This window comes from Nelumbo nucifera, chromosome 1 (assembly GCF_055504915.1).
Source record: "Nelumbo nucifera cultivar China Antique chromosome 1, China Antique-T2T, whole genome shotgun sequence".
Taxonomy (NCBI): Eukaryota; Viridiplantae; Streptophyta; class Magnoliopsida; order Proteales; family Nelumbonaceae; genus Nelumbo; species Nelumbo nucifera.
In genome coordinates this window covers 60,009,981-60,082,069 of record NC_142649.1, presented here as the reverse complement: position 1 = coordinate 60,082,069, position 72,089 = coordinate 60,009,981, and the positions used below count along the sequence as shown (strand labels likewise).

The 72,089-nt window shown below is 38.0% G+C and overlaps 4 protein-coding genes and 1 long non-coding RNA gene across 14 annotated transcripts in view; 2 read left to right on the top strand and 3 right to left on the bottom strand.

The window, feature by feature from the left end:
• Window positions 1-18,417: 18,417 nt before the first annotated feature.
• On the top strand, window positions 18,418-20,621 carry PFK2 (phosphofructokinase 2). Its single transcript, XM_010248259.3, has 2 exons — window positions 18,418-19,153; window positions 19,426-20,621. Exons 1-2 carry the CDS (start codon window positions 18,554-18,556, stop codon window positions 20,242-20,244), a joined length of 1,419 nt encoding a protein of 472 aa, XP_010246561.2. The 5' UTR covers window positions 18,418-18,553; the 3' UTR covers window positions 20,245-20,621.
• A 22,900-nt stretch (window positions 20,622-43,521) lies between these two features.
• LOC104589816 (glucan endo-1,3-beta-glucosidase 5-like) lies at window positions 43,522-49,267 on the top strand. Its single transcript, XM_010248258.3, has 2 exons — window positions 43,522-44,059; window positions 47,762-49,267. The coding sequence occupies exons 1-2, from the start codon at window positions 43,662-43,664 to the stop codon at window positions 48,870-48,872; spliced, it is 1,509 nt and encodes a 502-aa protein (XP_010246560.2). The 5' UTR covers window positions 43,522-43,661; the 3' UTR covers window positions 48,873-49,267.
• A 252-nt stretch (window positions 49,268-49,519) lies between these two features.
• On the bottom strand, window positions 49,520-50,157 carry LOC104589817 (uncharacterized). Its single transcript, XR_002022268.2, has 2 exons — window positions 50,016-50,157; window positions 49,520-49,917 (listed from the first exon to the last, which is right to left on the bottom strand). It is a non-coding gene; the product is annotated as an uncharacterized LOC104589817 (long non-coding RNA).
• A 7,045-nt stretch (window positions 50,158-57,202) lies between these two features.
• On the bottom strand, window positions 57,203-62,645 carry LOC148803327 (E3 ubiquitin-protein ligase RGLG2-like). 3 transcript variants are annotated; one of them, XM_010248253.3, is made up of 11 exons: window positions 62,186-62,645; window positions 60,475-60,749; window positions 59,632-59,857; window positions 59,408-59,521; window positions 59,222-59,319; window positions 58,905-58,984; window positions 58,710-58,815; window positions 58,489-58,616; window positions 58,202-58,397; window positions 57,636-57,692; window positions 57,203-57,555 (listed from the first exon to the last, which is right to left on the bottom strand). In XM_010248253.3, the coding sequence occupies exons 2-11, from the start codon at window positions 60,655-60,657 to the stop codon at window positions 57,475-57,477; spliced, it is 1,269 nt and encodes a 422-aa protein (XP_010246555.1). In that variant the 5' UTR covers window positions 60,658-60,749; window positions 62,186-62,645; the 3' UTR covers window positions 57,203-57,474. The 3 variants fall into 3 exon arrangements, with proteins under 3 accessions (XP_010246555.1, XP_010246558.1, XP_010246556.1); XM_010248256.3 differs by lacking the exon at window positions 62,186-62,645 and adding an exon at window positions 61,314-61,683; XM_010248254.3 differs by lacking the exon at window positions 62,186-62,645 and adding an exon at window positions 61,219-61,430.
• An 8,479-nt stretch (window positions 62,646-71,124) lies between these two features.
• The window catches only part of LOC104589814 (E3 ubiquitin-protein ligase RGLG2-like), a 4,684-nt gene continuing 3,719 nt past the window's right edge, over window positions 71,125-72,089 (bottom strand). For all 8 annotated transcript variants that reach the window (XM_010248257.3, XM_088900090.1, XM_088900178.1 and 5 more), the window contains one exon: window positions 71,125-71,474. The gene's annotated coding sequence lies outside the window, so the exon portion shown is untranslated. The remainder of the gene's footprint in view (window positions 71,475-72,089) is intronic.

Here is a 72,089-nt window from a genome sequence, read left to right as displayed (position 1 = left end):
TTGCGTAGAAAGAAACAAAATCTCTGTATTTTTTGAAAGATCTTCTAATAGCTCTAATAGTCAAAAGATGCATTAAGATTTGAGCAGCTTAAAGACCATTTGATTAAGGCGTGTCTTTTCGCACAAAGATAAATAGAAAAAATGCAAAAGTTTCACTTGGAGATTCCCAAAAATCGCCCATTTTGGGTTTTTCACGTCTTTTCGACGTATCAGCTTTTGATGAATAAATCTAGCGCAAAGCAAACGGAAAAAGACTGAATCGCGATTTACCGGACTTATATATAAAGTTTAAGAAAATGATAAGACAATTAAGTTTTGTCCTTTTTATTTCCCATCTCATTAGTTGAATTTAAATATTAAAATAATTAGTCAGCTACCCATCATAAATATTAATTTTATATGTTGTATGAATTTACATCATAAAAAACATGTTTAATTTAATTTCCGTAATTTATATAGAAAATATTTAATTTATACTATACAAAACAAATACTTGCCTTGAGTTATAACACGTGCTCTTATATTAATTAAAAATATATGATAAATTATGATGAATACCGCTTGATTGATAAGCCCTTGATTGAGTATAATTTATTTGGAGAAGTACACTACAACCTAGGACAGAATTCTGAAATTACAACCCCCATGATTTATTAATACCTTCCCCTATAAACCGCATCCTATCAATGAATTTAATATCAATTCATATTCAGGATTCATCTCCTCTGTAGCGAGGTGGGCTGAACAGTTGCGTGTTGTGGTACGCAATCCTAGCGCTTGACTTCTGAGTCTGGGCTGTCAATCGGTTGGTTCTATCGGTTCGGCCAGTTCCAGTTTCAGGATTTGTTTTCTGTCATTATTAGGTTGAGACTGGTTTGGGCTATTTTGAATCGGTATCATAGATTTTTAATCAAATCATTTTGTTGAAAATTTAAATACAGTTTAGAACTTCTGTTCTTTATAATCTTGTCATATTGGGTCAGACCAGTTTATTATTCCCATTAAGAGTAGGATCTGGGTTTGAAATTATAGTAGACCCTATAGCCATATAGGGTCTGGTTTTGGGACCGGGACGGTGGAATTTTCTGTTCGGTTCAAGACAGTTTTACCGTTTTCGAACCAGACCCAACGAAAACCGGTCATCGCTCAGGTCATTCATGAAACGTCCAATCAGTATTTATCAACAGATTGATTGGGGACATGAAAAATCAAGTGATCGAGACATCTGCTTCCCTGTCTCCCGAATTTTCCATGACTTTGACCGGGTTAATTGGTCAACTGTCCGGTTGAACCTTCAACAACCCACCACCCGACCAACTTCCCATAGAATAGAATCCCATCTCTCTCTCGCATGTGAGTTGATGATTCAGCGATGACGAATGGGTAAATGTATAAAATGATGTGATCCTCCTATCAAGTACCCAAGTACCCTGTTCATCACTCCAATTCATTTTGTTTTGTGGATGAATGCTATTTTAATTTTATCATCTATCGTATTCTCCACAAACCATAAATTTCTCTATCATGCTGCCTAATCATAATGATGAGGATTATTAAATTAAGTATTACAGGGGTGTTTTTCTTTTATTTTGAGATGGAGAAAATTGGTTAATGTGATTTTGGTTCGGAGCAAGAATTTTATATCTTTTTTTTAGATTAATGTGAAGATCAGGGAAAGTGTATTTTTCAGGACATCAGTTATTCATCTTAGAGGTGATAAATAACTTTTCTACCTAGAAAAAAGTTTGCAAGACTTAATAATGGATTTTTATGGCTAAAATAATTATTTCCTTCTTTTTATTTGGAAAATAAAAAAACATGGATAAATACACTTACCTGGGTAAGTGTTTCGTAGAAAAAATTTACCTAGGTAATTGTATTTACCTGAATAAGTAACTTACTGAAAAGCGAACGAGGCCTAAGTATAAAATAATTGTAAAAATTTGTAATGCAGCCCAAACAATGTTCTTTAAAATGATCCCACTGGCTTAAAAAAAAGAGAGAAAAATCCGCAACGTGGGGATTTCAATTTTTTTTTATATATGTTTATTTTGAAATACTCTAGGTTACATGGCATTCATTTGTCAAAGAAATTCTGAACATTAAGTGCAGGGTTAAGTACCTTTCAAAACAAAAAAGTGCAAGGTTAAATAAAGAAGTAGCATATCTAACTAAGGGATAGTTTTGTACAGGATTCCGGAGTCCGGATCTATTTCTTCTCACATCGATCTCACAGGATGTATAAGCTGTACATCGGGAACATCTCCTATACTTGTAGTTATTCATAGGAGCATATCCAAATTCTTTGTACAGATGGCATCTATGAAGTTGTTTAGAAAAGAAAAAAAAAAGAAAAGATTGCCTTTAAATGTTTTCTTGCAACTAAGCTTATATACATCAAATAGTAAAATATTGCCCATAGAAGATGAAGGTAAAGAAGAGAAAGTACAAGCCTAAAAAGGAAGACAAAGAAGAAAGCTCAGAAGAAAATTAGTAAGCCTAAAAGGCATAGGAAGGATAAGGCATCAGATGCTTGTCACTTCTGCAAATAGACCGGCCACTAGAAGATGAACTGTCCTTAGTACCTGTAGACCAAGAAACAAGGTAATTTCAAATCTTTTGTCATAGAAACCAATATGTTGGTGACTTCTGCTTCTTGGTGTATTGAGTCTAGGGCTTCTACTCATGCATGTAACATATTGCAGGGGTTTAAGACAAGCAGAAGACTGAATGTCGGTGAAGTGATTCTTTACTAGGGGACTTCTGCAAGCATTGCAGCTACAGCCATAGGAACTGTAGAATTGTATTTCAGAAAAGGAATAATTACATTAAAAGATTTTCTTTATGTACCCAATTTGAGAAGAAATTTAATTTTTGTTTCAAAACTGTGTGGGTGGTTATTCTGTTTTCTTTAGTAATGTGATTGCTATCAAAAGGAATAACAAATTCCTCGCATATGGAGAATTTGATTATGGTTTCAAAATGTTTGCAAAAGGGTTTTAATTCCCGGGATTCATGTGAGCAGAGAGTGCAACACTGCACCTTGCAGTTGAAGGAGAGGTCATCTCTTGTCGGGCAGTGTTTGATCATTATGGGCTGAGAGGTTAAGTGTAAGACCATTGAGGGTTATACCTGATGGGCTAATCTTGCATCTGCCCACAGTCCTTGAGCCTTCATAAGATGGCTGAACCCAATGACCATTTAGTATAAATGTTGGGCCCATTAAGAACCCATAGTGATGGACTCAAGGGTTCACTATATTCAGCAGTGAATTCGGCCAGGCCTTATAACAAAGACTAGGCTGAACCCACGTGTCTGATGTATAGATCAATGATAGGGTCCCACACCATACAAAGAGAGCCAAGCTAGCCAGCATTAAAGTGGAAGTAAGCCTGAATGCTTAATGGGCCTAAAAGCCCATTTTGAAATGGGTTAATTAGATTAATTAAATAGGGGCGGATCTGTGATTTGGATCAGTAGATAAGATAAGGGATTATCCTTATCTAGTTAAAAAATCCATATCCAAATAAAGATTTGGATCAATGAACTCTTAATTTGATTAGGAAGGTTGTTCTTTATCTGCAGATAAGATAAGGGGTTATCCTTATCACTTAAAGAGTTCAGATCCAAATAAAATATTTGGATTAGGAAACTCCTAATGAGATTAAGAAATTGTCTCTTTAAGGCTATAAATAAGAGAGCGGGGTGAACTTTGAATTCACACTCACTCAATATAGAGATAAAACAACTCAATTAGACTGATCTTGCCTTCTACTCTTTTTCTTCCTGATCTTACCACTCTACCCTGTTCAATCTCCAGTTCTTGGATTGGATCAAGATTTGATCTTGATATTGTTTCTTGCCAAAAAAAACAATTTAGAAGTTGTGCTCACTGTCTCATTCGATTCTTGCTGAAGAATCACTAGTTCTTGGTGAAGAACTACCTGTTGATCCTGACTCATCCTTAGTTGTGTCATCTTCAGTGGAGGGAGGATTTGGTACACTCTTTGGGCGTGAACACCTACGTTGGGAGGAGCATTCTTGTGTGAATTCCGTATCAGGTATATCCTTCCCTTAATTTGGTTTTAGATTTGGTCCGACTTGATTACAAGAACGAATCTTGAAAATATAGTTTTCTAAATTGGGAATAAGATTCCCGGATCAGAGTAAAGAAATTTTTGAAATTTCGCCCAACCTTCCTGTAGGGTTCTACCATCCATATGATGGATCTCTCATCCCTTCAAACATGATTAAATCATATGAACCATTTAGATGACATCCATCCAAACCAACAACTTTTCTATATTCATCCATTGCCCCTCTACATATAACAACAAAACAGAGAAATACTCTCTTGAAAATAGTTGGTGAATCATTGGTAACTCTCTTTACATGCAACCTTGCCACACTTGCGGTGTTTGTTTGTAGTATTGCTTGACAATACCGAGGCAACTTATTGAATGACTCCTTATGACAACTCTCAACCTTTTTCATTGCCTTCCTAATTGTTCTATACACTTTTGCCTTTGAATTTTCAATGTCATATGTACTTTTCAATTCAGATATAATTGACTGCAATTTTCATGTTGGGTCATTACGTAGTTTGTCCCCTATTTTTGATGTCAAAGTATGCTCTTTGTGTAATGTCTTTATGCAGTAAGCGCCCTGCACCATTTACACTCATCATTTGCACAATGAGCAGGAGTTACTCGAGATTTTTCATTCTTAATATAAACAATTTGAAAACCTTTCTGAATTTTTTAACAGTTGGAAAGACCATACCGACTCCAAGCTCTGGATTCTCTATGTTAAACACCATTTCTGGCCTTGTATTATCCTCATCATCTGAACCAACTAAACTTTCATATTCAGAAGTTGGCTCATAATCAGACAATAAATAATTGTTGGCACAGTCCCCACTTTCAATTCCCTCAGTCTTCACCTTCCTCGCTATCACTAATATCATAGTTGGGGTTAGGATCATAATCTTCTTCACTAAAGTCCTCCTCTGCTCCATCGACATTGTCAATAACCAACCCACCAACATTGTTGTCATCAAAAGTCCTCCCCCAACAATACATAAGATTTGTATAAGACAATAAAACAATTCTACTTCCCCCTTTGCTCCCTAAGGGCAACTACTGCTTTCTTGATTTTAGTTTTATAATATACCATGCATTATGACTAACTCTTAACTTGTAGGGTGTCTTTTCTTTGCTTATAAGGGGCTGTTTTAGTCTTTATGCCAATGGACCTTGGTTAAGGACCATCATCAAACACCTATCAGTTGAGTGATGAATATATTAAAGTGTTCACAGTTGACACCAATAAAACAACAAATAGGGTAAGGGGCCTCTATCTCCTGCAGTATAAGCATCTTAATACTGTATTAAAAGGCAATGATCAAATAAAAAGACTCCTGTACCATCAGACTTTTTGCAACAAAAAAGAAAAAAAAGACTCATCGTGTACGAGTAGACCCAAGAATTAAACAAACAATGAAGTTGCGTATATAAACAATAACAAAACAAGGTATGATCTGTTATAGACTCAAGTACGATCTATATATACCTTTTACTCACCCTGTTTGCTATATAAACAATAATAGATCAAGAAAATTCAAGAATAAAAAAACGCAAAAAGCTTACTCAACGCATTGTTTGAACATAGGGTTTTTGTAGAATAATCTTAAAAAGGTAAGGGTAATTTTGGTAATATGAAACTTCTAAATTTTTCACTCTTCACCCACTAGAATTAACGAAAGGGGTCAATAAGTAACTTTTACACCAAAAGTGAGGGAAAGTCTTTGCAACTTTTAAAGGTGAAGGGTAGTTTAAGTACATTCAGAAACGTGAAGGGAGGTAAAAGCATTTTACCCTTAGTTTTATCGGTTAACATGAGAAACTGGGACAAAAGGAAGGAAAGAGCATGTTCCTGTACAGAGAGATGACAATACCTGACCCATCCCTACCCTAATCGAACCCGTTTTATCAAAACCCTATAAGGTTTGAAATGAATCCAGGTTTTGACCTTTAAAATACCCGGTACCCAAACCCAATTAAATTTAATACGAGTAGACCATACTCCTGTAATCAGCAATAGACCCCTGTTCATGGGCCGGGTAGCCCGATGGCCTGGCCCGCACCCTGATCGGGCTTGGTCATGTAATTAGGCCCACGGGCCTAACACAGTAAGCCCGATTGTGTTTCAGGTTGGGCTTGGGATTTGTCAAAAAAGTCCAGCCCGAGCCTGCCCTGGCCCAACTCTATATTATATATTTTATAAAATACATAATATTTATTTTATATATTATATAAAATATATAAATAATATAATATAATATTTATTAATATATATATATATTTATAATTTAATATATACATTTTTTTATTTTTTTCTTCATAATCTCTCTCTCTCTCTCTCTCTCTCTCTCTCTTTCTCTCTATCTATCTATCTCTATTCAGCCGCTTCAGCAATAGTAACAGCATAGGCTAAATTTTGGGCTTTGGGCTTTTTATGAGGACCGGGCTCGGGCCCAAATTGTAGGCCCGATGGTCAGGCCGGGCTCGGGCTCAGGCCATAGAAAAATTTATTAATGCAGAGTGAAAACCCAACCCAGCCCGGCCCATGAACAGGTCTAATCAGCAAGTGCGTTGGACCCGGTATCAGAACTCTTATCTATGGTGGAAAAGCCCATATCCTTTTTGAATTCCAGTCCTTGATTCATTGTAAAACGGGAATCTGTACTCCAGCTTATCCTCCTTATCAAAAGGGTATTTTTTTGGTCTGTATGGACTCTAGAGAACATTTTTGGTCTATTTTAATTAAATGATGTCAAAATCTGTACTTCCTTTGGGTGTCAAAATCTGTACTCATTGTTACAATATTTTTTGGTCTATATTGTCTCTCGATACAAATTATATTTTTGGAGAAGTTGAATGGATTTATTTCAGTCAACAGGAAAATTTGGTCCACCTCAGCAATGAATGGCTTAAGTTGCCCCATTTGTCATTCTCAGACCAAGTCTGTTGAACATCTTTGCTGTGATTATTCTTTTTGGCTCATTTTGGAAGAGTGCAAATACAAATGTGTACGCTACAAAACCTTTCATACCATATTTTTAAATCTTGCATTTGTATTGTACATATTTGTATTTACACTCTTGTAAAATTGAATTATTGCTTTGCTATACATATTTAGCCAGAAATGCAAATTAATGTTTCTTGAACGAATTGTATTGCTGATTTGAGTAAATGTCTCCCTAACCCGCAAATAATTCACGAAATTTTAGGGTGGATAATAGACTTGTTCATGGGCTGGGCTCGGGCTTGCCTTTTGTCAAAATTCTAATGGGTCCAGCCCGAAACAGTGTAAGGTTGGGCCCAAAGCCCGGCCCATGAACTGGTCTAATGGATAGTAATGGCTGGCATAACATTTTATGATATACATATCTATATATCATCAATCTATTCTATATGGAAATTAGACTACAAAATTTAACACACTCAACTCCAAACTCAATCAGCGATGTTGGCTTAAGATAGAGTTCGGCCTGGGTAGGTAAACTTGGGCTTAACCTTGAGTTGGGTCAAACTTGAGCTCAATATTTGAGACTTTGGGTTGTGCTTGGGTTGGCATTCAAGCTGATCTAACCCACCCAAGTTGCACCCCAAGAAGGAGCGTTGTGACATTCCTGAATGTATTAGTTTTTATTTTTTATTAAAATTTTTTAACTTTTACTAAATTTTTATTTAGTATTAATTTTTGTTATTTTTAAAGGGATTAGGGAATTTTAAATTAATAATAGTTCATTTTAAAATAATATTTTTGTTAATTTTTTTATTATATCAATAAATTTGTAGTATCATTTTATTTTTAAGTTCAATTTAAATAGATACCAGACTATAATCTTTAATTTAGAAACTAAATGTTCTTACATTTTTGTTGTTTTATTAACATGTATTAATTTGCATTAAGCTTATTTTTAAATAAAAACTTGTATTAATAAATAATTATTAAAATAATTTTTATTAATTCATATTATTTTTTATCTATAAATTTTATTACATTATTAACTTAATTAGTTAACTAATTAAATAAGCTTTCGTAATCAAGTTATAATTAGTTAAACAATTATATTATTATTTAATTAACCTTTCTAATTATATAATCATTTTCTAAGTCAACTAAATTTGTTAAGTTAATTAATGTAATTAAGAAATTTCATTAATAATTTCCTACTTTAATTAATAAAAGTAAATGACTAAATAACCCTCTAAAGGTTAGAAGTATTGAAGTACGCAAAGTTAGCTAATAATTAATTAATTAATCTTAGCTAATTTATTTAGTAATTAATGTAATGAATTTAATTAGTTATAGTAATAAATTTAACTAAATCAAGGAAACAAATTGAGTTCATACTTATTTATTTTTTAAGTTAGCTTATTGAATAATAATGTAATTAATGACTTAATTATGCTATCATTAATTAACTAAGTAGTTTAATACTTTAAAAATAGTCAAAAAGGACACTTGTATGGGTGATTAGGTTGACCCTCGTTTTAGTTGCTAATTAAACGGGTCAATATGGACCCTAAAATGCCTTTTTATCAGTTATAGAAGACTTTTTTTTTTTAAAAAATTAACAAAAATTAGTAAAAAAGAAAAATTCACAAATCTCAGAAAAATGTCTGAGAGTCTGAAGTCTGAAGTGTTGCTTTTTATGCGTTTGATAACACTTTTCAGACCTCTGAAGTCTGAAGTGTTGCTTTCTAAATGCCAGAGGTGTTTGGAAGTGTGTCTGAATTTGGGTTTGAAAAGAATTTTCAGATCTGAACTAATAAGACACAGGCCAGGCACTAAATGCAGTCAAATGCATTTCAGACCTAGCCAAAAGTCCAAAATACCCTTAATGATCTGAACAAAAGACACGAGTTTCTCCTCCCACTCAAGGTTGAAATTTTCAATACATATCGGGTTGTATCGGCCGATACGTATCGTATCGGGGCCTTCCCGATATGCCCCTATAGGGGGTGTTTTGGGTCAGGTAGGGCATATTGGCCTGTATCGATATTTTGAACCTTGCTCCCACTGTTCATCTTCTCCACTTGATGAAGTGGCGGCAAGTGACTCCTTCGGCCTTCCCTCTGTCTCTCTCCTCCCTCTTCTTCTTCTTCTTCTTCTTCTTCTTCTTCTTCTTCTTCTTCTTCTTCTTCTTCTTCTCTAGTTCCGCAGCTTCTACCTTCCTTTGTTTTTTCACTTTTGATCGCCACTCCAACTCTCAGGAACTACAATCCATTTTCTCCTCTCTGTTTCTTTCTCTCTCCCACTCTCTTTCTCTTCTTCTCCATTTTCTTTTCTCCCTCATTTTCTCTGTCTTTCTCCCTCTCCCTCCCCTATTATAGTGATGGTTATTGGTGCTTCTTCAGACCCCGTGGCCATTGTGCGACAAATAGATTGACTAAAAGGCCTGTCTTAGAGCTATTGCCGTAAAAATTGATTAAAGGGCTAGTCTCAAAGCTAAGGGTGTCAATGGACCTGTCTAGTCCAAAATCAATTTGGACGGATTGGATGGACCAACAAGACATATTGGATTAAAACAATCCAGTCCAAAATATTTATTAGATTGCATTGAACATGGTTTGTCCGTAATAAATTTATATTGGATTGGGTTGGATTAAACCAATATATGGTTCATTTATATAAGATAAGAATATAAGTGTCAATAGATGGAGTTTGGGTTAAAACCAATCTAAATCAAAACAAATTTGAACAGATTGGACAATCCAGACATTGAATTGGACCGGTCTAAAATCTTCATTGGATTGGATTGGACCTGGTCCATTTGTAATGGACTCACATTGGATTGGATCGGATTGGACCAAATCTAGTCCAATTGACACCCTCACTCAAAGCTATTGCCAGATAGATTGATTGAAGGGCCAGTCTTAGAACTGTTGTCATGGACTTGGATTTGAACGCCAAAGGGCTTGTTATTGAGGATCATTTTGCTAGATTTATGTCTGGAAGTGGAGGACTGATTTCCTGGAATATTTTATTTGTATTAATTATTTAATATTTTAATCTTTATTAATTATTACATGTTTTATTTTTTATTAATCATTAACTATTTTATTACTTTTCATTGGAATTTATCCATATTTTTTAATAATATTTTGATTTTAATAAATTATTTTTAATTATTTTTATAATTTTTACCAAATAGTCTATTCTAGGGTTAAAATAGTAAAATCAAGGAATTTCGGATGTTGAAGGTCTGATCCAACACAAACAAATTTATCTATTTACAGCCTCTAAAAAGTGGAAAAGCATCTATGCTTCTTTTCAGCTTTCAAACACAAATAATATCTTTTAATTTTTAGATTTCGGACTTCAAACTTATCAAACGCCACCTAAGTAGGCCCTATTTTTATGGGAAAGTCGAGAGAATAGAGCAGAGTTGGAGATAATTTAGAAGTTTCTATAAATCAGTAGCGTAAATGGTAGGGATGACAATGGGGCAAGTTCGTGGAGAGTTTTGTAAATTCTAAACCCTACATACCTCCTTAAACCTCCCAACCTGTACCCACCCCAAAACCCATAGCGGGTTAGATTTTTAGAATCCAAACCCTTCTCGTACATGAAAAAGCAAAGTCTCCCCACATTTAAGGGTAGGGATGGGTGAGGTTTAAAACCCACATCTTATTCCCTATTATTTTTTGTTATATATAAGAAATAAATAAGTAAAACAACATAAACAAATAACAAAATTTCTAATTATTTGAGTAAGACATGTAAAAAACACATAAACTATCAATTATCCTTCACATAAAATTCAAAATATTATTAAATTTAACACCTAGTACATAAAGTTTATATACTTTCAAACAATAAGCGAGTTAAGGAGAGTTGGGTTTAACCTAGTATCGTACCCTATCCATAACTGTACGGGTTGTAGAATCTAAAAACCCGTCCTTCAAGTAAAAGAAAAACCCGCCCCATTGGAGTAGGCACCTATAGAGTAGGGTAGAAGTTGCCATCCCTAGTAAATGGATGGGGCTCTAGTGAAGGGAGAGGGTAAATAGGAATTATAGATTATTTAGGAGAGAATAATTACTCTACTTTTTGGAGATATGATTGGAGGATAGAATAAAGGGAATTGGAGAAGGGAAATAATTCATTGGTTAGTGTTGAAAATAAAGGGAATTGGAGAGAGGTCCAGAAGTAGGATTGTCAATTGGTTAGTGCTAGAAATAAATTCATTGCATCACATAAACGAGTTTGGAATTCCTACACATTTTCTTGCATCTACTACTACACTTAAATAAGATTTAACCATGCCAACTATGTATAGGAAACAACAATATTCATGTGAGAGGATATAACTGACCATCAATAACATCTTTATTTCTATTATTTTTTAATAGAGGGTTCAATGTCCTTTTTTTTCCTTCCCCATCTCTCCTCCACTTTTATAATTGGTTTTTCCTTGTACACTAGCCATGTAAATAGTCCATAGGTAAAATGGGTCAACTAATGATGTCATAACTAAATAATAAAAATTTTAAAATAGATATAAATCTAAAAAATTACAAAATACATAAAAGTTATAGACATTTTTGGCATATCTAAAATATTATAAATTTAATATATTAAACAAAAATAAGTGTGATAACAAATTATTTTTAAAAATCAATTATCTAAAACGAATAGAAAGTTATAAACTTGCCCAAAAAAATGAGATAGTTTTTTCTTTCAAGTAAAATATGTCAACACATTATGTCGTAATTATATAATAAAAATACAATAACAGAGGTAAATAAAAAACCCTAAAATCACAAAAAAAAATTGTCAAAAAAGATTTTCTGAACAACTCTAATACTCTATATTTATCATAAATAAGATGTATTTTTATTAAGAATGAAAATGAAATAGAAAATGTAAATCCACCACGTCATGCTTTGATTACATACTGTTTTTAATAAGTTTTATAAAGATAGTGAAAATATTGTTGTTATCTAAAATTGCCATGTGCAACACACATGCATATTTACTAGTTCAAATAGACAGGCTTAATAGGCCTCTCATGAATTGGCCCAACATGCTAAGTCTACTAGTCAATCTGATTTCCTTTATAATCAACTTGCTAGTTTGTTTTTCTCCTATAACAAACTATATTTCTTTCTTTGTGATATATTTTTTTCTCTTTATAATAGTAAGAAAGTAATCAGCAATCACTTTGTTGATGCTCCTCATATATATAAAATACAAATCTCTTAAACTATCCCTAGGTTTTAGGAAATGGATTAAAACTACCACTCTACTGTTTGCAAAATATATATTGTAAAGTACCCTTGGGTTTTTTGACAATTGACTAATTCTACCCCTACCGTTTGTGTGTCATTGGATTCCATTTGCATATGATAGCACGTGGGTGTTAAAACATTTCTAAAACATTCCATTTGCATATGATAGCATATGCCACTAGTTTGCATAAAGCATGTAACATATTGACTCTCCCATTAAGTTGTAGGTCCCACACCATACATGCTTTAATTTCCCAATTGGATAAGAATTCTTCCAAAAATCTTAGAATGCTCATGGATAATTAGAAGTCTCACATTAGTGTCCTAGTCAAATTATGTGTTAGAAAAGTCTAGTAAGATTAGGATTTGACTAATTAGATGGATTCAAATCTAATGGATGATTTAAGAGAGATGGACTTTCTCTAATATTATCCTAAATAAGTAGAGTTGTAATTAGATTAGGAGAGGGCTCATGCCCTAAGTCTATAAATAGAGCCCCTGCCCCAAGTCTATAATAGATTGGAACATGAAGGGGTTGAATCCATCCCATTCTCTCATTACTATCTGAATTTTGTCCTACCTTTGTGAAAGCTTTTGACTAGAGTTTTGAACCCCGTTAGACCAACCCTTTCATCCGGTCTTTCTAGCACTCTTCTAGATTTGTTTTAGGTCAAAAAAATCTTGCCCAAAAATGTGAGAAAGGTTTGACCTTTGCTGTTGTAACTTCTGGAGAAAGAATCCAAGACTACAAGTTCAAAGTTGCACCATCTTCAACTTGTTGCAGTGATTTAAGGAAGATCTGGCTTGGTGGGAACACCATATTGAATTCTGTAATTGTGGACTCCAAAATTAGGTAATACACTAAATCTTGATCCAAAAGTTTAAATCTTCATAGTCCAAAACCCATTTGATCCAAGAGGAGAAAATCCAAAATTTTCTCCTATGCAATTTCAGCATTAGAGTTTCAATAGAAATATGATTTTTCACCACTCTAATGGTTGTAATTTTTCCATAACATGATCATTGGATGACCATCCTATGTTGAGAGATGACTCTGAGAATGAGAGAGAAGGGAGGGAGGTTGAAAGACAAAGGGAGTGTGGGAGAAATCGAAAACCTATTTTCGGTATAAATTTTTTGCTGTATCCAACATGGAATAAGAGTCCTAGGTTGGCAACAGTCACATAAGCCTCAGATGACATGGTGGGGGGTTTTTATAATTTGAAGTGTAAAGTCGGTTGTCAGAGTTTTGTTGGTTTCTGGACCAACCTGCAACATAATTTTAAATGTACAACCAACTTTGACTATAATTTTCCCTTTAAATTATATATTTCATTTACATAATATAAAATATTTTTTACTTATCACACTTAATTTTTGTTTGTCTATGATATCATTTGATTCAAACCACTAATCCACCATCTAAAAATAAAAATTGTTTGATTTCTAGGTTGACATGAAATTTTGTATTACATTTTCATCATTGATAAAATTATTTCTTATGTATAAAATTTATTTTTGTTCAATATAATGAATGAACAATATTAAAGGTGTACCTAATATTTTATTTTTTATAAATATATAACATTACATATGTGCCCAAAATTTTCTCTATCTTTTATTTTTATTTTTATTATTCTTTGTATTTTCTATTATTAAAAATTTTATTATTTGACTATGACATCATTTAATTTCTAGGTAGATTTTGAATTTGGCATTCCATTTCATCATTAATAAAAATACTTCTTACATTTTATAGTTATTTATTTTAATTTTTTATTATTTAATTATGGCATCATTTATTAATCCATTTGACCCCAAATGGTTGAATTGGTTGCCCACCACCGGGAGGGAAGAAAATGGTTTTGTTTTCAAATTACTTTTTAAAATATTTATTTTTATACTATTAAAATTAATACTGTGGATTTAATTACAAGAATTTAATGATGAGAAAAATATATCTTAGATATAGGATTTAATGAGAGAGAATAGGAAAATATTTTTATTTCCAATTGGTTTTAAATTTTACATTCCATTTTCATCATTAATAAAGAAATTTCTTATTTATCATACTTATTATTGTTTAATATGTATGTTAAAAATGTTCCCAAATTTTTTAATTTCTATTTTTTTTCATTTTATCTATTTTTTAATTTTATTATTTAATCATGAAAACATGGATTAACCCATTTGACCCAAAATGATTTAATTTCTTACCATCACTTAGATGAAATCACTATTTTTGCTAGGTAGATTTTAAAAGTATAAGCTTTTATGTTATTGGAATTATTAATTTATTAAGTATGAATTTAATTAATAGAACTTAATGATGATAAGAAATATAAATGACTTAAATATATGATTCAATGAATATGAATGCAAGTTAAAAACTTAAATGGTGGATTTAATGAGAAAGAAATGAATGCATTGAATATTTTTAAATTACCTCTTTTCAACTCATTTAATATTAAGAACCAATTACCTTGTTTGCCCTCATTTTTTATCAATAAATTTAAATATAAAAGGGTAAATTTTGTCCTTAGAAAATTCTCAAAATATTCTTGAGGCCATTCGTGCTTTTCAAAGTAGTATAGATATGGTTGGAGGTGAGAATAAAAGGAATTGGAATATCTATTGGTTCTTTGTAAAAGTAAAATGGAATAAAAAATAAAAAATTCAGAAAAAGTAGAAAAAAGAAGACACTTCCTTGAATGCATTATGTATGTATGTATGTCGTATGTAATGTATGTATGTATTTATGTATGTATATGGACTAAAGCTACCCTTATTGTTCTCTCTCTCTTTCTCTCATCCATTTTTTGTCGTCTTCTACCTTTAGAGGGAGAAGTAAAAGAGGAAAAACTATTAAAACTCTATTATCTACATGGATCATCTTCTACCTAGGGATGGATTTGAGCCAAGCCGAGTCAAATAGCTAGCTATTCGAGCTCGGCTCGCCAAGGTAGTATGAGGCTCGAGCTAGAACCTTAAGCTTAAGTTCGGCTCGAGTCAAAAGCTCGTAAGCTCAATGTCAACTTGAGAAAAATGTTTTATAAAAATAAAAAATTATATATAAAAATATTTTTTATTTGATATTTAAAAAATTAAGAATTATAATAATTAGTTATTATTATATAAAAAATAAAAACATTATATATACAATATTTTTATTATATACTATTTTCTATAATTTATTATTATTATTATTATTATTATTATTATTATTATTATTATTGTTGTTGTTGTTGTTGTTGTTGTTGTTGTTGTTGTTGTTGTTGTTGTTGTTGTTGTTGTTGTTGTTGTTATTATTATTATTATTATTATTGTTGTTGTTGTTGTTGTTATTATTATTATTAGTAGTAGTAGTAGTAGTAGTAGTAATAGTAGTAGTAGTAGTAGTAGTAGTAGTAGTAGTAGTAATATTAATATTAGTATGTAGCTATTCGAGCTTGGCTCACAAACCTTACGAGTCGAGCTTTATTAGGCTCGAGCTCAGCTCGATTAATAAATGAGCCTGTAAATTGGGCTCAAGCTCGGCTCGCAACTCAGTTGAAACCAAGCCGTGCTGAGATTTTCATGAATCGAACTCAAATAGCTTATGAAGAGCTCGACTCATGGCAACCCCTAGTTCTACCTTTAGGGGCCTAGAAGTAGGGGTGTCAATTGGACCTGGTTTGGCCAAGTCCAAATATGAGTAGATGGACTAGGTCCAATTTAATCTAATGAATACTCTGGACCATTTTGGATCAGTGCATTTCAATTCCTAGACTACCTAATCTGTTCAATTTGCTTTTTACTTTTGATTGTTTCCATCCAAAACCTGGTCCATTGACACCTATATTCTTATATTCTATCAATGACCTAGATATTGATTCAATCCGATCCAATCCAATATAAATCCATTATGAATGGACTAAGTCCAACCCAATCCAATAAATACTTTGGACCATTAAGTCTGGATTGGTCCAATTCAAATGTCATATTGGTCTATCCAATCCGTCCAAATTGATTTTGATTTGGATGGATCCAATCCAAAACTGGTCCATTGGCACACTTACCAAGAAGTAGGCTACATCTTAGCTCCCATCTAGGGTTGTTCACAAAAATCACCAAACCGGTCTGAACTGATCCGATATAGCTAGTTTTTAAAGTTTTTGGGTCGGTTTTGGTTGATCAATATGTATAAACCAAATGGTCAGTTCGGTTTTTGGTTTGTAAGTTTGTAAACCGAAAATAACCTGACCCGAACCAGCTATGTCTTATTATGTTTAGCTTATGTGGTATTCAATCTTTTATAGTTTTTTTTTGGATATCAATTTTCTTATAGACAAACCATAATTTTTTTATAAAGAAGCCAAAGTCAAATATTTCGACGGGCTTACAGTTGAATAAAATGAGAGGGATGTAGAAATGGAAAGATGACTGAATTGAGTGGATGGAATGGTTATGGCATATAATCTTTGTCATATCTCATATTAGATCGATTGTTTTATTTTGAAAATTTGAAGAATAATGGAAGGCAATTTCAACATTTCATTATATACATCAATATTTAATTCAGAATAGAGGTACTAAGAGATTTTGCAAATAGGAATAGTTTTAGTCAATTTCTTAAAAATTAGGGATAGTTTAAGGGAACTTGAAAAATGTGGAAGAATTTTTCATCTATTAAAAACTCGTGGCACACTAATCTTTCATTAAAACTGCTCAAGAAATACATCACATCTTAACACTTGTTAAAGAAAGGAAGGTAGATTTAAGATAGGAACTACATTAATGTATGAATTTGGAGATCTGCTAATCACAACACATTGCTGTCCACACGTTCGTCCAACTGTAACAGCCAATGACCCACATAGCTAGGATAAACAAGCCCATGTACATGGACCGGGCTGGACTGGTAACTAGGAACCTATCACAATAGCCATATATATGGTCTAGGGCTCCAGGCTAAATATAAGCTCAGACCCAAGCAAATTAGAAAGGTAATGAGGTTGATCTTTTAATCAGAGTTCACATTGGCTCCCCACAAAGTGCGCCTTGCATGCACATCTCAGCATGCAGTGAGAACATCTTCCATACTCAGGGGCGGAGCTAGGGGTGGTAAGGGGAGCCATGCACGGCAGGGATGTGCTGTGGGGTGGAGATGTGATCTCTACCTGTACTTATTATTGAGAGATGTTTCCAATACACGATTGAGATGCATTATAGGACTCTGTGGGGGCATGCATGCAAATTCTTTTAATCACAAATCAAATCTAATTAAATATAATACCGTGTCAAATAGTAATCGGATGAACCCAACACTAATTATATCCTATAGCAAGCATTTTTATCAATTTAAGATTATTCTGTCCACACTTAAGTTCAATTTGAAAAGTGTATGTATAAATATATACAAAATACAAGATTTTTCACTCTACATATTTGTATGGATCCTAAGAGACTATTCTGGTTGGGCTGACCTACAAAACCTAATACGAGTTGTAGTTGATGGAGGATAAACAGGGTTACACTTGCCAGAGGAAAGCATCCGACCACCTCTTGATTTACATCTAAACTCTAAATTCCTAAATTCTAAATCCTGATTAATCTAAATCATAAACTCTCAAACCTAAAATCTAAATTCCAAACCTTTAAATCCTAAAATCTAAAATATAAACCTCAACTCCATATTATAATCTTTAAACTCTAAACCCTTAAAATATTAAACCTACACCCTAAGACAAGAACGGCCCAACCTAGAAAACACCATTTTTTTTGCCACGCCAACGAGGAGGCACGCTCCAGGCAACGAAGCAAATGTTTAGATGGGCCGTCTTCGTTTATAACCATTGATCAAATGGGCAATATCTCTAATTTCTTAGATTGAATTGGGCTGGGCCATCACACACATTGACATTGACGCATACACAATCCTAATCACACAGACACAGTAAACAAAAAGACATTTCCTGAATCCTGAATCCTGATGATGGGTATACACTGATGGATTCCGTCCGTTCAACAGTCAAGATTTCCTCTTCCACCGTCCATCCATCACTCATATACGTGTCTTGAGAATACTCCATGCAGGTATGAATGATCCCCGAAGAGAGCCACTTGGTAGAGGCGTAGAGCCTTTGTTCAGCCATGTCCATGACCACCTCCAACAAAATTCTCTACACTCCTCTCCTCCCAGATACTTTCCTTCCCTGTAATTTCCTCTTCTTCTTCTTCTTCTTCTTCTTCTCTACTGGGAAAGCGCCATGGCTATGGTTGACCCGCTCCCAGTTATATTCCCTAATGGCACCGGGAGGCAAGAAGACAACCAGCTAGACTCCTCTTTCTCCATAGTAGCCCTTCGGAAGTTACCCCACCTCACCGACTACGTTCAGAACCTCCAGACCTTCACAAACCCATTAGAATACAACCCATTCTACCACGAACCAGCCAGATTCTACATCTCCCCCTCCGACGTCATTCTCCGGCAGATCGTCTATGACCTTGCCAGTGGCTTTCCCGTGGCCACGCCCCACCTGACCTACCACCGTGCAGGCCCACGTAAACTGATCTTCTACGACCCCTTTCATGTGCGAGCTGCGATTGTTACTTGTGGAGGACTGTGCCCCGGCCTGAACACTGTCATTAGGGAGCTGGTGGTGGGTCTGTGGGAGCTTTATGGGGTGCGTCGGATTTTTGGTATTAAGGCGGGGTACAGGGGGTTCTATTCCACGGAACCGGTGCCGCTTGATCCCAAGGCTGTGAATAATTGGCATAAGAGGGGTGGAACCATTCTTGAGACCACCAGAGGTGGGTTTGATCTCGTTAAGATCGTTGATGCCATTGAAAATCGAAGGTTTAATCAGGTCAGTCTCATCAATCTGACGACGACAAAGCAACAATCTTTCTTCTGTTTGTTTATTGTTATTTTTTTCTTCTGCTAATTTAATGCTACTTCTTTCCGTTCATGATATGATGCATTCATTCTTCACTTTCGGTTCTGTTCTTATGATCCAGTTAATTAATTAATTACTTGGCGCAATTCCCCGAATTCTGTGAAACCCCTTCCATGTCAGGGAATGCCAATCAAATGTTCATCTTTTTCTCTCTGTTATCATTATTCGTTCTTCTGCTGCAGGTATACATCATAGGTGGAGATGGCACAATGCGTGGGGCTGTCAAGATTTTCGAGGAGATCCGTCGACGGAAGCTGAACGTAGCTGTTACCGGGCTGCCCAAAACAGTCGACAATGACATTGGAATCATAGACAGGTCTTTTGGGTTCCACACAGCAGTGGAGACCGCCCAACAAGCCATCAGTGCAGCTCACGTCGAGGCAGAGAGTGCAGTTAACGGCATTGGCCTGGTAAAGCTGATGGGTCGAAGCACGGGCCACATCGCCCTGCATGCGACCTTGAGCAGCCGAGACGTGGATTGCTGCTTGATTCCAGAAAACGATTTCTACCTGGAAGGGGAAGGGGGGCTGTTTGAATTCCTGGGACAGAGATTGAGAAAGAATGGGCATGCCGTGGTTGTGGTGGCGGAGGGGGCGGGGCAGGATTTGATACCGAGAAGCGACGCAGAGAAAGAGGAGAAGGATGAATCCGGCAACCCAGTGCTGTTGGATGTTGGGGGGTGGTTGAAATCGGAGGTGAAGCGATGGTGGGCAAGAGATCACCCAAGGGAGTTGCTGACGGTGAAGTACATAGACCCAACGTATATGATACGTGCAGTACCTCCGAACGCGACAGACAATTTGTACTGTACGCTGCTGGCGCACTCGGCGATTCATGGGGTGATGGCGGGATACACTGGATTTGTGTCTGGTCCCATTAATGGCAACTATGCGTATATTCCGTTACTGGACGTGGCTCAGACGAGAAACGTGGTGAATACAAGGGACCATAAGTGGGCGTGGGTCAGGTCCGTCACTAACCAGCCGGATTTCTTGAAATAACTGGAGGCTTTGTGATTGGAGTTTCGCAAAAAACCCATATAATGTAACTTCAGCTATCTTTAGACTTTAGCCTAGCAAGTGTTTGATGTTAATCCCCATAAATAAGTGTTGGTATGTAATGTAACCCGTGATTACACAACTTCCTTAGAATTGGAAAGCAACTTGGGCCTCAAACTAGTATAGGTTGGTAGCAGGATGAATTTCTTCTGGGTTGTTAGGAAGACATATCTAAAAAGATTTGACAAACGGTATGCAAGCAAATAGCAATAGTAAGGACTTTCTACAAATACAAATGTAGCTTGGGGCAGGCCTTGGCCAGTTGGTCCTTCCTTTAGTTTCTTATAATATTCTGCTTACAAGAATAATTCTACTTGTAACTCAGGACTTGTTCTACTTGCTTATTGTAAATGAATGCCTCAAGCACAACAGTATCATTATCATCCCAAAATACAAATCTGATTTAATTTTTATATATAATATATAAAATATTTAAATATTTTTATATACATAATTATTGCATTTATATATTTTATACAAATAAAATATTTATTAATTACTTGATTCGAATATTTGAATAATATTAATTTTTAATATCTGTCGCATATTAAATTGAATTCCAATATTTTCGAATTCGAATATTGCCTGAATCAATTTGAATTTGATCCGTTTATAAATCATCTATTTGAAACGCGTAAGAGATCACTCCATAATCCATTCCTCTACTATTTTTTATCAATTGATTCATTCTTTGAGGTTTGAGCATAACAATACGCTCCACGGAGGAAACTATTCACGTTCCTTTTTCTATTGACAAAATACTTGTGTAGGGCAAACCAATTATCACTTGTGCTCATCTCGACTAAAGTAAAACTAAAAAAAGTAAAGCAAAAAAGCAAAAGCGTGTTCTTTCTTTGATATCTCCTTTGCCCTACATATTTCATCACTATTTAACCAATTGGTGTGTTGGTAGTTAGTTATTCTGTCTTGTTTTCCAACAATTCTTTATCATATATAAAGAGTTGTTTTTTCCTTACTTGTAGGACAAGTAACTCAGATATGTGACACTATAACTATTTTATAATCAAAATATCAATAGACTATAAAACACCATTAAATAAGTGGGTGTTCCATAGCGTATATGAGAAATTGGTGAATGTGGACCGGTCCATATCACACTCACCAATTCACATCACACCACAGTCTATAGTTATTCTGAATTGTGGACAAATTGTGTGTACTGGACCAGTCTACACTTATAGTGGCATTCTGTGTCCATACCACACTTTTTGATTCCACGTATCTTATATACATTTATGAATGATCTACACCAACATTTTAAAAAACAACACAAAAGCATAACCGTTATGGCCACTGGTTTTCAGGTCAACGGTCTGACCGTTTGATTCAAACGAACGGCCCGTTTTGACAAACAAATAAAAAAAAATAAAAATGGTAAAAACCGTTGAACGGGTCAACGGTTTGTCTGCTTGGGTCAACCGGTTGTCGACTTTTTCAATAATTTTTGGCCAAAAACTAGGTTTGGGGTAAAACAAAACCGCTTGCCTGGACAGTTCCCGGGCTGAACGGTACGACCGTCCGGGTCAACGACGGTTCGAAAACCTTGATCTACACAGTTAATCATAAATATCTAATTTTTACATTTTATATGATAAATATATTTAAAAATGCATCAATGAATTAATATTAACCAATAAATATTTAATTTTTATAAAAACAATTATAAAATAATTAAAATTTTTAAAAATATATTTAAAATATAATTTTATTGATAAAACATTAAAATTTTAAAAAATTAAGTAAAATAATTAATATTTTATTGACAAAAATATTAAAATATAAAACAAACAATAGGGTAGTCTTTCAAGGAAAGTGTGAAGTAGGAGATTAAAAATCAAGTGTGGACGGTCCCTAACCACGAGATTTTACCGTGAATGAAAAATTGGGGTGTAGATGAGACTTGTTCATGCCATATTGAGGTGTGGACAGTGCGCAAGTCACATATTCCAAAGAGATGAAACTCAGTTTTAACTTTTTTCAAAATATGCAACCCAATTTTTTTAGCATGCCATCGGACAGCATTTTTTAACTTTTCAAACTATTGAAACTCAGGGAAGTGTTAGTGTAATAGATATGCTGCTATGAGTTTAATGACTCTTTTTACTCTGTTTTCGTTAATTTGCTCTGAAAAAGAGAAAAAAAAAATCATTCTTCCCTCGCCATGGTTCAATTGTAAAGGTTTTGTAACCCCTGCAATTGCAGAATCCATAATGGTTATATAAATCCAATAAAATTTAGATGAATCATGAAAGATAAGATATCGATCATCTCATTCAATTCAGGTCGATGTAGACAAGAATATATCAACAAAACGAATTCGATCGGTTGAAGGCTGTTCAGCAGGCTGTGGACCCTTAGTGAGAAATTAAATGGTTGTGGGTCTTGTGTTTTATTATTGGCACGGAGAGTTATCATTGGTTCCCACAACCTACTCAACTGCAGCTTTTTAAAACAAATAGAGGAATTATGGGGAAGTTAAAAAAAGAGAAAATAGCACTTGATAATTAGGGGGCATTTGTTTTTAGGATTTTGAGAGTGGGGAGAGTTCTATATTCTTTTTTCAGATTTATGTGGGGATAAGAGAAAGTTTATTTTCTCAAGTAACATGTGGTTAAATAACTTTTCCACATGGGGGAAAGTTGTCAATACTTGGATGAGACAAAAATACACTTTTTAAAAATGGATTTTTATACTTAAAATGGTCATTGATTTGTTTACCTGGGAAATAAAAGAACATGGATAAATGCACTTACCCGGATAAGCAACTTACTAAAAAAGCAAACGGAGACTTAAGTTAGATGAGAACTACTAAGAGGAGAAAAGTACTAGCACTCATAAAATCGATTCGTCGGTTTTTTGATTTTATAATATTTATTATATAAATATATAATAAAAATTATAAATATATATAAAATATTATATTTTAAATAATAAATAATATATAATATACATAAATATATAAAAAAACATGTATACCGGTCGATTAAGTTAACCGTCAGTTTTTTAAATTGGTTAACCGAAACCAAACGATACCTTCGATTTTTTAAAAACACCGAATCGACCAGTTTGGTTAACCGATTTTTTGGTTCGATTTTGGTCGATTCGGTTTTTTGGTTTTTTTGCTCACCCCTAAGCATACATTACATGATGGCTAATAGGGGAAAATGGTTTTATCACTCCATTTTAATTTTTTTCTTCGTAATTCTTATTAGTTCATTTGTAATGTAAATTTAACAACAATAGGATTGTTGACAGCAAATCAAGGTACACTTACGATCAATTAGAGGGTAAGAGATGACTCAATGCGACCATAGAGTTTAACGAGGATGCCATCCATAGATGAGAGTTGCCATCCATAGATTTAGAGTAGAATAAGAAAAATGGAAAAGGTGCAAATGGAGTCTTATGCAATAGGTAAATACCAACGTTTTAAAATACGATGTAGAAACGGAACTGTTTTAGCCACTGGTTTCGGGTCGATGATTTGACCATCTAGTTCGAATGGATGGCTCGTTCTGACAAAGTAATAAAAATAATAATTAAAAATAAAAAAATAGTTAAAAATAGTTGAACAGGTTGACGGTTCGATCACCCGGATCAACGGATTGTTAATTTTTTCAATGGTTTTTGACCAAAAATCAAGTTTAAGGTAAAACGAAACCGCTCTAACCATCCGAATCAACAGTGGTTCGAAAACCTTGATAAATAGTACTTCAATTAAAAGAAAAATTTTATAAAATAGATATAAAACAAACTATATTGTATGGAATAAAGTGTCTGCTAGTTGAAAAACAGCATATCCAAAAGAATGAGTATAGAAAAAATATGGAGGCTTAGATAATGATGATGATAAATTTATGTCAATTGCAAATTAGCCATTTTTTACAAGTAATGTATCAAATGGTTAATGGATGGATAGTCTAACTTGGGGAACTATTAAGTTAATCAAAACTCATAACTTTTCAAAATGTTAAACTCATATTAAGATATGTGATTCCATTAAATAAAAGAATAAAAAAAATTATTTGTTTAGTTTTGAACATGCCAAGTTGTCAATTAGGTGCTCGGTGAAGTTTCTATCTTGCTCATTGAGGCCCATTCCTTTACCGATAAATTTAGGGGGAAAGTTGATTAATTTTTACATGTTCTTTTAAACTAAAAAATAAAGGTATGCACAGATAGAAATGGAAATCAGAAAACTTACCTGGGCAGAAAAGAATACTGGTAAATGCATTTACGAGGATAAATATTACTTAAGAAATGCTTACTCAGGCAAGTGTATTTATCCAAATAAGTGATTTACCTAAAATGAATGGGACCTAATACACAATCATGAAAGATAGATAAATAAGACTGTTTGGTTTGAAGAAAAAAGTAGGGAAAGGAAGGGAAAGGCAAAAAAGCCTTTACAAACCTTGTATAAGTTTCCTTACATTTCCCTTCCTTTCCCTACTTTTTTCTTCAAACCAAACATAGCGTAAGGGATGGTGTATGTTATGGGCCCGCACATAGGATCTCATCACGGGTCGGTCCACAGGGAGAAAGCCCTGCTTTCCCTTGCGTGCTCCCTTGCATGCAGAACCTATTGTGGAAAACCGAATGGGTGATTTGTTCAAGAGACCACCCGAACTCTCTTAATGGGTGATTTGTCCAAGAGACCACCCGAACTCTCCTTACTCTTCTCTTGGCTGGGAAAAACTGAATCCCTATATTTCAATTCGTGGCTCCTTAAATAGGAAATTACAGAAGGAAATTCCTAATTAAACTCAAACTCTTAATTACCTACTCCTAATGGTAATACACTCTTAAGATAAGATAAGGATAAGATAAGATAAGGGATAAGGGATAAGGAATGGTGTAGTTGGCGGGCAGAGCTGATGTGGTAAGATAAGTGTGGGTCCACCCTGATGAGCTATCATGTGGGCCCCGCCCTACTGCTGCTGCCGGCGGTGCGCGCGTCTCGTAGTGCTGCCGCCGTGAGGAGCGTGCTGCTATCGTGGGGTGCGTGCTGCTGCCTAGTGCTGCTGCCGTGCGGTGCGTGCTGCGCGCTGCCGGGCGGTGCGTGTTGCGCGCTGCCGGGCGGTGCATGCTGCGCGCTGTCGGGCGGTGCGTGCTGCCAGGCGGTGTGTACTGTGCGTTGCCAGGCGGTGCGTGCTGCGTGCTGCCAAGCGGTGCGTGTGGTGCGCTGCTGGGCTGCCGTGCGGTGCGTGCTGCTGGGCGGTCCGTTGTGCGTGCTGCTGCCTATGCCTGTGCTGCAGTGCGCTGCCGGGTGGTGTGTCCATAACATCACACCCCTCCCAAACTACGAGCTTGTCCTCAAGCTCGAATTGGGTGTCGAAGACACCCTCAAAGGAATCCTAGGTGGCTTTGCCCTCCTAGATCGGGTTCCCATGGAGGGGGTTCATCCTCATCTTCCTCTTGCTTCACCAGGAGGCAAAAAAGTCTCTTGCACCTGTGCCCTACTGAGTAGAGTTCATCGCAATTAAAACATTGCCCCCTCGCCCTGCGTTCTGCCATCTCAGCCTTGGACAAGTGCTTAATAGGGGGTGTACCGCCGCTACTCCCCACACTGGATGTTGATCTGGAATTGGTGCTCGTCTGTGGATTCCGTTCTGGGCTAGCTGCTGGATATGGAGCCATTCCGAGTGGTTCCTTGTTGGCTGCCAGCAAAGACCCTCCTCTAGTAGGCTTCGGGTTTGTCCAAGCCGCTGTTGGGCATCCCATGTTGAACGGCCCTCGGCTAATCTGCCATTTGCTCTCGAAGGCTCGGGCTAAATTCATTGCCGTGACCAGGTTAGGCGGGCTCTGCATCTCTACATCAACTCTCAAGGGTTCGGCTAGACCAGCTGTGAACATATCCACCTGCTGGTCTGGGCGTACTGAAGAGGCCCTAGCGAGAAGGGTTTGGAACTGCCGCTGATACTCTGCTACGGTACCGGTCTGCTTGAGATTAATGAGTTCCCCCAAGGGGTTGTTTGTTAGTGGGGGCCCGAATCGAAGGAGGCAGTACGACTTGAGCTGCCCCCAACTAAGACCTGGTTCCTCCTGCTCCACTCGGTAGAACCAGAGCTGCGCTTCTTCGGTCAAGTGGAATGCGGCCAAGCTGACCTTGTCCCTGTCATCGGTGCGCTGGTTGCGGAAGAACTGTTCGTAGCGGTGCACCCACCCCAGTGGGTCTCTAGCGCCGTTGTAGGATGGAAATTCCAGTCGGCTATACTTGGGAATAATAGCGGCTGTTGGGACAGCGATCTGCTGTTCGCTGGACATCTCCGCCCCGTCCGGACGACGGCTGTTGGTGGTGGCGGTTCCCTTAGAGCTTCTTTCTTTGTTGGGGAGGAACGCTTCCAGCATGCGTCACAGCTCCCGGACATCATCCTTGACCTCACGAACTTCCAAGCAGGTTTCGGCAAGCCTATGCTCTAGCTCGTGGACCCTGGAAGACAGCGGCTCCTGTTCTCCCATGACAGTAGGCTCTGATACCAGAATGTTATGGGCCTGCGCGTAGGATCTCGTCACAGGTCAGTCCACGGGGAGAAAGCCCTGCTTTCCCTTATGTGCAGAACCTATTGTGAAAAACCGAATGGGTGATTTGTCCAAGAGACCACCCGAACTCTCCTTATTCTTCTCTTGGTTGGGAAAAACTGAATCCCTTTATTTCAATTCGTGGCTCCTTAAATAGGAGATTACAGAAGGAAATTCCTAATTAAACTCAAACTCCTAATTACCTACTCCTAATGGTAACACACTCTTAAGATAAGATAAGGATAAGATAAGGGATAAGGGATAAGGAATGGTGTAGCTGGCGGCGAGTTGGCGAGCAGAGCTGATGTGGTAAGATAAGTGTGGGCCCACCCTGATGAACTGTCATGTGGGCCCCACCCTACTGTTGCTGCTGGCGCTGCGCGCGTCTCGCAGTGCTGCTGCCGTGAGGAGTGTGCTGCTGTCGTGGGGTGTGTGTTGCTGCCGTGCGGTGTGTGCTGCACACTGCCGGGCGGTGCGTGCTGCGTGCTGCGTGCTGCCAGGCGGTGTGTACTGCGCGTTGCCGGGCGGTGTGTGCTGCTGTGCGCGCTACCGGGTGGTGCGTGCTACCGGGTGGTGCGTGCTACGTGCTATCATGCGGTGCATGCAATGCGCTACTGGGCTGCTGTGCGACGCTACCGGGTGGTGCGTACTGCTGGGCGGCCTGTTATGCATGCTGCTGCCTATGCCTGCACCGCAGTGCGCTACGGGATGGTGTATCCATAACAATGTACGAGAAAAAATTGATATAGAAGTTGAAGAGAGATATGGGGGAGGAAGAAGGAAGGGCATTAAACACTCAATTAAAAAATAATAAAATTAAAGACATTATTCACCGTCATTATATCCTCTCACATCAAATACTGTTGTTTCGTGTGCATCCTTGATGTGGTTAAATATTATTGGAGATGTAGTAGGAGATGCAGGGATAAATGTGTACGAATTCCAGATTTGTTAAGGTGATGCTATTTAGTTCCATCACTGACCTATTCATATTTGAACGTGTGTAAGCTTCCTTCATCTCTTGTTTTTATTTCTTGTAGCGACCTATGGGAACGTGCTATCCCCGTCTTGTGTAGCCCACCCTTTGGATTAATATAAAAAAAAAGAGTGCAGTCACAGCATGTCTTCTCAAATTTTCTAGGGCTTTGAATTTGGGCTCTAGCTGTTATCTTGGCTAGGCTATGAGAGGGAATTTAGATTAACTCCTCGTAGAGGGGTTGGGATCTATCAGCCATAACAAGATAAAATGACCGTTCAGTCCAAGGTCAGAATTTATAGGTTTAAAATACAGTTGAGGTAGATGTCAGTTTGGAATTTATATTAATTCACGGACAGATATAATTGCATATGGTGTAGATTTTTTACCTTCTGAATATTTATAGAATTGCAATAGAATTCAGAATTCTTAACTAGGCCTGTCCTCACTTCTCCGCAACAAAAACTGTCCCAACATGTAGTGGTGGAGCTAGACGGACGGGGGAAAGCACTAACATACCCTTTGTCGCATGCAAAACTGAGGAGGGGACCATATAGATAGGCTTGGGTTCCCCTATGGATCAAACAATGAACCTATTAGTCGAGTGCTCTCTTGATTTTTAAATCTCTTCCGTTTTTTAAGTTTTTCATATAAGGCTGTGTTTGGTTGCAATGCAAATAAATTTGCATTGGTGCAAAATCATAGCAGTGCAAATGATTTTAAGTGTAAATTCTGACCTATTTTTCTTTTAATGTTTAGCTTATCTTGTTTGAGTGTAGTACAAATGAAGTAAATTAAGACATAAAGCAGAATAAAGTAAAATCCAAAACAAAATTAAATAAGAAATTGCATTTTTTATATTTGCACTCCCATGCATTTGTACTAGTGCAAATAAATTTGCATTGCAACCAAACACAGCCTAACTAATTAATAGAGGAATTCTAAAGTGATTTTGTTAGTTTTTCTATTTTTTTTATTGCTATTTTGTCACTGTATGCAAACTGAAATCGATTTAATACATTTGAAATTGGAACACCAAAAGAAAAAAAGTTTTAGGTCCTATTTGGTTCATAGCAATAGGGGTCAGGAATCAAAATTGGAATTAGAATGGGCTACTCTGATTCCAACTATTTGGTTGGGTGGAATTGGAAATCCCATTCCCATTCCTACTGGAATAGCATTCCCCTATTTGGCCCCTCCCTTGGGAATGAAATCTCATTCTTGCTGATTTTAACTCTCATTCTTATTCCTGAACCAAACAAACTATGGGAATAGACCATTCCGACTCCGAAGGATTTCAATTCTAATTACAAGTGTACAATTTTAATTTTTTTTCTTTTTTATTTTCTGGTTGTTTTGTTATATTATTTTCTTTTGTACGATCATTAAATGGGGCATTTTCAAAATATGCAAGGGTTTTAATTTTAAGGGGTTTTTACCATTCAGTCCACCCCTAGGTGGAGCTACTAGTAGACTAGGGGTGGACTGAATCCTGCCCATGGATTGATGCCAAATTCATGGGCAGGATGTGGTTTATAGGGTTACTAGTAGACTAGGAGGGGGCTGCAAATTAGATTTCTGAGGGGGATTGCAGTCCAAAAATCCCTATTTTTAACAAATGGGCCCAATGTGTTTGACAAAAATTGCAAATGGGACCCATGGGCATATGTACGCCACACCCTGCCCAGCATGCACATGCACTCCTTGCCCACTAACCAATCCACCCACTTGATGCGTTGTGCACTTGCCGCCAAGGTTTAAAATTTCGATACGATACGCCCCATATTGTATCGTATCGTATCTTTGAAAAACATATACTGGATACGCATGAAAATCGAACGTCTAGTTTTTTTTTCATGCATATCAGACTGTATCGGGGGTGTATCGGGGCATATCGGTAGCGTATCGACGAAAAAGATATGGCCAAAAATTGAAAAAAAATAAAAGGAAAAAGCAAACTTCTTTTCCCTAAAATGAGCCTTCTTTCACCCCCATTCCTAGAGTGCTAGATTTGCAAAAATTTGCAAGAAACAAATGTGAATAGTTATTTTTTTGAAATGTTTTTCAAATTTTGAAAAAATATGGCAAAAATAGGTACGCTTTTTCAAATTTGTATAATATCTTGTGATTTCTTTTTCTCTTGAATGTTTAAATTTATGTTGATCTACACTTCTTACATTCATTCGAAATCATGTTTTTTTTTGTGTTATTAATAAATTTATGGAAATTTCATGAAGATATTTGGGAAAAATATAAATTAATAAAAAAAATTGAAAATATAATTTTTCTCTATGTATAAAGACTAAATATGTTTTAGATCTATGGGTTATCTATCATATCCATCGAACAATTGGAATTTCTTATTTAATAATTATTTTTTATTTTTATATTTTTAGAATTAAAAAATAAATAATTAATTAATTATATTTTATCATTTGATCACAATGATTGAATATATTATAATTCTATGGATGATCTATCATATCCACAAAACAATTGAAATTTTTTCTTTAATAACTTTTTTTGAATATATTATAATGTTTATTTATTTTTTATAATTTTTGGAAATAAATAATAAATAATTATTATTATATTTTTACTTAGAAGTTGTTCCAATGCATACTTTATGGTTGGATTTTTCCCATCCCATAAAACATTAAAACTCAAGAATTATAATTTATAAATTATAGTTAAGCATATGTTGATTGAAATTATAATTAACTACAATATATTTCTTCATAAAACCATTAAAATATATTAATTTAATGTATATACACCTCACTGTGGTCTTATATTTAGTGTTATTGGTGTATTTTTATGATTTATTAAAGTATTTATAGTGTTTTCAAGCGTATCTATGTGTATCTTAGTTTTTCTCCTATACACATGTGTATCTAAGGCGTATCTCGATACGTCTCTTAAAATTGCCTTTCCGATACACTTGGCATTTCCGATACTTTGAACCTTGCTTACCACTGCCTTGCTATCCGATACCAACTTGCCCTAATACTATGTTAGGGCTGAACATTTCAGCCTCATTTGCTCAAACCTAACCCTAAAATTCTGGACTTGGACCTAGATTTTATGTTTAGGCCTAGCCCTAACATTATAGCATAACATAAATTTAAATATATATATATATTTATACATATATGTATATATATTATTTTATGATATTACATTTTATATAAATATTATAAAACTACAATTATAATATATTATATATAATAATATTTTATATTATGTAATGTATAAAATAAATTTATATATATATATATATATATTATTTTATATATAAAAAACATAGGCCCAGCTTTGTCTAGCCCTGATTTGCCCTTGTGACAATTATCATTAGTGCAATGTAAAAATTAGGATCCATATTCAAATAATATATTAGTTTTTGATCCCTAAGAAAAAATCTTGACTTTGCCCATGTTGACATGCTTTCAATATGATCTCTATCTGCTAACCATAAAATCACCATAAGACTAGAATCCATCATGAAGGGGTGTCAATGGACCAATTTTTGGGTTGTATTCCATCCAAATCAAAATCAATTTGCACAGATTGGACAAACCAATAAGACATATTGAATTTGACTAGTCCATGACTTAATAGTCTTATATATGGTCCAAAGTATTTATTGGATTGGATTGGATTGGACCTGATCCATCCGTAATGGATTTATATTGGATTGGGTCAGATTGAACCAATATATGATCTGATGAAGGGTGATTTGGTCCGACCTAGTAATAGGGGACACGTGGACACGACCTAACTAGTCAGATGACAGCTCACCCCGACATGCCAAGTCCACAACAGATCGAGTTCGGATAATCAAACCACCTCGGCATGGGTCACCTCGGTACAAGGTCGCATCAGGACCACCTCGGCCCCAAGGTACTTCGGCGTTCACCCCAGGTCGGATCTAAAGAGCACTAGCTCGGGTAATATGCAGACCACTACATGGCAACCCCAAAGATCTCGCCATCAGATTCCGAGCCTCACAGGATCACGCTCCGTAACGGTAAGCATTATCTCCTCCCCGCCCGATTCGAGCGGAATTGATATGCCTTATCAGTTATCCCCCTTTAACAGGGAAACGGATCTCATCATGACGAGGATCCCGGAACCGCTCCGCGAAACCCGCGAGGACTCAACTATATAAAGGCTCCAACCCCGATGGCACAAGGTATGCGTGATTTCATTGCTCTCTATCTCTCTACATTCTAAAGCTTTTCAGCTCGTAACCAAGTATACTAACTTAAGCATTGGAGTGACCTCGCCGGGCAAACAACCCCGGGTTCTCTGATTCTTCCTTCGCATATCGATCTAGTCTGCCGTTTACTGGAAGCCAGATCACCTCCAGCAGGGAGCAGTCAGATTGTGCATCACCATTTGGCGCCGTCTGTGGGAACTCGCTACAAAAAGCCTCTTTCCACCAATAATCACAAACTCAGATCCATGGCATCCTCCAGCAACTCCGGACAAAACAATGAGATGAATGTCTCCAGGGGGCAGCCTCAGTATCCTTCTGTCTGCATCGGTCAATTCACCATCCCGCTCACTGCGGCTAGGGTCCTTACACTGATCGTGCCCCAAGCAACCATGCCAATGAATGCCCCACTCCCTCCTGTAGTGGGCGCGACATTTGTTGAACCATATGTGGTTCCCCCTGGAGTCAAACAGTATCAACTCGACGACCTGGTACACTGTGTGCGGGCTATTCAAGCCCAAATGCAGCAGGTCCAACAGTTTCAAGACTACCAGCAACAGGTCCTGCACCATTTTTACCAGCAACAGTATCAACAGCAGTTCCTCCGCTGCAGCAGAATCAGCAGCCAGTTCCACCTCGACACCCGGCAGCGCAGCAGAATCAACCTCGCCACCGCCAGTAGAATCGCTCTCCCTGCCAAGGCAAGACCTCCCAAGTCCCACTTCCTCTAGGGATTCAGGTCTCATTCCGCAGCAGGAGAGACAAACAAGTCACCCCTCCCGCTTCTTAGGGAAACTTGAACAGATCGGGAGACACTCAGCCTGCTAGGGCCACATTACCTCGGCCTTCCCATCAAGAGGGATCACTCCTAAGAAATTAGTTCGCACCCCTAGCCACAGACTCGAAGCAAGGCCCATCTGTTCACGACAACCAGCCCCAACACCCGGAGCCACTTCACGCCAGAACGGTCCCCGGTCGTACAGAAGTCAGCAGTACCAATGCAAAACCAATCAAGAAGCGACAGCAAAAGCGTCGCAAGGCACGACGAGATACAACACATAGTCAACCCGTTGAGCCCAGCCGACAAGAACAAGTGAAGGGCAAAGAGGAGGCGAGCATGGCAGTAACAAAGACCATCCCTCTCCTATCTGGATCTTCCCCTCTGTCCTCCAAGCTCTTGGTGACCTCAATGCCAAAGGAATTCAAAATGCCTCCGTTGGACAAATATGATGGATCCTTCGATCCAAACGACCACGTGGACTCCTTCCAATCCCAGATGCACTTAGCCGTAGCGGATGAGTCCTGCATGTGCGTAGCCTTCTCCACAATATTCAAAGGGGTAGCTTGCACCTAGTACAGGAACCTCGCGCCAGGGACGATCAAAAGCTGGGTGCAGTTCGTACAGATGTTCACCTCGCATTTCATCACCAACAAGAAGTGCCCAAGGTCTCAAGAGAGCCTCCTCAGCATAGTCCAAAGAGAAGGGGAGTTGATCTGAAGTTACATAAAATGCTTCAACGACACCTGTTTATAGATCCCCAACCTGGATCCCGCTGTAAGACTCACGGCGGCAAAGAGAGGAATTACTCACAGAGAATTCAAGTGGCATGTGGTGGCCAACAAGCCTAAGGACATCACTAAATTCCTCAAGCTCGCCGACCAATTCATCGGGACAGAAGAGGAGATGAACCAGAAAAGCAAAAATCCAGCGGAGAAGAGAAAGAGAGAAGGTGACAACTCGAACAACAGTGGTAGTAAACGAAGAAAAAGCAAGTCCCCGACCAGGGGATGAAACAAGTCCAAGAGTCGATCTCCCTCACATAAGTCAAGTCGGCGTTTTCGAACTCTGCCGGTTGAAAGGACGATCTACACGCCCCTTAACGCAAAGCGGGGAGAGATTCTTATGGCAATCAAAGACTCCTCCTACGTCAAGTGGCCACCTCGGTCGAGTGGGGACCCCGCCACCAGAAACAGGAATGTATATTGTCACTTCGATAAAGATCACGGTCATAGTACCGAAAATTGTAGAAACCTCCTGGATGAGATTGAAGAGCTCATCCGTTGCGGATATCTCAAAAATTTCATACAAAAAGAAAATAAAAACCAAAAAGATCGGCAGGAGGAGCAAAGAAAAAATGCTCCCGAGTCTAGTAGCAGATAGAATGAGCAACCATAGAGGCTGTTACCATAAGAAAGGCCGATCCGCAGAGTAATCAACATGATTACTGGCGGGTCCATCATCGCGGCTGCACTTCAGCAGCAAGTAAAGCTTCAGTTCGCGAACTAGAGCATGAAGAGTAGAATCCACCAAAGTGACCCAGGCTCGAAGATCCTTATTTACTTCATAGAAGATGATGCATGCAGGATCTAGTACCTCCATGACGATGCCCTGGTGATAAAGATGAGACTGAATGACTTCGAAGTGAAGCGCGTACTAGTGGATTCGGGCAGTTCGACCGATATTTTGTTCAAGGACGTCTTCGACATGCTCCAGCTCCAAGAAAGTGATCTCAAGCCAACGGATACTCCCTTGGTAGGTTTCAGCAGCGAAGAGGTCAGGCCTCTAGGGCGAGTCTCAATACCTGTAGAGGTTGGCACGTGGCCCAACATTGCCAGATTTGAGCACACATTCCTAGTGGTCATGACTCCCTCCCCGTACAACGCCATAGTAGGTCGACCCATTACCCACGCACTACGAGCGGTAATGTCCACCTACTACTTGGCCATGAAGTTCCCTACAGACTATGGAGTAGGGGTTGTGCGAGGCAACCAACTCGAGTCTCGCAAGTGCTATGTTGCTGCCCTCAAGGGTAAAACCAAGCTAGCGGCTGACGTCGAACTCGAGCAACCTATGGAGTACGCGAGGAGCGAGCTACACCAATAGAAGGGACGATCCATATCCAATCTCAATAGATGATCCAGCTAAAACTCTCCAGATCGGTGCTTCGATCGAGGAACCACTCCGTTCTCAGGTGGCTAGTTAGATAAAAGAAACACAACCTCCCCCCGCAGCGCTAGAGGATAGTCGACGAGGAGGTCGGGAAATTCCTTGCGGCCGATTTCATAAGGGAGGTCCATTACCCGAGCTGGGTAGCCAACCCAGTCCTGTTAAAAAAGGCCAATAGTAAATGGCGCATGTGCGTCGATTATACCGACCTAAATCGGGCATGCCCAAAGGATTGTTTTTCGCTGCTTAAGATCGACCGTCTAGTGGATGCGACCTTAGGGCACGAGTTGCTAAGCTTCCTGGATGCATACTTGGGATACAACTAAATCAAGATGGACCCCGCCGGTGAAGAAAAGACCGCATTCATAACCGAGCTTGGACTGTATTGCTATAAGGTGATGCCCTTTGGGCTAAAGAATGCCGGGGCAACCTTCCAAAGACTTGTAAACAGAACCTTTGAGCCATTGATCAGCAATAAAGTTGAATGTTATGTAGACAATATGGTCATAAAGACACAATTTTCAAAATCTTTATTAATCGATTTAAAAAGTGTTTTTGAAATTTTGTGTAAGTACAACATGAAGTTAAATTCTAACAAATGTGTCTTCGGTGTCACCTCGGGTAAATTCCTGGGTTACATTGTCAATCGACGCGACATCGAAGCCAATCCCGAGCAAATAAGAGCCATCTTAGACATGAGACCTCCTCGCAAGCTTAAGGAGGTTCAAAGACTGAACGATAGGATAGCCGCTCTGAGCTGCTTCATGTCCAAGTCGGTAGATCGCTGCTTGCCTTTCTTTAAGGCCATAAAGAAAAGCAAGGACTTTGAATGGACCGCAGAATGTCAACTCGCCTTCGACGAGCTGAAAAAATACCTAGTTAGCATCCCGGTTCTGACCCGACCCGAGGAGGGAGATGTTTTAAAGTTGTACCTCTCCGCGAGCGATGAGGTAGTCAGCTCGATACTATTAAAAGAGGTAGATCGGGTCCAATGACCCATCTACTATGTTAGTAAAGTTTTGCAGGATGCTGAAACGAGGTACCCAGAGATTGAGAAACTGGCGTACGCACTGGTTATAGCAGCCAAAAGCTTCGTCCCTACTTCCAAGCTCACACCATCATCGTCCTCACCAATAAGCCTCTGAGGCAAATCCTACTCAAGCCCAAGGTGTCTGGCAGGCTGACGAAGTGGGCCATCGAACTCAGTGAGTACGATATCCAGTATGAACCTCGGACAGAGATTAAGGCCCAAGCCTTAGCCGACTTCATGGAAGAATGCACGTTCAGCACCGCGACCCCCAAACTAACCGAGCTCGGGCATGCGGAGGAAGCTTCAACCAGCGCGGCACCAGTCCCGGTCAGAGCAAGGCCGACCTGGGACGAGGAGCCCTGGATCCTCCACGTCGACGGCTCATCTAATTAACAAGGAAGCGGAGCAGGCATAATTCTGTACGGACGAAGTGGGGTGAAACTGGAATACGCGTTCCAGTTCGGATTTGCAGCATCCAACAACGAAGTAGAGTACAAGGCGTTGATAGCCGGGCTCATCTTGCGACCCTCAGAGGCCGAGCTCGTTCTCCATGACACAAATGAAGGCTTGTATGGAGGACACTTGGGGGGCGGAGCTCTCGCCCAGAAAGCGTTGCAGGAGGGGTACTATTGGCCTACAATGAAGACAGACACACTCGAGCTTGTCAAGAAGTGCGATAAATGTCAAAGGCATGCCAACATCCACCACTGACCTGCTGCCGACCTCAAATATCTCACCAGCCCATGGCCCTTCGTGCAGTGGGGGATCGACATCCTTGGTCCATTCCCGCCAGCAACAGGACTGAGGAGATTTTTGGTGGTAGCAGTAGATTACTTCACAAAGTGGGTAAAGGCGGAACCCCTAACAACGATCACAACCCGCAACATACAAAATTTCTTTTGGAAGAATATAGTATGTCGCTTCGAGCTACCTCGGGTACTTATCTCCAACATTGGAAAGCAGTTCGAGGACATCAAGTTCCAGAAGTGGTGCACTGAGATGGGGATACAACAAAACTTCACTTCGGTGGCACACCCTCAGGCAAACGGGCAAGCAGAAGTCACGAACAGAGCCATACTCTGTGGACTAATGGCCCACTTGGCCCGAGCTAAGGGACTGTGGGTAGACGAACTGCCCAATGTATTATGGGCCTATCGAACTACCGTTAAGACCGCCATAGGTGAAACTCCCTTCAACCTCACCTATGGCACGAAAGCGGTGATCTCAGCCAAGATCGAGGTGCCTACACTACGTCTGGAGGCATACAATGAAGAAGCAAACGACTTCGAGCTTTGTACCAACCTCGACTTAGTGGAAGAAGTACGGGACCTAGCATACATTCGGACTGCAGCCTACCAGTAAAGAGTGGCTCGGTACTATAATGCTCGGGTCAAGAAGCGACACTTCCGTGTCGGAGACCTGGTCCTTCGGAAAGTTATGGTGCCTGAGCCCGGTGTCGGTAAGCTTGAACCGAACTGGGAAGGCCCCTACCGAGTAAAACAGGTATTCGAAGAAGGTACGTATGAGCTCGAAACCCTAGAAGAAAAACAGGTACCTCGAGTGTGGAACATCAGCAACTTAAGGTGATACTACCTATTATTGCCGAACTGCGAGTCACTCTCAAAAGTCCAAGGACTAAAGCGTCGGCCTAATAAAAGATCTCGACACCACATAAGTCACAGTCGCCTCTTCGGCATGGGTGAATTAGTCCCAATCGTCTCTTCGGCATGGGCGAATTAGTCCATGCCGCCTCTTCGACATGGGTGAACTAGTCCCATTCGCCCCCTCGGCATGGGCATACAAGTCCCAGTCGCCTCCTTGGCATGGGTAGATAAGTCCTAGTCGCCTCTTCGGCATAGGCAAAGTACTTCTAATGCCTAAGGCACAAATAGCTCGGGTATAAGCTCTACGATGTCTAGCCCACTTCGGCATATAACAATAGGTTGGGCCTGTTAGGGACAACCGACATCTAAATGAGTAGCCCGTGTGCGGACAAGTCGGGTATATATCCTGCAATGTCGCTCACCTCGGCGTACGTTACGTGAAGTGACCCCTACTAGTAGTCCAGGTAGATAGTTCAGGGTGATCTCCACTTAGAAAAATTTTATTTTTGGTTATCCTTACTTGTTGTCCAGCTCGGTAACTCGACAATTTGGGGTAACCTATACACCTACTCCTACCTCTGTCTGGTTCAGTTCGCCAGATCGGGAGTCATTTACACTTTAGAATATTTTTGTACAAGGATTAGTCCAAAAAAGTTCGTATTTCATTAATGAAAAGATTTTAAGTACAAAGATCTCATTATGACCCGAACTCAATGGCCTCGGGGTGTACATCCAAACAGCAAAAAGATGAAAAGGCAGGGATCATGCATGTAGACTGCCAGGCAAGTCGGTCTCCATATGCTCCTTTACGTCCTCTTGACCCGATGGGTCCGCCTCTAGGACCTCGTCGTCACTCTCTTCTTCAGATGAGCTGGGCTCTTCGTTCTCCGCCTCCGCCACCTTGGGAGTAAGGCCAGACATAGAGACGACTTTGAGGTCAAGATCAGGGAACTTCTGCCGCATTAGGTACTTGCACAGCTTGAAGCCAGAACGATAGGAGCTCGATCCATATTCAACATGGAGATCGTGAAACTCCGATGATTCCTTGAAGTGGTCGATGGCGTGTCTTCTTTCTTCAGCTCGCGCCTCTTTGATGGCGGTATCGAAGATCTCAGTTCGCTCTCGGATCATCCCTTCAAGATTCTCGATCTCTTGTTGAAGCTTCGCCTTCTCCTCAGTCATTGCTAAGATCAGCTCCTATTGCTTCGCCTTCTCCTCGATCATGGCCAAGATCAGCTCCTGTTGGCTTTGAGCTCCTTTCTTGGCCCGAAGAACCTCGCCCTGAGCTATGTCCAGCTCGCGGTAAAGTTTTTGCGCCTTCTCCTCAGCCTCCCGAGTTTTCTTCCGGCGAACCTCGGATTGGTAGACCAACGAATGAATGGCAAAGTTCACCTAGTAAAGAAAATCGAGGTAAGTATGTTTGGAAAGTTGACAAGGAAATAAAATGTAAAGTAAAATACTTACCACCATGCAGTAGCTGGCAGCCCGACCTCCGAGCTGGCTTGTAGGCTTGTTAGCCCATTCTGCGACCTCGGTAGGAAAAACGACATCCTTGCTCTTGAGTAGTTTGAGCCGAGGGGTCGTTATGCTTTCTTTGGGGGACTCGGGCTCGGGTGCGGAAGCGCTCTCCGGCTCATGAGGCTGAACGCCTTCCTGCTTGGGTACGGAAGTGCTCTCCGGCTCATGAGGCTGCGCGCCTTCCTTCTGGTCTTCGTCCAGGTCCACTACGAGGGGTTGAGGGTGGACCTCCTCCTCAGGGAGCTCGGCTGAGATCAGCTCCGCAGCAAAGACTTCGGATGGGGCGGGGGCAGAAGGATCGGCCTCCTGGTGAGGCTTCTTCGATGCCTTCCTCTTCTTCCCTCTCTGAAAACTCTTGAGAAGGTTCTTGGCATCGGCCTCCTGCATGGTAACTGCAAGAGTAGAAGAAAAGGTTACCCGCAAACTAAAGAAAACCTTAAAGTAAAGACCAAGGTGGATACCTACCAGGAGGGCTTAGTCCAACTCGCACAAGCTTCTCCTCGGCCAAGAAATCTTTCATCTCCAGGCCGAGGTCCCTCCAAGAGTTGATAACTGCCCTAGTCTCCGCATCTAAGCTCACCCTGGGATCCTTGATAGCCACCCTCCAGTGAGTTGGAAAAGACCATTCCTCAGGATTTCGGACAATGAAATACCTCATCTTCCAGGTCAGAACCTTGTTCGGGCTACCGAACAGAATTTTAAACCCGGGCCGAGGAGAGATGTAGTAGCTTTGTATGACATCCCCGCGCAGACAAGCGGAATTCTTTTTAATCGAACAGATTGAACTAAAGACGTCTAAGGACAGAGGTCGGTTGTATGTGTGGAACAGGAATATGGTACCTACTATGTTTCGGATGGAGTTCGGGTGTAGTTGGTCGATGGTGATGTGAAAAATCTTGACTATCTCTATGATGAAGGGGTGGAGCGGGAAGCGCAGCCCGACAATGAGCTGCTCCTCAAAAACCATGAGCTCATGGTGATTGTGAGCCCATGGATACTAACCTAGAGGAACACAAAAGACTAAGATATCGGGAAGACGATAGCGAGCTACTAAGTACATTAACCTATCCGAGGTCAAGGTAGAAGGACCGAAGTCGTCCGGATCCCGACCTTGGGAAGAAGATGGGACCTCCATTCTAGAGGTCGGTCCCTCTTCCCGACCTCAGGCTCTACGGGTCGACATGACCCAACTTCAGGCACAAAAGTTTCCTCTAAAGACCGAAGAGGGGAGTCGCCCAGCGACGAGCTGACCTCCCCAGCAGGGGCCGCGGACTGCACCTCGGCACCCTCACTAGAGTCACCTAAGAGCCTATCTATGCTAGAGCTAGACATGATTAAAAAACAAAGGAGAACAAACTAAGGAAAAGATGAACTCACCAAAAGAAGAACAACCTCGGACTACAAAGAAAGAGCGAGCTGAAAGACTCCGACGCGACCTCGGGAGAGCTCAAGTCACAGAATTCTTTGGCGAAGAAGAGGGGTCCTTCGGCCCCCTATTTATAGTTCACTGTGAGACGACCAACGGCTGTGATCTACTCGATCAGACGGTTCTCATGAAAACCGGTTGTATGACGCCCGAGGACGAAATCGGTTGAATGCGTTTTTGACGTCCGCGGAGTCCATAAACAACATGACGTCCGCGCATACACCTTACGTGACCTGGGCTATTACTGGTTGAACCAAAAGTTTGAACAGGTCTAACCAAATGATCCGCTCAGTAGACTGCCTAGACCTCGTGCCAAATCTACCTGGACTCCTCATGAACTCCCCGCACCAGGTCGGGACCCCTGGCTCGAGGAGTGGGGGGCAATTGATGAAGGGTGATTTGGCCCGACCTAGTAATAGGGGGACACGTGGACACAGAACCTAACTAGTCAGATGACAACTCACCCCGACATGCCAAGTCTGCAACAGATTGAGCTCGGATAATCAAACCACCTTGACATGGGTCACCTCGGGACGAGGTCACCTCGGTACAAGGTCGAATCAGGACCACCTCGGCCCCAAGGTACTTCGGCGTTCACCCCAGGTCAGATCTAAAGAGCACTAGCTCGGGTAATACTGATAGACCACTACATGGCAACTCCGAAGATCTCGCCATCAGATTCCGAGCGTCGCGGAATCATGCTCTGTAACAGTAAGCATTATCTCCTCCCCGCCCGATTCGGGTGGAATTGATAAGCCCTATCAGTTATCCCCCATTAACGCGGAAATAGATCTCATTGTGACGAGGATCCCGGAACCGCTCTGCGAAACCCGCGAGGACTTAATTATATAAAGGCTCCAACCCTGAGGGCACAAGGTACGCGTGATTTCATTGCTCTCTAGCTCTCTACATTCTAAAGCTTTTCAGCTCGCAATCAAGTATACTGACTTAAGCATCGGAGTGACCTCGTCGGGCAAACAACCCCGGGTTCTCTGATTCTTCCTTTGCAGGTCGATCTAGTCCACCGTTTACTGGAAGCCAGATCACCTCCAACAGGGAGCAGTTAGATCGCGCATTATCATGATCCATTGATAGAAGATAAGAAGACAAATGTCAATGGACTAGGTTTAGATTACATCTAAATTAAAAACCAATTTGAACAGATTGAATAGTCTATACATTGAATTGGATTGGTCCAAAATGGTCCAAACTACCCATTGGATTTGGATTAGACCTTGTCCATCTATAGTGGACACATGTAGTATCGGATTGAACCAAATCTGGTCCAATTGACACCCCTACCACCGTGTATGCAATGTGTAGTTGTAGATCATGTTGTTGTTGGAACATGTTGGAAAAGATTTTTACTCGATCGGATCAGATGTGCTGCTACCCACTACTTGTTCCCACATCCCTACCCATGGGACATAACAGGTGCACATTGAAAATATCTCCCTTTTCACACGGTGGCGGTGTTCCATGGGTATAGATGTGGGTAGCAGATCGAAGGCCATTCATACCAGTAGCCATGTACATCTCCCTAGGTGTGTTCATGGTTCGATTAACCAAATCATAGAGTTTTTGTTTTTTAAACCAAACCGGTCCTATTGGTTTTTTCATATCCCCAAATCGAAACTGAACCAATATCACTGCTTAACCGATTGACCTGTTTCTATTTTTGACCAGTTTGATTCTTCGGTTTTTTAAGTTTTTGTATTTATAACATATATTACAAATAAATATATAAAACATTATATTATAAATAATAAAATGACATAATATATTATAAATATGTATATTATATTATAAATATATAATATATAATATATGTATATATATAATATTATATATTTTAAATAGATAAATATAAATAAATAATTATAAAATATAATATATGTATATGTTTATATAATATATATATATTTATATAGATAATATTTAAATATATTAAAAATATATATAAAATATACATAAAAATATATATTGATCAGTTCGATTAGCTCCATTTTTTCGATTCAGTTTATTCCATTCGGTTTGATTTTTCAAATGTTCAGCACCCCTACATCTCCCATGAAATGATAACATTGAAATATGGAAAATGCTCCTGAAATATTTACAAAGTTCTCTTACAGCTTTGGGTGCATAGTTCTGTCATCCAATTTAACTTGTGTAACATTATAAATGTTTTTTCTGCAATACAAGCTGAAATGTTTGCCATTTTGCAGGTTCTGCTTGTAACTGTAACAAAGTTTATGTTATATAAGATGCCAAACAAGTAATAGATGCTCTCAGTGACAATCAGAAGTTCCTTGGACTTACCTTTGGATTTTGAATAGGATTAGGGAGCTTTTGATTCAAAAACTTTTTGTCAAATTCTGTTTTGTATCTTATCTTTAATTTTTTGTTTATCCTTCTTACCCAGTCGGGTAGAAAACTTTATAAATATTTATCTGGTTTAATATTATGCATCACTTCAAAAAAAATGACAACAAATCACGAGCAAATTCAGATTCGGAAGGGGAGTTCAGATTTATTCGCAACGCAGGATCCAACATACAAATTCAGTACACATTGTAGCCGTGCAATAGGAACATCTCCCTGGTTCACGGCGAGCGAGACTTCCCCCGATGTACCGTGATCGTTATTTGGACCCTGTTGGGACCAGATCCGAACATACACCGACACTGGATTTACTGCCGAAGCATCTGTGGAGGAGTAGATCCGGACTGCTTTATATTATTATTAAACTGGGCACAAAATCAGCTCGTACAAATTTAATTACATTTAAACGGACGGTAGATACATCCTTAACTTTTCTTGGATGCGGATCCATTCGATGTTTGTCTTCATTTTCTCGAACAATTTGCCAGGTGGCAAGTAAGGGCCTCATACACGTAGACCGTCCTGTGTCCCCACCACAGGAGGTGAGGTGAAGAGACTTCTATTAGGCTCTACGTTTTTTTGACCTTCCAGTTCCAGCAGTCACACTCAAACTGCTCGTTGTAAGTTTCCAACCAACCAACTTGGCAGTCATCTCTCTGCACTCTGCGCTCTGCGCTCTGCGCTCTGCGCATCACAGAGAAACCCAAGATATAGCTGTATGATCCCGCAAAGGCACTTGACATTTTCTTATATCGACAATTCTTTCACCCAAATGGCAGAAACCCATATACCTGCAGCACTTCTTTTTATCCTACTCATTTCAAGCTCACTTCTAGTGGTGGATTCTGCCATTGGTGTGAACTGGGGTACCATCTCCTCTCATCGGATCCCACCCTCCGTAGTGGTCGACCTCATGAAGGCAAACAAGATACAGAAGGTGAAGATCTTTGACACAGACCCAGATGTTCTTTCTGCTCTAATGGGTAGTCGGATTGAGGTCATGGTGGGGATCCCAAATGGGATGTTGGCGCTGTTGGCTTCATCTCCCGTTGCTGCAGATTTATGGGTTAGCCAGAATGTGTCCAGATATATGGTTAAAGGCGGAGTTGATATCAGGTAATTCTGCATTTATGCTTCTCGCCTTTTTCCCTTTGTCTTTCTTCACCGCCTATTAGATTTTGATATGTTTTTGCTTACAATTTCTTGATTTTGATTCATAGATTCTAAATTGATGTTCGGTTCTGTTTATGGCTTTGTGGAGATACTCTTTCTTTTCGACCAATGGTCTTAAAATCTCTGGGCTGGCATCTTTTTGTTTCAGTGCTGCCAGACGTTTCTTTTTCTACACCATTCTTCAATATATTGTATCTCTTTGGTTGCTTCTTACATACTACGAGGAGCTTCTGTTTGCCATATATATATTTGTTAATTTGTTCCTTTTTCTTTTGGGGTGGAGTGGAATAAGTGAGGACTGAGGAAGAACATGATCAATTTGGGAGTTTGGTTAAGGTTGGTGGTGGTACGCCAATTGTCTTTTTTTTTTTTTTATTCATTGAACCAACTCCTCGCCTTCTCGGACAGGGTAATTCACTAATTTGGACACTCTCATTGAACTACCTCAGTTTCTTCTCCACTAAATCTTGCATCAAGACTATAGATGCAGCTTTGACCTAAACTATTTCTTTTTTCCTTTTTTTTTTTGAAAAAGTAAATTATTGTATTGAATTGAAAAGGTTGCCAAAAATATACCACTACGCGAGTACATTGAGAAGACTGTACATAGGGTTATACAAAAGGTTAAGAGTAAAGAGTCCCCAAATCAAACAAAGACTGCCTAGGGAGTAGGGACCCCATGAAAATACAGAAATCCTTCTGTATACTTAGCCATGAGTACAACATGCCTACAACGCCTCTGTGTATCGGCAGAGGCGTATTGAAACTTAGAAACACATAGAAACACTTTTTTTTTAGCTTTTTTTTTCAAAATTTAGTTTTTGGGGAGTTAAAAACATTTTTTTTTATTGAAAAAGAGTAGGGTCCCGAAACACCTGGAAACCCAAAAGATAGATACGATATCGGGCGTATAGTATCCAAATTTTGAACCTTGATAAGATTCTTTTCAATTACAGCCATTTCCTTAGATTTACCATCAAAGATTCTCAGGTTTCTTCAGCCATGTCATTAGATTTACCATCAAAGATTCTTAGGTTTCTTTCCTTCTAAGCAGCCTAGATGATAGCAGCAGGGAAAATGCTCCATAAAAGTTTCCCTTTTCTGCTAAAGCCCTGCATTCTCCATCCTTGAAAAGGAATCACCTTTGGCGTGAACTGGTACATGGATTTTAAATGAAAATTTCCCTTATCAATTTCCTATATTGGAAAGAATCTACATTGGACAAGCATTTCACAATGTCTTAAGAGTTAAGAGATAAAATCCAGGCATCGCCACTTACACATCAAGGGCTAACTCCTTCTGTCAATGTTTGCATGCTATTCATCCTCAAGTATCTTAATGAACAATCTCGTTCCAAGTTAGCTATTTGCTTCCCTACTTAGGTTGATATTCTCAACTCAGCATTCTTTCTGCCTCCACATCCCATGCTTGGTGCAGCTCTAAGTCGTCAATACATGAGATGCATTTATTATCACCAGTCCTCAGGGCTTTGCACTTTATCACTTTTAACTATGTTTCTTTACATCATCAGTTGCTAAAATTTTCATATGTAAGTAGTAGAAGTTTTTTCCTTGTCTGGTAACTGTTGCTCCTTGTCTTATATATAGGTTAGGTGCTAAGATAACTTTTATTGTGTATTTCACTTCCAATGCCTGTATTACATGACAAAGGCCTTTGTTCCTATCCTTTATTCTCCTTGATACAATATCAAGGCCAGGAAAGACTGTATGCCACTGTCAAATGAAGATTTCATTTCAGGATTTTTTCCTTTACTGGTGAAAAAATAATCCCATATCACAATTCATTATCACAGACACCATTATCATTACTCTTATGTCCATTTTACTGTCCTCATCTAATATATGTGGGTATTACATATGCTTCAAAAAGTGAGATACAATATGAAACTCTACTTCATGTAGATTAAGGATCATTTTATTGTTCTGTAGACTATATGTTGAGATTCTACTACGGGAACAAAAGATTCAATATAATGGTGCAACTAATTGCTTCTGCAGCTACCATTCCATATATGAGACACTAGTCTCTAATCCAATTCTTCTCTATTTTGAATGTTGCTCAAAGTTGCTAGATTTTGGAAAGTGTTAACCTAAATGTATTTCAAAGTCAATAACAATCATTATTAAAATGTTGATCAGATACACCAAGACTCTGACACTGAACCTAAACATGAATTATATGAACATTTGTGAGAAAAATTGGATTTAAGCCTGTGTCTGAATACCAAAATTTCATGAGAAGTTCCTTGTCCCTTTCCAGTGCATACATTTGTGTTGGGGCTAAAGTGTATGGTCAAATTTTCGGTTGTACTCCTGATATATCTCTATTTTGTATTGAACCTTGATAGACCTTGAAAAGAAGATCTGGTTTTGCATTATACTTCAAGATCTTTCAAAATGAGTACTGCACAGTGTGCACTTCTCCAATGCTACACTTGACCTAAACCTTAACCATGAAAAAAATTTAAACACATCTAGTTCATAATATGCTTCCAAGTCCATTCGTATTGAATGGTATGTCCACCCCAGGACTTATATTTGGAAACAAGCCACTACTGAATGATGGTCCAGGGTTATGGCAGGATAAATATGGAGCTTACCTTCAGCATTTTTTGCACAAAGTGGCTGTTCTCAAGCTTTCCAACCTGAGATTTTACCATTGCACAAGAGTTGCCCCTTGAACATATATTTTGTAGTATCATGGAATAACAAAATGGTGTTTACCTTTGGATGGGCACTTTCCAGCACCACTGCTTAGAGGAGAAGCACAAGGGAAAAGAAGAGGATCACGTAAGTTTTTGCTTGATCTGTCTGAACAAAGGCTGAAAATAGTTGCTACCTTTGATTTTTGATGGCCAACAGCTGCAACTTTCTGACCTAATTTGTGTGCTTGCTTGGTTTAGAATTAGGTTTACAGTTTCTAGTTCCCTAGATGAATGAGGTTTACTAAGATCAGGATTTCATATTAATTTACTATTGGTTATTTGATTTACTAGTGCATAGAATTCTTCAAGCAACTGTTTTAGAAAGTACGCTTGTTTGTCTGGTCTAATAAGTATTGTGTGGTTGTCTTGCATGGCAGAGAAATTGCATAGAGTGAATTCTGATAAAGCTAGCATGCTGGAGTATGATTGTTGTGCATGATAACATTTTATGTGTTCTTCCTTTTAGTTTCCCAGCTTCTACATTTTTGTTTTGAAACATATGTAATATATGACTTTTGTTGATGTTTTGATTTCTTTCTCCTCTTTCAGACTACCAATTTATTAGGCCTTATTTGTTGAACTATTGTGAACAAGCTGTAAATTGCTTTAACGGAACCATATTATTAGCAATACTAAGGTTCAATTCAAATTATATACTAGCACACTAATGATGCCAAATGACTCAAATTCTTAAGGGAATGGAATTTGATAATAAATTAATGGACTGAAAAGGTTTTCTTAAAAAACTGGCTGAGACTTAACATCATGAAATTTGAGACCCCTCTTCCTCATTTAAATTCTGATAAATGACTATAATTTCCTAGCTTAAAGTTTATATACAAGTACAAAACTCTTGTTTGAGGAATCTTCATGAACTTCATGTTATCAACTAGCTCTTGATGTTAAAAATTTGACTACAGGTACATAGCAGTCGGGAATGAGCCCTTTCTATCGAGTTACTCGGGACAATTCCAGTCTTATGTCATGCCTGCACTGCTTAACATACAGCAGTCCTTGGTGAAAGCAAATCTGGCAAGCTTTGTGAAACTTGTAGTTCCTTGCAATGCTGATGCCTATGAATCTTCCCTTCCCTCTCAAGGAACCTTCCGACCAGAACTGACTCAAATCATGACACAATTAGTTTCCTTCCTCAGTGCAAATGGTTCCCCATTTGTTGTCAATATCTACCCCTTTCTAAGCCTTTATGATGACAAAGACTTTCCACAGGACTATGCATTCTTTGAAGGAACAACTCACGCAGTTACGGATGGACAGAACATTTACTATAACGCATTTGATGGGAACTTTGACACTTTAGTTGCTGCCCTCAATAGAATTGGATATGGTCAGATGCCTATAGTCATTGGTGAGGTAGGTTGGCCCACAGATGGAGCCCTCGGTGCGAATCTAACTGCTGCAAGGGCCTTCAATCAGGGCCTCATTAATCGCATTCTCAGTAACAAGGGAACCCCTTTGAGACCAGGGGTTCCACTGATGGACATTTATCTTTTCAGTCTGCTTGATGAAGGTTCCAAGAGCATTGTTCCTGGGAACTTCGAGAGGCACTGGGGAATTTTCTCTTTTGATGGGCAGGCCAAGTATCGTCTGAACCTTGGTTTAGGCAATGGGCTATTGAGGAATGCAAAGAATGTCCAGTATCTTCCATCAAGATGGTGCATTGCAGATCCGACCAGGGATCTTTTAGATGTGACCAACCACATTAAACTTGCTTGCGGTGTTGCAGATTGCACAACACTCGAGTATGGGGGATCATGCAATGGAATTGGAGCAAAAGCGAATATCTCTTATGCATTCAACAGTTATTATCAGCTGCAGAAACAAGATTCACAGAGCTGTGACTTCGATGGGTTTGGATTAGTAACTTTTCTCGACCCTTCAATTGGTGACTGCAGATTTCTGGTGGGAATTAGTGATACTAGTTCCTCCAATGTTGGGCCACGTAGTAGTTGGTTTGCTGTCTGGGTTATGGTATTGTGGGTGGTCAGGTTTTTAAGAATCTGTGATGCGTAGGCGGTTTTTAAGTGACTGACTTGGTTCCCATTGTCCTGTGTTTTGGAACCCATTGCAAGTCATGCACAGAAGAATGAAAAACTACAGTCACTCAAGAGTATATTCCAAATACTTAATTATTAGTTTCATTTTAGTCATTATAGTGGTTGTATGTATCTTATGAAGAACAATACTGAAAAATAGCATTGTTGCATGATATTTCTTCTTCGGTGAAGACTTGTAACTGTAATAGTCTGGAAACTCAAATGGCATGTTCTTGATTCTTTGATTATATAGAAAGGTATGAATATAATTGACAATTCTGGTCTAGTTTTTATGTAGATTCTGTTAGGACTCAAATGGCATGTTCTTGATTCTTTGATTATATAGAAAGGTATGAATATAATTGACAATTCTGGTCTAGTTTTTATGTAGATTCTGTTAGGAGCCTTTTTCAGCTGGGACAAGGAATTGATGCACTGTTCTCATTTCTCAATCGTCACCAACTTTGATGAACTTGTCAGCGTTGTATTGTGGAATAGAATCAGATGCGTATGTTGAGTGTGTCATTTGCCCATCAAGTTGGATGTTGCAGATGTTACTTTTGAAATTTTATGCTTATTCTTTCTTCATTTTTTCCTTGAGCTCGCATTTATATAAGCATAAGATAATTATAACATATCAAAGTTCAAATAACTTGATTTGCAGTTGCAGAGAAGGAAGCTTCATGAGGACTCTTGCTTATCAGAAAAAAAGAAAAGAAAAGGAAAAAAAGGTTCAAATCACTTGGGCAACTCTCACTTGGCCTACTTCTGACCGTGTAAATACAAGTTCCCTACCCAGACGTACCAGTCATGTCCTGGCCATTTTCAGCCTAGGAAGTGATATTGCACAAGATTTTATTAAGGGTGCTGCTAGATAGATCTACTCTTGAACACTTTTTATTGGTTTTTCACTCTTAAAGTCTTTGTGATGATGCTTCATGTGCACTTGCAGCCATGTCCACAGCATGCTTTCACGCACTTGATAAGAGGAGGCCCCCAGTCGAACAAGCAGCAACGACAAGCTTCATAGGCATGCAAATGCACGTCAGTTCTGTTATCCATTAAATCCAACATATCCACACAAACACAGAAAAACATCCTATTCTGGGGAAAAGAATACCTTGATGTTGAACCACGTGATCTATCGTCCCCAATCGTCCACTTGCAGTAGCACTCGCAACGAGGAATGCTGCTATCAGAAACCAGGAGAGAACAATCACCAAAGTTTCCTTCCTCGCCATCTTCTCTTCCTTCAAACACCCAAATGCACACAGGAATGACAACCCCTGCTCTCTCACAACCTATATTTTATACTAACAATTTTAATAAGACAGAACCAGTAAGTACTTCAATTATTTGCCTCTCTGTATGTAGTCTAGTACTGTGATTCAATGTAAGTTGGTATTCTTTGCCTTATTGACCATTTGATCTTATCTTTTAAGACTCCCCATCTGCATAGCAGAGCTAGAAGTCAAGATCAACCTACTATGCTTTTGATTTATTTATATTTTATTTTTGATCAAGAGTGATTTCTTAAGGAATAGAAACAGACGATTCCTTCCAAGTGCATGTTGTACAAAAGGGAGGGAGACCCATATGTTCTCCTTTGTACACAAGTACATAAATTGAGTCAAAAAATTCTGCATTAATCTGTTTTGTTAGGCGAGTCTAAACACTACCGCCTGTTGGAATGGACAGTGGGAGAAAGAGGAGTTCAAATCAGGCCCCACTAGATTGCCCCCTACAACATCCCACAGCACATCCCCGCCGTGTATTGGAAACATCTCCCCGATGATATACCAGAAATAATGATGTCATCATTGGGAGATGTTCCCCTATATGGCAGGGATGTGCTGTGGGACGTTGTGGGGGGCAATCCTGTGGGGAGCTGGTGCTGGAATGGCTGTGAAGTGGTTTGTGAGAGTTTTATGAAGATCAAGTTTGTTTTATTGGCTACAAGGGATGGTTTCAATAAAAATAAGCTTAACTCAGAAAAAGGCAAAACGTAAACAGGAAGAGCTTTTGATTTGTGTCAAAAACAGTGGGCATAATGGCTTTCTTAGCTGGACAAGTACTCATCATCCAGATGAAACCAGCGACGATTACTGGACTTCTGCAGAATTCAAGGATAACTTCACTCTAGCTCCACAAGATCGTACTTATTGCTCGAACAGGACAGAATAGTAAGAGGATAACACCCTTAGCCTCTAAGGGGATGTCAACCCGCCTACAATGCAAAGACCATGAGCCTTGCTTCCTCTGTTCTGGTTCTGGGCATCCCTTGAAAGAAAAAAAAAATGCAGATAACAAGTTGTTTTGCGATAGGTAGAAAGTATGACAGCAACAAGTTGGAGACAGCTTCCATTGTTATGCATGCATCTCCACCTGAAAATGTTAGGATCCTTCGAGTTGAGAAAGGGGTCCTCTTAATTCTTATCAATACACACAGAGGTGCCTTTGTTCCCCTTGGCTGTTAGCTTTGCGGATCAATTGCGGGAGGAATGAAAGAATTGAAATTCCTTAATTTGCAATTCTGCATTGCCAGGGAGAAAAGGCTCTTTTATATGCTAGATAGGGAGAAAAGGTCTAGAATTTCATGGATGGAGTCGCTAATTCGCTATTGGCCAAGGGTCTAGGGCGGTAGCCGGTAGGGCCCCTTGTGGCCAAGGATTCATTTACTCGCACATGTGACAGTCGTTCACTTGTGGGGCTGATGCCTTGATGTGGAGAGAGCTGTAACTGTAATTGATTATACAATGGAGCAGGTTTTCTCGTTTGAAAATCAAAATTTGGGGTGGGGATTGGTTTTGGGAATGGCCTATTCCAATTCCAATTGTTTGGTTGGACGGAATCAGAATGCCATTTCTATTCCCCCCATTTGAGGGAATGATCATTCCCTCCCCCTCGGGAATAAAATCCCATTCTTGTTGATTTCAATTCCCATTTTGATTTCTATCTGAACCAAACAAATAATGGGAATAGGTCATTTTGATATTGATTTAGACAGATTTTGATTATGATTCCTATTCTGGCTGTGATTCCTGTAGGTATGTAGCGCTCACTCAGACCCTCAGAAAACACCAAGCATCAAGATTAACACTACAAAAGTGCATGTGAGCAGCTCACAACCAATTCCCACACTGCAATGAATCCGTAGCACACCACCACCCTTGCGATGAACTCGCAATACGTATCGCAATAATCGCGATAAACCCGCGGTTCACAAAGTCAAGTCAGCGTTAGAACCCAAAGAAACCATAATCGAACCTTTCCGAGAGCCCTAAGCCTACCTAAACATGTGATGAAGTTGCACTCGCTAAGGTGTGCGATGAACTCACAGCCCGCAAACTCGCTCATGACCCAGGTCAAGACGAATTCAGGTCGAGTCCATGGTGAGGCCTGCGTATGCTCGGAGACACGTAGAACCCATGACAGCTAAAGACGCAGCGAGCCGCCACGGGGAGCTAGCTAGGCGCTGCCCGTCAAACGGTGGCGTCACCGATGCCATGCGAGATTAGTTACGATGCGCAAAAAGAGAGTAGCACACGTGAATAATGAGGGACCTTAAGGATAAGGAAAGCCAATCCTCGAGAAGATCCTCATGAGACACGTAGCGAAACCCCAGTAGCGCACCCAATAATTGACAGCGAATCAAATATTACCTTTCCGATATGTCGTCAAACGCCCTTATCTCCTACCTTTTAGGTTCTTGGGATCCCCCTATAAATAGAGGTCTTCCTCGTATTGAAAGGCATCTAATCCTTAGCATTTTGTCACCCAGCACCCCTGAGTTCTCTCTCTTTCCAATTCCCTCATTTTTATATCCTTAATTTGGAGATCTCATCCCCCTACTCACAGGCCTCTCTCTGTCTTTCAAAGAGACCACCTACACCCAAGCCCTACCCCTCCTACAATTCCTATTCCGATTCATTCCGATTCCGATCAAGGTTCAAAGTATTGGAAACACCAAGTGTATCGGAAAGGCAATTTTAAGTGACATATCGAGATATGCCTTGGATATGCATGTGCATTAGAGAAAAATTAAGATACGCATAGATATGGATGGGAACATTAATAAATACTTCAATAAATCATAAAAATGCATCAATAACACTAAATATAAGGTCTCAATGAGGTGTACATACATTAAATTAATATATTTTAGTGACTATGAAGAAATATAACATAGTCAATTATAATTTCATTAAAAAACCCTATACTTAATTATAATTTATCTTAAGTTTAAGGGATGGAAAAACCCAACTATCATATCCAAGTATCCAATCATAAAACATACATTTTCACAATTTCTAAGTGCAAATATAATTAATAATAATTATTTATTTTCAAAATTATAAAAATAAAAAATAAATAAACGTTATACAATATATTCAAAAAAATAATTATTGAAGAAGAAATTTCAGTTGCTCTATGGATATGATAGATCATCCATAGATCTATAATATAATCAATCATCATGATTAGATCATAAAATATAATTAATTATTAATTATTTTTAATTCTAAAAATATAAAAAATCAAAAAAATATTGAAGAAGAAATTGCAATTGTTCCATGGATATGATAGATAATCCATAGATCTAAAACATAATACGTCTTTCTAGGTAGATAAAAAAATACATTTTCAATTTTTTTGTTATTTTATATTTTTTTCAAATTTCTCTATAAAATTTCCATAAATCTACTCATAACATATAAAAGGTGATTTTATACATATTTAATGTAGATCAACATAGATTTAAATATTTTCAAGAATTCAAGGAAAAAAATTCATAAGATATTATGAAAATTTGAAAAAATTTACCTACTTTTGTAATATTTGTCAAAATGTGAAAAAAATCAAAAACATCGATGATTCACATGTGTTTTTTTTTTTTTTGCTCTTTTTTGCATATGTAGTACTTTATGAATGAGATTTAGAATTTTAGATGTGAAAGAATGCTTGTTTCAAGGGAAAGAAGCTTTCTTTCCCCTTTTATTTTTTTTTTCTTTTTTCGCCCTATCTTTTTCATAGCGTATTAGTTGATACGCTTGATGCACCTCTGGTACGGTGGAAAAAAGACGATACCATCAATTTTCCACTGTATCTTGTATCGGAATTTGAAAGATATGATACGATACACCCCATATTGGGCGTATCATATTGAAATTTGAAACATTGATTCCGATTTAGACAGATTTTGATTTTGATTCTTATTCTAACTGTGAACCAAATGGGGACCCTTAATAATGTTTTGAATCTTATGTGAAGATGATTTGATAGCTTATATGCTTTCTATTGTTGCAATCAAATAATTGGAAATTTTTATGCATGTTTATGTTATTTCACCTTTTTATTGCTTATATATAATAGGAAATTATATGTGAGTTCTATACTTACTTGCCTCACCCTAAAATGCAGAGAGGGTAGGGTCAGGGAGGGTTTTGCATTTTCATGTGTGGGGAGGGTTTCGTTTCCGAAAGTCCAATATGTTGCGGGTTTTTGGGAGGGTACGGGTTGGGAGGTTTGGGAAGGCAAGCAGGCTTTAGAATTTACAAAACCCTCCCTAAACCCGCCCAGTTGCCATCATTAGGAGTGTAATTGAGTCAAGTTTAGTTGAGTTCTAGGTGACTTGAGTTCGAGCTTGACTTAAAAACTTGGAGATCAAAACTCAATTGGAGCTTGGTTGTGTTTTGAGTTTCATACTCGAACATGATTTGGGTCTATACTTGTGAGATACACTTGAGCTAATTATATATAAATTCCTATTAAAAAATAAATAAGTTAATATTTAAAATATTATACATAAAGAGGGTAAATTACAAAGAGCCCCCTGAACTTTAACTTTGCGACAAAAACTCCCTCCGTTAGAATTCTATTAGTTAACTTCAAAAAAGATTCCCATTTGGTTGTTTAAAAGTTTTAAATCCCTAAACTACCCTTTTCTTATTTATTTGCATGATTTATGATTAAATTAATTTTCTAAATATAACATTGAAATCCTCTTAGTTTCTCTAATAGATCCTTGCAGATTTCTATTTAGATTCAATATTCTGGCTAGATATAAATATAAGGTTTCATTTATTTGTTTTCTAAATTTATTGGAGAAAGGAGTGGATAATTTTTATATTTTAAATGTAGAAAGACATTCATACCATTGAAATGAAACAAGAATTTAAAGAAGAAACTTGTTTTTCTATATCAATGAAATGATTCTTGTTATTTTAACTGGTTCTGTTTGGAGAAAATGGAGGTATTTTGGGGTCAATTAGGGTTTAGGAGAAAAGGGATAGGAAAAGAAAATAAAGAAAGCTTAAGTGGGTATTTTAGTAATTTAGTGCATTCCATCATCTAGCTTAATGACCAAGGGGCATTTGTTGTAAAGTGAATGTTCAGTTTTTTTTTTTTTTTTTTTTTTTTGCAAATGAAAGTTTCAGGGGTCTTTGTAATTTACTCAATAAAAATATAATAGAAAATTTTATTGTAAAATTATAAATAAATCAATATTATGAAATATTATAAATAAAAATATATTAAAAAATAACATTTTATTAGAAGCTCGATTAGGCTTGCAAAATAATTGAACCGAGTATTATGAAGCTCGAACTCGGCTTGACTAATAACCATTCGACTCAAATCGAACTCGACTTGACTCGATAATCTTCGAGTATTTAGCGATCCGAGCCCAAGTAGCTTGCGAGTTGGCTCGGATCGCTAACACCCCTAGTTCGAAGTAAAGTATACAATTTCTAGAGGACTAAACAGTACAGAAATTCACGTGCTGTAACATTGCCTTTGCTTTTCAACTGAAACATACTGACCTTCACTCCACTGAGAGGAATGACTGCTGAGTGCCGAAGTTCTTACACTAACATTCTATGACATGTAAAATAGTTCTGGACTTCGGCATGCAGCGCAAACATCATCTACTCAGTCGTGGAGATCGTTTCTGAACATAATACGTTAGGAAACTTACTCCAATGAAGAAACACAAGCATGGATTGAAGCTCACAAAATGTAAAAAGGCCACTCCAGCCTGAATATAAAAAATTCAAGCCTTGGTATAATGCTTGTTGCATGTCCATCACTGGGATCCTCATCTCAGAAGCATGGATGGAGAAATGATTTTCACCCCTGTAATCAGTCTTTGAAAATTGGATGGACTGGATAGGACGGAGATGTATTTATTACGGCCCTAAATGTTAAAATGCTTGATTTAACATGTTTCATCAGTCTTAAGGCTTTTGGCATGTATCTGAGCCGACTATGCCTACCTGGGAGAGGCTACCTAGAGAAGAGTGGAAGCCACTAGAGGGAAAGGGCTACTTGCCACTGGATTGAGAGCTGTACCGTTAGAGGGCCACTAGATTCAGAGATGCTTAGAGTGAAGCTGCTGAGACGTCAGCTGTAAAAGCTTGATGGTATGTTACGGTCATAAATGTTACAATGCTTGGTTTGGTGCGTTCCATCAGTCTTGAGGCTTTTGGCGTATTCATCAATGACACAACATTATTAAACCCATCTGTCCAAGATTTTATCATTGCACCAAGCTATGGCCCAAGGGTCCTTCAATCTAACGAGTTGTATTAATATGCAAGTTTGTACAGCCAACCCCATCTGGTTGCTCAAAGGTTTTGTTGAGTCAGTTATCTGAGTTTTTCCTTGTCCTGTACGAGTTCGGCTTCAGTCAGGGCAAAGCCCATTCGGGCAGCTTTTACTGCCCTGTATTGAGAATATCTCCGTACTTGTGTGTTTTATTCATGGGGAGATATTCCCAATGCAAGGTTGCAAAAAGCTGTTAGAATGGTGTGGGCACAAATTTGTCCTGATAGAAGCCGATCTCTATAGATGACAATGTTGCTTTGTGTATTAATAACTGATTGATAAGATGGAGACAACAACTAAAACAAGAAACTCACCCTGTTCCTGGGTGCTTGATTCTATGTTTCAACATGTTAATTTGATAGGTCACAATTCTCATCAGTCGGCAGTTGAACAATTCTTCAGATAAACCCAGTAACAGAAGTTAATTCATGGAAGCCTTATCCGGATTATTTGGGGAACCACCATCTGGAGAAAGAGCTGCTAAAACTACCAAATGATTGTCAATTCATAATATGAATTTCTGACCATAATTATATTAACAGGCTAATTTTTCTAGGAGCGACTGGGGTTACTGCAGGACTCAGATAGGCCTTGTCTGCATTAAGCCTGACTAGAGAAAGAATTTTCTCTACCATGCCATTTTAATCAGAGAATAATAAAAAAAGCCATGTCAATTCATAATATGCTGCTTTGTAGAAAATATGAATAACAACAAACCTTTTCATAATTTTGGAAACATTTCATATGAAATTACAGAGCTATAGGATTAACTGATTTAGGATCATCATTGCACAAGCAGTTGGGGTTCTTTTTCCTGGCATGATGATCAAAGACAAGAACCTTCAAAATAGTGACTATTTACAAAACATACAACTAAATGATCATGAAACAGAAGAGCTAACCCAAACCCTCTTGCTTATGAATAGAACTTCACTCCAACCTTCTAAATTGCTACATTGTGTTGTAGAGTGTTATTAATACAACTTTATCCTTGTGGTTATATTGGCTCGGCAAATAGGACATGAAGTCAATTCTCTTCCACAATCATAGCATGTCTGCAGAAAAGAGAAGAAGAAAATAAATATAAATGACAATAATCTAATACTAAAAGTGATAAGTTATTCAGAAACTCTACCTGATGGCCACATCCAAAGGCAAGATCCTTGGCACTCCAGAAGCAAACAGGACAAGTCTATTAAGCAAAGAAGACCATTCAGAAGCTTTAGAAAAGGGTTACATGATGTACAGTTCCAGTGAAAGCTAATTCAATAGATAAAAATAAGCATGCATTCTAATCAGGAAACAGATATGCATATTTGTATACAGATCAGACACATCTTGCGCAATCGAGGATAATTTCACCAATTTTATGCATTGCAGGTAAGGAAACAGTCTAATAGACCCTATGTGTTTACATCATCCTATTGTCTATGAGGTAAGTTTCAGTTCAATAGCTCATATTTCCACATGGCTAAAGAAAGTTGTTTTGTCCATCACACTTTTGGTTGGAAAGTTAAAAGGATCAGGTAGTTTTTATTCAGAATGGAGTGTACAGACATGGTATTGAGGTTGATGTGCTAATTTAAATGTGACCAATTCAGAAGGCATCTAGCAAACAGGTGATCCAAATTGGGTGCATAATTCCTCCACCTAGCTAGTAGAATTAATACAACTCATAGCCTCTTGTATATGTATACACACCTGGTTGTTGTGGTTGTTGTGTGGACTTGGACTATTGCGTGAAGGAATTTCTACTGGAGGAGTATGGGAACTGTTGTGATATCCAGTACCATTTCCAAAGCTACTTGAGCGTGAGTACCTAAAACTGGAATTTCTGGAATTGTAACCAATGACTGGAGGAGGAATAGGAATCCTCCCTTGGGTCCCTCTCCGGCGGCTACACAAAACAGACAGAAAAACATGCTTGTCAACTGAAATGCAAGTCCAACCCTGAGCTACAAATGGAAAACGGATACGGGTAACAATACCCCAGGAGATGGAGCTCTAGTGTTGCTTTGTACTGTGAAGGTATTTCCATAAGTGCTGCCAAGGAAAAGTCTGTTTCTTTCTTGGCAGCAGGAATATTTCTTGACATGATTTCTGTAAAATTCACAAACTGCACAGAAAAACCATAATTATGGAATGATTTCTGGTAATTGACTTAAAACGAAGTTCGGTATCATAAGTATTCCTGCTTCAGATGTATCACCTGAAAATTGTCGAATGCTCGAGCAGGAATGTTGTCATCAAACTCGTGCATCATGTCCCAGGGTCCATCACCAACACCAACCAAAACAATTGACAATGGGTATTCACTATAAACAGGATTAGTAGGCTATTAGAAGGAATCCCAGATTTTATTTAATTAATCCAAAATGTATGCGATTTCTGACGAGATACTTACCTTGCTTTGACTATTGCATTAATTGTATCATCCTCCTGTGGACTCAACTGGCCATATTCTGTATCGACACTCCTTGTAACCTTGAGCACCATTAATTATTATTGTTATCAACATTATGAGGTTTGGAAATTCACTAAAAACAAAATTTTTATTATCTGATTCCACTGCAAAGAATGAAATCAAAGTCTTCTCAGGTTATCTAAAGTGGCTCCAATTAGCTGACAAAATGAACTCTGGTAGCTACTATAGCAATCCTACTTTTAAATACATAAACTGAAAATGATTAACAGAGGGATATAAATGGCACAATTTCAAACCTGTCCGTCTGCAATGATCAGAAGAACATGATACTGTCCACCACTATTCTCCACAATACCTATTGCAGTTTCAATTATTGGAGCAAAAGATGTTGGCCCTGTTGCAAAGGAGAAGAACAATAGTCTTAGTTGAATTGTTGGCAAGAAGTGAATAGAAACAGAAGTTTGAAGAACCATTTGCACAACCGGCTAAATGAAGTTGTGGAACCAATTCCCTATATCGTGTTAGTGCCTCCTCAAAGCCATTACAGGGCCTATTGTCTGGATAAAAGCTGAAAACCTCCTGATCATGTGTTGATGCTGCAAGACAGATGCTAAATGTGCATTAGATCCAATAAATGCAGAGAAAATTTGACAAAATGCATATACTGCACCAAATGTGTAAACCCTCGTATATGCTGAATACCAACCATCTCCAAAGCCAAAACAAGGAATAAGGTTGTCCTCATCAAAACTTGAAAGAGTCCTTCCAATTATGGATATTGCCTGTTCATAGGGATTTGGAGATTCCCCAAGATGATGCAAACTCTTATGGTTGAAAGATCTTGCACCGGTCCATTCATTGCTCTTTGTGAAATCAATTCCAATAATGAGATTTGAAGATTCAAGGCCTGATTGAGAAAGAGCCTCCGTTACCTAACATGAAAAAGAGTCAAACTTCTATTCTGATGTCAAATAATAGAAATAACTATTGAATGGCTTAAATCTGTTACTACAGGTCCCAGACAACTGCTTTCATATATGAGAATACATTATTTAGAATCATAGATCATGGATCATGTTGAGTAAGTGGGTAAAGATGAAAATAAATGCCAAATAGGTTTTGAACTCTTCCCTTTTCCTCCCTTCATTCATTATATTCATGCAAGGAATAAACACAAATCTATGATATGCAGGTTCATGAGTACCATATTATGCCCAACACTATAGCTTTTAGTGCAAACTCAGTGTCTAACCACTTGTCCAACCATGTCCTTTCTGTATTTGGGTATCACAGAAAAATACTAAAAGAATAACATATCCAATAATACATAGCTTTCTTGATTCAATATTAGGTTAAAAGCTAAAAACTTTTCTCTGTTGATGTTATGTTTAGAGATTTAGAGCTGCCTATAACAAGCTGAAACAGTCACAAGAAGAATAGCAATAGTACAGGTGCCCATTTCCCAGATTGTGTTTTGAACTCATGATTCAAAAGATACTTGAGTGTGTGAAAGCAAATGTAAATAGAAGATGTAGAAGAATCATTTTACCTGTTCAATAGAGTTGTAACTGTCAGGAATCTTTGTGTACCTTCTCTGCACTCGATTTCTTACATCACGCTCTGCATAGTTCCTAGAATAGGAGGGATAAGGTGAAGCATTTGAAACTGGGGGAGGTCCATAATTATATGCTGGACGATAGTAGCTTTGTTGTCTGGAGTGTTTTCCCCCCATAATCACCAGGGAACTTTTCAACTAACAGCTTCAGCTCTGGCAAGCACCTATGTAGCAACTAGCATTGATTGAACCATCCAACCATAGCCAAACTGGAGATTGGTTGACCTCAACTTCATTAGTGTATTTTTTCCCAATAATAAAACTTACAGAAAGAACTTGAGAATGAAGGTATTAACAAAATTCAGAACTGTCTGAGTTATTTTAGAAGAAGTGGTAAAAATTTCAAATATCTCCATAGCACAACTCCCTCCCCAATTCCACAAAGTTGAAGGAGGGCTTGACTTCTAAAAGTAGAAGCCAACCGATGACAGAGAATTCCAAATGAAAAGGGAACAGCCTAGAGACTAAGATATAAAGATTTAGAGAAAATGCTTATCAAATTCCAAATTTGCATGGAAGTATATGCATTCCAGAACCAATAAAAGAAGCCCAAGTCTCAAAATATTCCAATAGGAACCCAAGAGATCCACAGGGGTATTATACCAGAAAAAGTAATATTATTCCAAAGGCAAAAATGATTGCAGCAGCAGTGATTAACAGGAAAAGAACTCAACGTACCATCACAAGGCAAACAATCTGGATTTTCAGAAGTCAATTAAAAATCAGAAGCTTTAATTTCAATATAACCCAAGCAAACGAAGAGAAGTAACTACCATTAACGGGCCGCAGAAGAAAATGGGAAAACCTCTCTGGGATCCGATGGACCACTGCAAAAATCTGATATGAAGGTGTTTCCCATAACCAGAGCCAAGATAAGATTAAAATTATGAGGGGAGAGAGAGAGAGACTTCGAAGCAATTTCTAATTTCCTATGGTAGCTGGGTCAATAGACTCAATACCAAAAGTAAACTAAATTATATCAAATCACCAAATCAAATATATTATTAGTACGACATCAGTTGTTATTCGGGCGTCCCTCTCACCCTCTTATGAATAGAACACATACCTAAAAACTCATTTGAAAAATGATCACTCTAAGAAACTACCCAGAAAAAAAAAAAAAAAAAAAAAAAAAAACGAATAGACTTCTCTCTTTTTCTCTCTTATATACCAACACGAAACCTTCAAGCGAATTTTCCTTGAAAGGAATAAACAAAGAAAACCATCTGCTGTTGAATAGTAGTACTTGAAAATTGAATTAAAAAACAGTTTTTCTTTTATTTTCTTCTGTTCTTTCCCTATCACTATCTCTAAATTACAACTAATAAAACAAGGGTCTGAACTATTGTCTTTAGTGATTAAATCTTTATTTATATAATGTAAAGATAAGTCGCAAGGAAGCAACAGGCAGGAAATGGAGCAAATTTTTTTTTAATACAAAGAACCAGTCCAGATACTCAAACACTGAATGTGGATTACCATACAGATATACTGACAATGGATTATTAGTATTATATTATTATTGTACAAAAATATCTAGTTGAGAATAATAAACCGATAGTAACTTAATTGAACAAATGCTTTTATTTGGTGAGGAGAGAGAAAGAAACAGAGAATAAGTTCAGGATAGATGACGATTACCCACCAACAACAACAACACGCCACCATTCGTCGATCTTGGATTCAACGACAAAACGATTGTTCGTATCGGCCATTTGTCTCCATATGTAATGTAGTTAGTTGATAACATCAACTTTGTTGTCAACTAGCAGTCTTCCGCAACTGTTTAAGTATTTGCAGTCAGGCCACAGCTTTTCTTTCACAGACGTCTTTGAATGGAACGAAGAAGAACAAATTTATACATGGTTTTTGGAGATAGTAAAAGCTGTAGATTTATTTTAGAGAAATGGAAACCGATTGGCAAGTAGAGGAATGGAAATAAAATGCAAGACAAATAGAAAGATTTACGTGGTTCGGGACGAATCCACTACTTAACAATGGAGATTTACAATTATAGTGTTGCAAGCCTCTCACCAAAATCCGCAACTGTCTCCTCCATTCTTACACATTCTCTTGCCCTCTTTCTTGACCTCATATCTAGGGATGGCAATTTTCCCCCGTCCCATCAAGTAACTAGATTCCCTAATCCCATGGGTTTGAGGGTGGAGATTGCTTTGGGAGTAGACATGTTCATGGGCCGGGTCGGGCTTTTACTTTTCATAAACATGATTTTGTTAGGCTTGAGCCCGAGCCTGGCCCTAACAAAAAGCCAGAAGCCCAGGGCTGAGCTCGAAGCTTGACCTAACAGAAGAAAGAGCTCACTGTCGGTGACTGTGTTCGTCGGTGCTGAGTTCGCATCTATGAGAGAGAGATGCGATTTTGACAATGAAAAGAGGAGTCAGTTTGCATCCGAGAGAGAGAGAGGACTCACCGCCACCGCCGCCTCGCTGGTGTATGAGATTTGAAAGAGAAGAAGTGAGAAGAGGAACGAGAGAGAGAGAGAGAAGACTCACCACTGGTCTGCCGGAGTTGTTGCGCCGGTGAATGTTCACTGGTTCTGCAGCTACTTGAGAGTGTGAGGAGGATGTGAAGAGAAGAGAGGTTCGGCACTGGGTAGTTCGGCTAATGGGAAATGTGTAAAGAGATGAATGAGAAGGGTTAGGATATTAGGATTTTTGGGTTTAGTCTATAGGTCAGGCCGGGCCGGGCTATTTTGGCAAATCCCGAGCCCAGCTCGAATTTATTGCAAGCCGTGCTTTTTGGCCCGAGATCAAGTCCGCAGACTCATTTGCGTGTTCAAGCCCGTCTAGGGGCCGAGCCATGAACAAGTCTACTTGGGAGGGAAGGATTGATAGTGATACCTGACCAAGGATGGAAACAGAGATAGGGAGTGAATTCCTCTAACAGCCTGGACCTCGATTATATGTATTAAATGTATGTATATATAATATTATGGGTAAATTCTTAAATTACCCTTATGATTGAGTAAGTATAACTTTACTGTTTGAAAATTGACTGGTTCTACCCCTATTGTCTAAATCTTCCCTGCCATTAACATCCCATCATAAACTGTTCAAATGTGCCATCACGGGAATGTTATAACTTTGAAATATCCCAAAATTGCCCTTTATGCTTAAAAATGCCCTTTCAAAAATCCCATCATGTAACCCTTCAAGTCTGCGTTGAAGTACCCTCATAGGATTGAACCACTCACTGGTATTAGCTCAAAGGGGAGAAGGGGAGGGACCGGCACCGGCGTTGCGCTCTGCATCGACGTATATGAGTTCGTATCTCCACGGGGGAAGCACGTGAACTGACGCAGGTTGAAGACTCGCATGGCGACCATGTACATCTGAGTTTATATCAGCACGCCCCGTCTGGCCCCCGCACACGCCCACCCCACACCCCCCACTCGGCCCCCGTATACGCCCAACCCACACGCCCCGCCCGCCCCCGCATACAAAACCCTCACCGTTTGATTAGGGTTTATCACCAGACCTTCGCTATTTGGTAGTTGCAGTGATTGTCGTCGCTGTCCATGGCGATGGCAATGGATGCCACTCCATCCCTCTTTCGAGAGTCCTATTCATCTAATAGGTTGAGTGTTTGAGTTACGTTAGAGTTAAGTTAAAACAAGGGATACAAATGTAACCTTGCAGATGATCAAGTGTTTGAGTTAAAGGGTAAAACAAATATTTGACTTTTTGCCGTCTATACTTAACGACCCTAGTAAGATTTAGACAATTGTCAAAAACAGTAGGGGTATCATCAATCAATTTTTAAACAGTAGAGGTATATTTAGTCAATTTGTTAAATCATAATGATAGTTTATGAAATTTACCCTAATATTATTTATATCAAAACGTATTTAAATATTTTAAAAAATTATTTTATTTTAACTAAATCTATCTTTTAAAATTAATTTTAGTTTAAAAATTTTAGGGATTCGAGTTCTCGACGAAGAACCCATCTTCGTTGGATATTAGGGATAGAAGGTCATTTTTATCCTCAATAGGGATCGAGGTTGGAGATGGAGATTTGTTCCATAATCGGGGTTAGGGATAGCGAATTTGGTCCCTGCTCCAAACTCCCCCACTACCATTCCTGAAGATGCTTTTATTTGTAAGATACAATGCTATTATAATGAGGAAACCCTAAATAGGGTTAGTCCCTTAAAACCACTAAGAACCTGATCTCACAAGTCTCGTGATATCTCATTGCGGGTCCAAACTAATGAGTCTAGGCTGAGATTCCAGTCTACCATGATTTATGAGATCAACTTGATGTGATCTGCAATACCGGTTCATTGCACAACCCAAGTGACTTGTGATTCTAGATGCTTGTGATAAATGCCATTCGCTTCGACTACAAGCCACTATGAAATTTTGTTTTCAGGTTTTTTCTCAACTTTGTTCAGGTTTAAATCATTGAATAAATCACAAATGGAATTCAAGAGAGGAACTCCACTGTTGAATAGTGGATTCATTCTCTTCTGATGCTTGTGAATATAAGTTATAAGTCGAACCACATAAATCTCTGTGTGTGCTTTGTGTACTCTGTTCTGTGTATTCTTTCTATTTTCTGTACTTGACCGGTCATCCTTGGGTTTATTAGAACCTCTACAAATTGGTATTAGAGTCTATGGTTTAGCTTGGGTGCAAATCTTGATGGATGCACATTTATTGTGGTACTCGAATGGTTTGGCTGATTCCCAAGGTTGAGTGGTTTGCATGCAGTAACTCCCATGGCTCTGCCAATTCCCCATGGTTGGACGAGAGTGGTTGGTGAATAGTTTAAAGAGTTATACGTGATTCCCATGACTCCAACCAAGGTGACATGTGCTTGGATAGGTAGCAGTTGGTTGTATGCTCCCCATGGCCGTGAGTAAGAGCTCTTGGTGCAGTGCAGTGCATGTCAAGCTTGGTGATCGACTTCTATTCAAGGGGGAGTGGTTAAGAACTCATATGAGGGGGAGATTTGTTTGGATGCACATGTAAGTTATGAAAAGTGAAAGAGTCCCACGTTAGAAAAGCATAAGACATGAAAGGGACTTATCATAACCTAATAGCTTAAGCTAACTTTTGGGTTATAAATAATGCCCATCTCATATATATAAATCCCATGTGCACATAAATATATACAAGCTCCTTGGGCTCTTTTGCAACTCCTATGGTTATGGTTCATGATTTCCCCGAGACAGTACAATATGGAGGGTTCGGATGTAGTAGGCATGTTAGGTAAGCACAATGAGTGAACAAGTAATAACTGTGTAACACATGTCCCAGTTAATGTGCCTTCATCTAAACGTTTTATTCCGTTAGACAGTAATTATCTATTATTTTATTATTTTTATTAAAATAATTAAAAACAAAAGCAATGAAAAAAGACACCAATATAGAATGTTAACCGAAAAGTTGTATTTGAGTGAGAAAGAAAGGGAGAAGTGAATTATGAGCAAAATCAAACTCACAAATTTCTCACAAAACGTTCTCAACTACCAGTTCCGATGGAAAATCCTTCTTTAACGTTCTCAACTACCAATTCAGGAAAAAAAAAAAAAAAAAAGGATTGGATGCAAATCGCCCGTTGACTTGTTAATGTAAAAGAATTAAAATTAAGTTTTGATGATTTCATTATCTTGTACAAGGCTCCAAGCAAAAGTCAATGGGCGAGTTTTAATGACTATAACATCAAAAATATAACAATCAATGATATTTCATTATCATAGTTGAATTCTTTTTTTAATGATTTTTTAAAGAAATCAACTGAAAATAAAGAAAACTTGTGACCAATCAACTGGTATGATAGTATTTATCAAAATTCACAGGCTAGTTTTAATTGGTCAAAACTCTTCCGGCATGATAGATTTTTCCTTTTCTAAAACAAGTATTAAGGTTCAGTTTATCATTTTTTTTTTCTGATTTCCATTTGTTGCCGGTTTAATTACTTGATATTACTTGATTATTGTGCTTGTTGCAATTCCATGTTTTTACACAAGTTTCTTGATTTTTTTTTATTGCAATTTCCATTTTATAGAAGTTTCTCAAATGGGTATTTTAGTAAATTGACTTTTTCATCAGTCAGTGGTCAGGGAGGAGTAATCTGTAATTTACCTTATTTTTTATTATTTAGTTTAGATTGGGCCTTCTCAGTCTGGTTTTAGATTTTAAATATGAAATTTATAGGAACTCATGTGGTGAATGAAGAGAGATGGGTTAATTGACTGGGTCATAATAGAGATTGAGCGTGGATGGTGGGCAAGACTCTTTAAGAGCAATGCTAAGCATATAATTCATTCTCTTGTATGCCTCAACAAGACTCAAAGTCAGTCAATCGAGTCAATACCAGAGATGTGGGGGGTATGATTGAATTTTTAGGGCATAAAAGGCTTCTTACCAAGAATGATTTATTTATTTATTTATATGTTTTTTTATTTTGGGGTGGGCTTATCTAGGTAGTTAATTATTCAACAAATTAAATTTCAAATGAAATGTGAAATCATGTTAAAGGAAGATAATCGACTAGAGCTGATACAGGAAGGACTGGTAATCTAGAGGTGTCAATGGTATCTTAAAATCTAAGATAAGATTAGACATAATCAAATCGATTTCAGATAATTCAAATATCATAATCAATTAAATTTGGATATCATATTCATCCTGATTAACTAATCAAATGGAATTTAGAAGTCAAAATTATGTAATTCATATAATATATAAAATATTTAAATGTTGGAGGTAATTTATATATTCTATATACATAAAATATATATATATATATATATTACTTAAAATAATTAATTAGTCAACTTTATATTGAATCAAATTTAAATATTAAATTTTCTAATCAAATTCAAATTCGGATAATGGTTTTTTTTTTTTGAATTCGATGCATTTATAGTTTTACACCCCTATCTAGGACTTGGTAAGACTTTTGGACTTCAGCTTGGGCCCGGGTGTCATGACTCATCAGACATGTTGGTTGGCCTAACATAGTCTAAAAGGAACATGGTAAATGAAAATTCATGTATAGAATAATAGAATAAGGAAGGAGAAAGGATTCCACTATGATATAGAAATGATATGATATCGAAAAAACAATTGGCCAGTAAATTGGAATCATAAACATGATAACGAATCAAGTGTCATTTATCAAAATTTATGAATGGGCTTTGATTGGTCAAAACTCTTTCTATATCATATATTTAATATATCATAGATTTTTCGAAGGAGAAGGATTCGACTATGATATAGAAAAGATATGATATCGAAAAAATAACTGACCAATAAATTAAAATCATAAACATAGGTTGTATCTTTCTGACTTACTGTTCCAGTATATCTCTATATCGTTAATATCAGTTTTTTTTTTTTTGATTATTTGCCAATTCCTGTGGCATATATAGTAGCGCAATTCTTTATCTATCACGATTATAATTTTCAAAAAGGTGGATTTGGAGCCGTTAGTAGCGGGGTTCGAAACTGAATTGTGTCTAAGGCTTTCCCAGTTACGTGCCAACAGAGCTACCAATTGTTAATAATAATGATTATTAACAAGTCATTTAACTGAGAAATTTTAATATTAATATTAATGATTATAACATAAAAAATGTTTATAATATATTAATAATTATTAACTGAGCATACTAATATTAACAATTAACATTACTAATATAATTATCATTTAATGATTATTTATTCATATGAATATTAAATAATTATTATTAACATCGTTATTAATTATTAGTAAATAATTAAACCGGGTTTGGTATAAAACCCTTAATAATAGAAATAATTATAGTATTAATATTAGTAATGTTAATAATATATTAATAATTATTAACTAGAATAATGATATTAATAATTAGCATTACTAATATAATTATCATTTAATTATTATTAATCATTTATCAATTAATTATTATTAATTAATATGAATATTAAATAATTATTATTAACATTGTTATTAATAATTAACATTGCTTATATAATTATAAATTAATTATTATTAATTAATATAAATATTAAATAATTGTTATTAATTATCAATATTTAATTAAACCGTGTTTGGTTTAAAACCAAACTGAATTAATTAATGTTAATTATTATTAGCATCATTATTAATTATCAATAGCTAAATATAAATAGTTAATTAAATCAGGTTTGGTTTAAAACCAAACCAATTTAATAAATTATCATAAAAACATTAAAACCACAGTCTGTTCAAACTTAGGCCAACTTAAATGCATTAGACTGGTTAAACTGAACCGAGTCGCTAATAAGTAGTACTCTTACAACAAAAAAAGACTTAAAAATCCGGGCAAACCCAACCTGACCGACCCATATACTGTCACCTTCTTAACCTGACTCCAAGTCCTATACGCCAATGTTGGGTTGTGATCACAACCGAAACTCAACCACCGACGGTTTCATAAACCCCATCGTATGAGCCTCCCGGTCACCAACGGCCAAACATAAATGATCTCCGGTGGTCGGTGATCTCATCAGATATTAATGAAGAGCTGGTGGTCGCATGTATTAAAAAAAATCCCCTCGACGTCATCCACATGGATGGTATGATGGTCCCAGCCACCGGTAGCCACACATAAATGATCACTGGTGGTCGGAGATCTCATCTAAGCTCAAAAAAGAGCCGGCCATTTTAAATTCGACCACTGGTACCTTCATCAACAACGACTGTATGACATTCCTGGCCACTGCTGGTAACCCAAAAATGGTTTTACATTCTATTGGAATGACACAAGGGATATTATAATCTGTATGTGCACAAAAAGTATAGTAAAGAAGTAAAAGTAAGAGAGAGAACACTAAATTTAACGTGATTTGATAAATAAGAGAAAATACAATACTAAAATGACCTCACTAGGACCTAACACCCAATACCACACTCCTCAAAGGAGGAGAGGACTTCTATTTATACTTGTAGAGAGGGGTACAAAGGTAATTTTGAAGATTTAATTACAGTCACATACTTAAGCGGTGAAAATTAAATAATTAAATAGGTGGGCCACCGATTGTGATATAGCGGGCTCATTCGGTGAGCTACTGTTTGTAATTTGGTGGGCTCAGTCAGTATGCTATACTGGCCCACTGTATCTACTTTAACACATTCTAAACACTTGCACATTAATCTATGTTAAACTAATAGAGAAGTGAACTACTTTAATACAACATAAGCTACATGAACTAGTATAATAGAGAAGTGAAATGGAAAACTGATTGAACATGAATGAATCAAAGCATGTATTACGAACAATAAACTATAAACTGTAAAATCAAGGCATGTATTACAAACTCGAATACTAAACTGTAAACTATAAAATCAAAGAATGTATTAGAAAATCAACTAACCTGATCGAGGATGGATCTGGTTCTTGTATAGGTTGTACGTTTCTCTGTGCAGAGGTAGTCTTTACATGCAGAGGATGTTTCTCAGTGCAGAGGTCTGGTTCTTGTAGAGGCTCTGGTATTCTCAGTCTCTCAGTTGCAGTCTTGCACAGTTGCAATTACAGTTTAGATGTTGTGAATCATTAATAGTGATTAACTACTTCGCATTTTCTGCTTTTTGCATTTCCCACTTCTCATGTATTTGTAAATAACTACTGGCACCTATTATACATTCCCTTTGAACATTTGAGTAGCCCACTTCTCAGATTCTTTTTTCAGAAATTTGAGGTTGCCACATGTCTGAAGTGTGAGACTGTTGCCTAATACTTCTTAGTCTTGTCAAGATATGGAAGACTTAATGGGTTATGAGTGAGTAAATCAGCTCAAAGTCTCAAAACCAATTAATCCAACTCCAATTCGAATATGACTAGTTTAATTTGGGTTTTGAAGACGAATTGTTTAAGTTGAATTTGAAATTTGAAATTTAGACCACTGAGATTAGGGTCTGTTTGGTTCATGGCATAGGGGTTTAAAATCGGAATCAGGCCATATTCGAATTAATCCAACTCCAATTCGAATATGACTCGTTTAATTTGGGTTTTGAAGACGAATTGTTTAAGTTGAATTTGAAATTTGAAATTTAGACCACTGAGATTAGGGTCTGTTTGGTTCATGGCATAGGGGTTTAAAATCGGAATCAGGCCATTCCCATTCCAAGCATTGGCTGGGCAGGAATCCAATTCTGATTCCCTCCCCTCCTTTGGAAATGAGAATCCCATTCCAGCTTATTCTGATTTTAATTCTGATTTTCATCTGAACCAAACAGATGGGGAATAGACCATTCTGATTCCAATTCCAATGGACTCTGATTTTGATTCCCATTCTGATTGGAACCAAACGGAGACCCTTAGATAAATTTATTTTTTTCTAATTATGATACATTTTTTGTTTTATATTTACTTTTATAAGTTTATACTAATTTTATATGAATTTACTTTTAGTTTAATTGAATCGGATTTGAACAGTATATTCCAACACGTAAACAAATCAAATTTGAATCTATGTTTTACATCTCCTTCAGATATAGGATTGGATTCAGACCTCTGAGATTTTTGTTGGATCAGGTTCGGATAATGCCCCTATCCAAATTTGATCGCATCAATTTGCAGCACTAAAATGGTAAAACCAAGTTCTGAGATTATCAGAAGTCACGTACAAAAATTACAAAGAGCACTTTCAGCCTTATCAATAACAAAGATACATTTTAGCAAGCAAAAAATGAAAAAAAAAATTACAAAGATACATGATATTTGGCTTGCAAGTTTTTATAACTGATACTTGACAAAAGGCCACTCCAAATTACTGGTTCTATAACTTCTTGAACGACAAAAAAAAAGAAAAACATTGATAACTGTGATGGTCCTGACGCTGAAGATCTAATTTCATAATCACAGTACTGTGAAAATGTCTTGAAGAAAAGCAACCCAAGCTAATAGTAACCAATTGATTCCACAACCACAGCAACATCTGCAAATGAAATTATCAGAAACTCCACCTTTAGTAGATATAGAATGCAATACTTTCTGCACTCACAATGCACAATATCACTCTCCCAAAGGAAATAGGGGTGACATTATCACAAGCAGCTTCGCTCGGTAAAAAATATTATAGTGATATTATTGTTCACAAGTTTTATTGGATGATCTTTTCTTCTTTGACAATTCATAAAATGGTAACTCAGCTTAATAAAGCCTTATCCCAACCATACAGAGTTGTCTTCCCAAATCCTGTTTTGCCATTCCATGTTTTTATTTTCCTGCTCATTCTTCTAATTCTTTCATCTTGGGCACCTACTATTCAGCCACATCACACATCCACCACATCCACCTACTATTCAACCATAAATGAGTGAAACCTTGAGCCTGATGCACTGCAGGGCATATTGAACATAACAGCAAGGCTGATTTGTCCATATCAATCTCCATTTTTCTGTCCAATTTCATTGGCATATTGAACATAACCTATGTTCAATGCACCTTAATTTCCCCCTTATCGTTTTAACTATTAATCAGGTTACTGATTGAATCTTAGATGTTGATCTATCAACTTCTGGTTATCTTCTCTAAAAAACACAAAAATAAC

Bases quoted from the DNA above. Each gene is read 5' to 3' on its own strand.
- LOC104589816 (XM_010248258.3), top strand. From the start codon at position 43,662: ATGATCCCGCAAAGGCACTTGACATTTTCTTATATCGACAATTCTTTC. The intron at 44,060-47,761 runs GTAATTCTGCAT...ATTTGACTACAG, and splicing joins AAAGGCGGAGTTGATATCAG to GTACATAGCAGTCGGGAATG.
- LOC148803327 (XM_010248253.3), bottom strand. From the start codon at position 60,657: ATGGGGGGAAAACACTCCAGACAACAAAGCTACTATCGTCCAGCATAT. The intron at 58,816-58,904 runs GTAAGTATCTCG...TCCTGTTTATAG, and splicing joins AATGCAATAGTCAAAGCAAG to TGAATACCCATTGTCAATTG. The intron at 58,617-58,709 runs GTGATACATCTG...TTTTCTGTGCAG, and splicing joins GAGCATTCGACAATTTTCAG to TTTGTGAATTTTACAGAAAT.
- PFK2 (XM_010248259.3), top strand. From the start codon at position 18,554: ATGGCTATGGTTGACCCGCTCCCAGTTATATTCCCTAATGGCACCGGG. The intron at 19,154-19,425 runs GTCAGTCTCATC...CTTCTGCTGCAG, and splicing joins AAAATCGAAGGTTTAATCAG to GTATACATCATAGGTGGAGA.